The sequence below is a fragment of the Calidris pugnax genome, unplaced genomic scaffold (genome assembly GCF_001431845.1).
Source record: "Calidris pugnax isolate Ruff unplaced genomic scaffold, ASM143184v1 scaffold1, whole genome shotgun sequence".
Taxonomy (NCBI): Eukaryota; Metazoa; Chordata; class Aves; order Charadriiformes; family Scolopacidae; genus Calidris; species Calidris pugnax.
In genome coordinates, this window is record NW_015090800.1 from 11329989 (window position 1) to 11402077 (window position 72089).

The 72089-nt window shown below is 35.7% G+C and overlaps 1 protein-coding gene across 1 annotated transcript; it reads right to left on the reverse strand.

Moving 5' to 3' along the window:
- Positions 1–8003: 8003 nt before the first annotated feature.
- On the reverse strand, positions 8004–58043 carry IGF1 (insulin like growth factor 1). The gene is made up of 4 exons (XM_014937504.1): positions 57735–58043; positions 53265–53421; positions 17930–18111; positions 8004–8424 (listed from the first exon to the last, which is right to left on the reverse strand). The coding sequence occupies exons 1-4, from the start codon at positions 57795–57797 to the stop codon at positions 8365–8367; spliced, it is 462 nt and encodes a 153-aa protein (XP_014792990.1). The 5' UTR covers positions 57798–58043; the 3' UTR covers positions 8004–8364.
- Between the last annotated feature and the right edge of the window lie 14046 nt (positions 58044–72089).

Consider the following 72089-nt stretch of genomic DNA (forward strand, 5'->3'; position numbering starts at 1 on the left):
TATACATACAAATACATTAGAAAGATACCCTCTTAACAGTAATGCTTCACATTTTGGACCTGATACCAAGAGGGTTGCAAACATTTCAGTACATTCTACAAACCAAAGGGTGCATTAGCCTTTATGTATACAGAGTGACAAAGCCCTTTACTGAAATCAAAGTAGATAAAAGTGAAAATCAGTCAACTACCTCTTCCAACCTTTACCTACCATAAATGCATATAAAAGCCTTTAAAAGCATGAATACACTATTATTTATGGAGCAAAGTTTACTGTTCTAGACACCTCATAGAGAGAGGGGAAGAGAATGGTCAAGATGGCATTACGTGAACTGCGAACTAGCAAAAATTCTTGATTTTTTTTTTTAATATTTGTACATATTAAGAGCTCTGTTTTTTTGATTTATTGGTTGTTACTAGAAAAGCTTATAAGTGCTAAATGGGGAGAATAGCGCAACAAAGACATTGTTGAGGTATTTGGGGGATTCTGCAACACAATGATGTTACATACACAGTATGAAATATTATTTGTCATCAAGTAGTGACATTGTATTATGAGTAAGCACAAGAAAATAAAAAAGAAAGAATAAATCCAGTTAGAACTTTAATAGAGAGTTTAAATGTTTTTTAGTGAATGAACATTTAACACTTGTCACTGTTTATAACGACTTGAAATGTTAATAGTAGCATTATTCAGTAGTGAAATCAGAAATTCACGTATCCACATTCATGCTTGCATCATTGAAACCCCTGTTTTAGTCAGGATACCAATTGAAGTCCAACAGTGAAGAATGGGAGTACAGGTAATATTCCTATTTGGAAAAGTTGTCCTCCTGAAAACCAAGTGTTATTGATCTCTTCGTTTATCACTTTTGTGTGACTTTGTAGATAATTTGGGAGGAGAGAAAGCTCATGTATGATTTAATTATCAGCAGCAGGTGGTGCTGCTTCTTTTACTTTAACATTATTTCCTAAAATCCTGAGGCTTGATAAACATGTTAGTATTCAACCCAAAGACTCCAGGGATTAAGAAACTATAAAACAGAACCATCACATTCTGATAAAAACATGAAGTATCAGACTACAGGTGAAGTTGTTCAGAACATTATGAAGTACCAGAATGCTTTCAGTGGAGCATTTTATGACTCATGTTGATGAGACTTAGTATAATCAGGCAACTATTATCATTATACACTTTTAGCAACTGTTTTTTCATCTTGCACAGGATTTCTATAGAATTCAGTTAAAATAATTCCTTAGAAATGGTAATAAATGAAAAGGTAGGATTTATATACTGCGTCATGCAGTGTAACTTGCATGTATGTTATTATATCAAAGCTTGTCTCTAAGTAGAAATAATGAAGAGTATTATAATTCTTATGCAATATTTATATCAATTTGATTTGAAATTCCAATGTAAAAAAAAAAAAAGAAATTAAGATAGAATTTGAACATGTACACAAAATAAGCACATTGTACCTCTTTTGTTCGTAGCACTTTAGTCTATTGGTCTTGGATCCTTTGTCTTTGGTCATTGTTAAAGTGGGCTTTTTTTATACCATAAACCAGATTAATGTCAGTAAACCAGGAAGAGTGGAACATTCATTTGATTTTAAAATTTACAAAGTTAAATATTTCACTACAAAGTATGAATTTAATTGAATCAGTTGTAAATACAGTTGTCTGGTTAAACCTTTTTTTTAACACGAGCACATGAAGCTTGATCCTATTTATCAAGACAGAGTCCTTTTTGTTCTGCAGATATTTTGTTGTTGCTTTAGAGGAATGAGATGATACTAATGAATGTAAAATACAGTAAGATGGAATGTCTTTGATTTAGATTAAAAACGATTCATGCCTTTAAAATGTAGCAAAAAAATTTTAAAATCTCCCAACCGTATTTATGCTTTTTCTTAAGAACTTCAATCAAGTGTGAATATGTAAATATATGTAGATGGGTGTATATATGTTAAATATTTCTGGGTAAGAATGTTTAGCAGCAGAAGTATTGTGTTGATGCTTTTGTGAGCCAAGCTGGCAAAATGAAAAGTTACTGAAGAATACACAGAAATAAAAAAGTATTATAAATAATTTGGGATATAGGATTTTACAGTGCTCAGCCTTTTCCACTTCTGAAATATATAAGGGTACTATGGAGAGGTGTGAATTATTCTTAAAAAAACCCATCTAATTTATAAGTGGATAACTGAGGTGATATTATTAAATGACAGAAATTTTCATTCTTCTCTGTTCATATTACATTATTCTTACTTTGAAGGAATGCTTACGCTTAAAGAATCTCACTTAACAGAATTTATATGTTTTCGTAATAAGGCCCTCAAAGTTAGTATTTCATATCTGTGCTTAAACAGATAAATAGATTTGCCTGATGACAGCAAAGAAGTGTCTTATGATTTAAAAACCAGGTCATTTATTTAGGTGTAAAAAACAAAGGTAGGATCTGACTTGTGACACCCATATTATACAATGTTCTCCTAAAATTATGTTCCAATTGGATTATTGAATATAATCCACGAGAAATAATGTGTAGAACCCAAGAAATTAAAATTTTACTTCAGAGGGAAAAGAAGAAAAGCATGAAAAACACACACACATACACACATTATAACAATATATATACACACATATACATACGTATGTCTATATATATGTGTATATCTATACATACGTACACACACCCTTTATGCAACTAATACAAGATTTCCTAATGTAAGCATCAGGGAGGTCCTTCTTGTTTTGGTCTCTGCTAGACTGGTATCTCTATACTGTACTATATGTAATCAAGTTTCAGATACTCCCATAACACCCTTCATGTAAAAAAATCAAAGAAGATTTATATATATCAGATACTGTGTGTTCAGACAGTCATAGTCCAGTAGAATATTCAAATGCAAATGTGAGAAGCAAAATGTATAGCGTAGGATTAGAATGAGTAAAAACTTTGTGTTAATAATTTTTTTTTTCCTTCTTTCAAGACAACTTTAGCCTAGTTGCTTTACTTAATGCTACTTGCACACATGAATTGGATAATTAGTAATCTCATCAAGGCAAATTCTTTATTTTTTGTGGATTGTACCCAAGAGGAAAAAAATCTTAATCACTTGAAAGCCTCATCTCCTCCTCCTTAGCCCTGTCCCCCAAATCAAAACAAAGTGAATCAAAACAAAGCAACCCTCCCCAAAACAAACAGACATACAATAAAATTATGTTACAATAGTGTTTTAAGTAGGTTTGCTGGGGGGAGAGGAAGGGAGGAATGAATGTTGGTTTTGAATAGAAGTTTGGCATTTGGAAGACCTGTTTGCACCGAACAGTATCCTTAAAAGAGGGACCGGTATAGGTTGAGTCCCCAAATAAATTATTACTATTCCTTTTCAGACTAAAAATAAAACATTTTAAATATATTGATTATACCTTCATCAGAACATATGTATTCTATCTAGCCTATAGGTTCCAAGAATCTCTATTTGGGCTTAACTTACCATCATTTCAAAACAAAACAATGAAATGTGAAAATTTGCACATTAGGATGTTCATAATGACCACATAAAGTTAAAAAAAATTCACAGACTGTTAGCCATATATTTCAACTTTTTCTCACAATTTCAAACTGGTGAGAATTAAAAATAGCTTCAGTTTCATGTTAGGAGTATTTATTTTTTTATTCCTTGTTAAAATCAGATGCATTTCTTTGTGATTTTTTTTTTAAGAATATTGACTTTTTGGGGCCGTGCCATGCATGAGAAGGTAATCAAGTAAAAATAAAAACATGTGCTCAATGAAAATCTCAATCATATCATGCCACTGACTTTAAGCCAAACTCTACAGTGATTTCAGGTTTGAGTGTGGCTTAAAAATCTTTGGTATGATAAAGGACTCACATTAATCAAAACAGGCTTTCAGTTATATCCATTGTTCCCTGACTTTAAATGCTTTTCTTCATCTGTATTTCTGATTTGGAGTAAAGATTCAGAATTGCATTTCAAGTCTATGAATTTTTGTGGCATTTTGACTCTTATTCCTGCCCCGTCTCCATTGATCTAAGATTTCTTTCCCATTGCAGAGTGACAAAAAGTTGAAAAGTTATGGCTAGTTATATTTCTATTTTAATAACCATACTTATATAATTGTAATTTTCATACATTAAAAAAATATTTATGCTTTCTTTTATATTTTAGTCAAGTACTTTCTTAAACAAAACAATAGCACCACTTTGGCATTGTTGGCCAAATCAGTAACAGGTAAAGCAAATATGCATTCACTTTTCTAAACTTCCTTATCATGCACTTGGTTGTGACAATGGAGAGCTGAGAAGACATAGTGCTTGGCCTGGAGTCTTCATTAACCCACTTTAACCATTAATACTAAGTCAACAACCAGCTTATGGGGCAACTGAACATAGCTACTAGTTGTGTATGGAATTACCTTCTGTAAAGAAAGCCTACCACTAATTTACCCTTTAATCTTAAAAAAGGAATTGACGCTGTAACCTGTCTTAGGCAAAAGGTCCCTCTGTAATGTATCTACAGGGATGGAATGCAGTATATCCTGTTATTTGATTTTCTTTTCTCTCTTGACTGAATGGTACAAATGAATCTCATACAAGTCTTTCACACTAATGTAAGTGTAGGTTTGTAAGTACGTTTTGAGCAGAATATACAATATATTCATTTTTCATTTAAACTCTTAATGATTAATTATGGAGATGAGGCTCAAATTTTGCTGCCTTGATGAAAGAGATATATTAACTTCAGTGGGTTTAGATCTGCAGTCCTTTTTGAACTAACTTAAAATAATGATGCTTAATTCATTTTTCTACTTCTGCACTTCAGTGACATTCTGTGTAATAATTGGAGTTTTATGTCTATTCTTGAATACAAAAATATATCACTTCTGTCATGTGATTTACATTATATGAAAGGATGGGGAGTGGGATTTTCTTTACCACTTAAGTGATTTATGAGAATCAATGGCATCCTGTGGGAGCCCTGTACCTGAATATCTGGAGTGCTTTTGAAAATCCAGCTGAACCCTTCATTTTCTCTAATTAGAAGTTTTTCAAGTCAGACTACTTTGTACTTTTGGGAGGGAGATGTTTTGGCTCATGCTTCAACTTCTTTTAAGTAGCGGATTTATTGAGATTATTGAGCTAATGCAGCCCTTTATCTTTCACACTGACTGGTGTATCATGTGCTCCCTGCCATATGACTGGAGATTTCTTATACAAGTATGCATTTCCAATCCATGCTTTTCTCACCTCTGCGGTGATGGAGCTACTCTCCATTTTGTGATACCATTTATTCTGTAGTAAATCAAAGTGTTGCCTTTGAAGCTTGTAACTATTCATTATTTATTGTAGTTTCTTTCAAGAATTGTTCTAATTTATTTAGACAGTTGTCAAGTTCTGATGTTCGATGTTGTTGTCTGAGTGACACTTTCTAATTATGATTTCTCAACAGGACAAATATGATGGGCTGAATCTGAGTGCATGAATCCTAAGACAAACCAAAATTTGAATTTACAGGAATTAAATAGCACAATGATGTGTGGTTATTCAGTTATGTTAACAGTGCATCAGTAAAATGTTGTCTACAAAGAAACTTGTCACCACAGAGATCTGCAACTTGCTTTTTGTGCTCACACCTTTCCTCCCTCCTTCTCTTAGAACTTCAGAGGAGATAGAAGAGTCAAGGGACGTGAAATGGAAATATGTATTATCACAGAATCATAGAATTGTCCAGGCTGGAAGGGACCTCCAAAGGTCATCTAGTCCAACCTCCCCGCAGTCAGCAGGGACACCCCCAACTAGACCCGGTTGCCCAGGGCCTCGTCAAGCCTCACCTTGAATATCTCCAGGGATGGGGCCTCAACCACCTCCCTGGGCAGCCTGTTCCAGTGCTCCACCACCCTCACAGTAAAGAACTTTCTCCTAATCTCCAATCTAAATCTGCTCCCCTCCAGTTTATAGCCATTCCCCCTCATCCTATCTGTCTGTGACATGAAAATAAAGGCTTATTCCTAGAATGTATTTCAGAATTCCTAAAAGTTGTTGAAGTAAAAATACCTCCCTTTCCATCTCCTCTGCCAAAAAAAGGTCTGTAAGTGCTGTGATAGATATCAGAATTGCTACCTCTGTTGAATTGATCATAAAAAATTTAGATTAGTTTCCCCATTTGTTTCTCTGTACTTTCTTCCTTTTTCAACATAACTATCTCAGTCAGTGACAGCTGTGACATATTCTTTTTATTCATTTACTGCTGTGCTTTTACATTGCGATGGCAGCCTATTTTGCATATAAACATGTATCTCACAGAAAGCGGAGGGTTTAAAGAATTGCATAGGAATACAATGCACTTTCTGGAAAAAATACAAATGCCAAATTTTCTATGGCAATAAAAAAAGGAGATACAAAAATTTGTTAGACTTTTAAGACCAACCTTCCCTCCCTGTTTCACAGGAAACTATTGAAGAGCTGTACAATATGCAATCTGCCGATATTCTTCCCTTGTGTTTTAATGATTAGTTCAGTCATTTAGTCCCATCGTTGTAGTAGAAAGGCAGATCTGAGCCTTTAGAAAGAAATACTTCCTTTACAGATCTAATCTAACATCTCCCTAATTGTTCCTTTCATACAGTATTCTCCCTGCGCTCTTTGGAGCTGACTAAGGGATCCTTCATCTGAGTTTACTGTGTGCAGGACAGGATGGAAGAGGCCATTCTCCCCTGCCTTCTTTTCCCTTTTCTCACAGAGAAGTTGGTTGCTCATCTTGGGACACTGTGGGCTACCTATCCCCTTTTACTGCTTGGCCCATCTAGCACTGAGAAGATTTACTCAAATGGAACACCGGACACAGTGTTATTCAGGGTAGAATCAGTGCAGTACCTGTCAAGGTTACATGTCAGAGATTATCTGGAAATCTGTGTCTCCCACAAGAGTGCATGAAAAACTGTTGTGAATAGAAGTTTAAAGGACGTTTATGGTTCATCTCTTCTTGAGGACTCTTTTTACACTGTAATTTGGTGATTAGATTAGCTTTTCTAATTTACAGAGAGATGCAGCAGCCTAATTAACAGTCAGTTTAGTCACATCTGATTGTGGGAAGAATTAAAATGGCAGAGAACTTTAGTAACCCTCTGTTATGTTTGAGTGGAATGCTGATATTTCAGAAAGATTTAGGCCCTGATGGATGACCCTTTGAAGTCACTTGTTTTTCAGATTGTCTTCCCTGGGCCTAGGCATCTATGAATTTGTGTTCCACATTACTGTAAGTGGAAAAACTGATATTCAAACATTTAAAGTGAAACGATTATCTGAATTTTCTTTTGAAGATGGGAAAGTTATTTCCATGTTGGAATCTGAAGCCATTTGACTTCATTTAAACTGAATATTTAAAAAACTATTTCATTATTTAATCTTTGGCTTGATCTTTCTGTATTTGCTTTTACCTATTACTGTTTTGGCCAGACCCTTTCATGTAGCAAACTATAAAATAGCACCGTTGTACTATAAAACAGAGATTTTTACATACTGTTTGATATATGTGTATTATTGATATGCTAAATTTTACATACTGCATTATATGGAGGAAGAAAGAAGTTACCTATACTGTTGCAAAATAATTACCTGGAAGAATCATTAATGGTTTGAGAGCCTATGTATGCTTTAACTGCTTTTAAAAATCTTTTGTCTCACAAATTGCAATAAACTGCAATTTGAGAAGGAAAAATAAAACTGTCTTAAAAGAAATGCATCTATAACCCATATTCTGTCAAAATGCCACAGATGGAATTAATGGATGTTTAAAACTGTATATGTTACCTTACTGCTGCTGTTACTGGGAATGTCAAACTGTGCAAATATGAAGGGGTAGACAAACAATGTTATCAGACACTGTAAAACAAACAGCCTGTTGCTTGTATAGAAGTGCAAATAAAAAAAAACACCACTTAGACAAGGCTGATGAATGACTCCAGCAGCCAGTGTTCATAGGTTAATTTAGTGCAATTGGATCCATCAAAGGCCCATAATTTTTTAGGCTTTTGAGGGGCACAGGACTTTAAGAGATTTTGTGCAGGACATTTAAAACAGGTTAACAAACAGTAATACATCAACCACAGAATTTTTTAGCTCTGGGCTGGTTAAAATGTTCTGTTCTCTAAAGACTTAATATTGGAATGTTTAGTTGCATTGTTCACTGGGAGAATGCCCATTGGTTGAGATTTCATCAAGCTTATTAAACCATAGTTTTTTTTTAAGTCTTCCAATGTTTAACAAATAATTTATTTACAGCAAAGTATCCTGCAGATGGCACATTCATTCTTCATTCTTGTGGATGGCATGTTCTTACATTCTGTAGTTTCTGTTTCCTGTGTTCCCTCTACTTGTGTTCTTCAAATGCACTTCCTGGAGGTATAGAAAAAAACAATTAATCGAGATAGGTTTTAATATGCTGTATGACCACAAAACCTATATTAGTGAGAAAACAGTTGTCCTGAATGCTGGAATTTTTAGAGCCCTTCTGCCAATTCACAGAGAAATTAACTATACAAACTTCTGTACACTAAATTCTGTGTTCTCCTAGGCATAAACACTTTGATTTCTGTCATTATGGAGCTTGACAGAGGAAACATCTGCATACTGGAACCTGGATGAGCTTAAACATACAGTAGGTACCAAAGATTTTTGTTTCAGAACAAGGACATTTGGAAAAGCAGGATGTATAGGGGCCAGGGAACTTTAGAGTTGTAACTGAAGGATTTATGGAACCTCCTGGGCTTTGGTACCCAGTGGTCAGAGGTTTTCAAAATTGCTGAGTGGGACTCTGTTACCTACTTTTTGCATAAATGGCATATTAGATGTGTAAGGTTTTTGTTGGATAAGGCCTTTGGGACGATAAAAAGTGTGGGTTCACTGCAATAGCTGCAGCCAAATAATTTGTATTTTCAAAAAGAGACAGGGTGATGTGCCAGGCAAATCAAGAGTGCTTTGGAATGAATAATGCCCTCAGTTCACTGTCTTTCCATGCACAGGCCAGTTTCCAGCAGCAGCAATGGGTGTGGTATATATCTTTCAGTTTGATGTCTTTATTTGCCTTGCTGGTAAATGTTAGCTGGGCCCAAATCTTTGAACGTTCTGTACCAGACTAGAGGCAGAATTGTTAAGTAATTCTCCATATTTATAACCCTCATCAGAAGTAAAATTCTTAGTTAACTGAAATCATGTCTGTTGTCCTAAGAAAAGCCAAAAATAAAAAATCTCCCTGAGAAAGGTGAAGCATGTGTATGCAGCTCTACCACTGCATTATCTGGTATTTAAACCCTATAAAAAGGAAATGTAGTCTCTAAAATTTAAAAAATAATGAAATTTTTGCCTGCTTTTCTGATTGGCAGAAAGAAAATAGAAGCTGATTTTGTGCGTTACGGTAGTCTTGTGGGTTTTTAAAATGATTTCCAATATAAAATAGTATTCTATAAATAACTTTTCCATTTGCCTCCAGTATCTATTAGACATAAAATAAATCGGAAACTGGCAAAGGATCACAAAACTTGACCTTAAATAGAGCTGATTAATTTTCATTGGTATTGGATTGAGGTCTGATGGATATGAGTTGAATTATTATTTTCAGAATATAAAAACCCCCAACCAAGTAGTACTAGTAATTGTTAAATTAATTATACCACCACGAAGTAAGAACATTGAGCCAAAGTAAGATTTATTATCACTGACAAGCCAAATTTGTTAATAGCAAAGAATTAATAATGAAGAAATGTCTATGTTAGGAATCTGCCATTCTAGATATTCTTAGTTGAAATGCAATACTAAATGAGGAAGAGGAAATTAATCATCTAGTCACTATTCCTGTGACCAGTTCAGTAGGAAACTGACTTGTCACAGGGTAATCACATTGTCACATTGCTAATACCACTATGAAATAGCTTCTTTAACATGGATCAAATGCAGAAACAGAAATGTCAACAGAATTCTGCTTATCCATAAATTAAAATAATTCTTGCTCTTTTGTTGCCTGTTTCTCATTCAGCTTTTCCCATACTACCTTTTCCATCTTTAGTTCTCCCTAAGTTGTACCTTAGTTTTCACCCAGAAGTACTCATTCTGGATGAACCCTTCAATTTTCACTGATTTTCACTGATTTTCACTAAAATCATCATTGCAGAACTTCACAGGAGTTTGCCACTGTTAAGGATCCTCCCTTATGCTACAAATGCTTGTACTGGTAACAATGAACTAAGAAAACAGTATATCCTTGACTCATCTGCCCTGTTTTTTCCTCATGGCAACAAAGCAAATATCCTTGTCAATGCTGCCCCTAGGTGCTACTCTTTGAAGAGAATTTGCTGTCGCATAGGAAAAGTTATGTTACATTTCATTCGCAGAAAGTCATGCATTCTTAAAGGCTGCACACTTGTGATCTATAAAATGGACAGTGGGAGCCTTATTCTGAAAGAGCAGCCATTTTGCATTGCAGTGGCTTTCGAAGTATACTTAGATTGAAAATTAACTCTGTTTCCCAAGTGAAAATATAAATTCTCTTCACTACTGTTGCCTGACTTTAAAATGGCTTTATCATCCAAATAAAGCAAATCCTAAGATGCAGGAGGGTTTCAGTTGTACCTTTTAATACTGACAAGTAGATGGAAAAAGAGCTTTCGTAATACATAGGCTAGCTTTGAAATTTAGGGAAGATGACAGGTTACTTTTAGAACAATTTCTCCTGTAGAATCAGCATTTTGAGGAATAGTTATAAAGTGGCACTGGTGGTGGCAGCTGTAACATGCGTGCTAGAAAATGTTTTGACCCATATAACACATTTTTTCAAGTATGCGATGTTGATACCATAGGGAAAAAAAAAAAGTGTGAATGCCTGAATCAGGTTATCAGACCTGCATTTGCACTAGTATAGAAAAGCTTGCCTGTAACTAGAAATAAAATTGTTATCTGTGATGCTTGTGTCATTATCAGATCCTCTGAGCTGATATTCAGACCAAGACAACAAGCATGTTAAGACAAGAGATGCAAAGTGCCAACTCTGCCTAAATCAGCTCATGAACAGAGAAGCGCAGACTGCTAACCTGTCACCTTAAGCATGGGGATTTGGAGACAGGGCAGCCTTAACATAGGGATAACAACTACCTCAGTGATAGTAAGGGTCATTTAACTAAGATGGAAGGGTACTGGGAAGCATGCAGCAGCATTCTTCTATTAGGATGGACATTCAAACCTCCTATTGGCATTAAGAGATCTCTTGCTTTATTGGAAATAAGTGGAAAGTCTAATGTTTGTAGTAACAGGCATGATATCTTAGCTACGAACTCTGGGGTCTCTTTGAAAGCTTTTTGGTTCTGTGGGCAGTGTAATCAGTAACACAATAACAAGGTTGGAAAGTAAGCAATGGGAGAAAATAATTTTCTGAAAAGGCCAAGTTCTTCTATCTGTTACACCTAAAGGTTCCCTCATTGGCTTTGTAATGTGGCATGGATGTAATAGAAATTAGGATTAGTGCCATTGTGCATATTTTGGCCTGTAAGTGTATCTGTAAGTTGATACTGGGCCAATTACAAAACAATCTGCCAATCTTAGAGAGATTAATGAGAAATAACGCAATGCTTTTTCTGTTTTCTTAATGGCATTTTCTTACACTAAAATATTATCATCTTTTCCTTCTCTCTCTTATTCCCACTTAGTATTTATTTAAATTTTGAAGAATAGATAAAATCTGAAATGGATTCTTGAGAGATTCCACTTCTTATTGATATTTTGTTGGTATATGTATTTATGTGTGTTTTGCACACATAGGGCTTAAAGAATAAGGACTAAAAATTTGAGGAAGAGCAAAATTATATCAAGATGTATTCCTCCTTGGTCCTTTTTGCTCAGGGTGCATGGCATGGCATGGCATTACAGGGTTTTTTTTGCTTTTCTTTATTTACTGGAGTTTAAAATCAACCTTGCCAGTGTTCACATTCATGAAATAATTTTTGAGGTACATTGTAGCCTTAAATTGCTAAGAACTTTATGCCACTGCTTCTGTGATACTGCTTCATTCAAAAAGGTCACAATCTTTCCTCATGTACACAACTGTTGTGGAAACAGCTCAATTTCCTTTGCTTAAACAGAGAACAGTTGTTTTACTAAGTTCTATTTACTAGTTTTCCAAATTGCTGTTAAAACTTAATTCACTTAAGGGAAAATAGACTAAAGCATTTCTCAGAAGAGAAAGAAACAAATGAAAGAAATGCTAGATGGAACCACATACACCGAAGACAGAACTTTAATTCCCCTTGCACTTGTTTCACAGTTTAAACTCTGTAAAATAGTGTAAAAATAGGTGAAAACATTGCTTTGCTTTCCAGCACAAATACTAGAAGTTTCTCCCTGTTCTTACTTCTGCCTTACTACATGATGTATTTCCTCATTAAATGAGATTTTAATCTGAAAGCAATATCAACAATTATTCTAATTGCTTTAGGTTAAAACAAATACCTTGATATGTAATCCGCTTTGGTTTCTTTTGTTAAAAATTCAGGGACACCTTTCTTGGTTTTAGAAATGATGGCATATGATTAGTCTCCTCTTGAATAACTTCTGCTTATATACATAAATAACTGCAATTGGGGTAGAATTTTATAATGGATTTGAATTATATAGTTGATCACTTCCTATTTCTCATCAGTTCTGGCAAGATGAATACCTAAGAATCTCTCATTTTTTAATAGTTAGAATTCTACTGAAAGCTTTCAACAGAGCAGTCAAATAGCAAGCATGTAAACAAAACAGGCTTTGGATGAGCATAATTGGTGAGCGATCAGTAAATGAGTGAACAACAGATCCCACAGGTTGGTTGGATTATTTGATCAAATGCTTAGGTGTTCCTTATGCCTTGAAAAGTGATTATTCTTTCTCACGAATTTTCAAATGATATTTATTCCAAAAGAAAATTGCTGCAAGACTACTAGGAATATTTGCTGGATTGTGATCCTGTAAACAATTACCTTTTTGTTTAAATCTACAGGTGTTTTAATAAAATTTAATTTTTACAGTATTTTAACTGTTTGTTTTACTGGGGTCCTGTTTTGAACGGCATTGTAATTAATACAAAGTGGTGAATTACTAAATTTCAGTAGCTTAATTAAGATGGTCAGCAGCAACGTAAGGGGATTTTGAGTAATATTAAATTCCCTGAAATTTGAGGAGATTGAAAATAACTTAATGAAGATCAGTTTCACCACATAGAGCTGCAAGGTCAGTTTCACAAGATAGAGCTGCAAGGAATCAAAAAGCTTTATTTTGACTTCCTGAGGTTAAAATGTTTTGCTTTGGAAATATCAAAATATAAAATGACAGCAGTTCCAATGTGAAACTTCTGATTTTCCCTTTTCAAAACATATTTTTTTTCATTTAGTGTGGTAAAGAGCTATAGAGACCTAATGAATGTTAATAACAAAAATATTAATAATAGAAAGGTATATACATTAAAATAAATTAAATAAACTGAAAAAAGAAAGCCAATCTCCATCATAATTGGCCTTAGCGTTGTGATGGGATCCAAAATTGTTTTATTCCCCTACCTAAATAGTCCAGAACAGTTCTCCTGATTTTTTTTATTTTATTTATTTCTTCAATCTGTATGCTAAACTGAAAATCAAATTTAATCACCTAGCTTTCCTTAGGAAGCCTGGTAGAGAAAAACAGTTTCATCACATGTGATTCTTGCATATTTTGTGTCATTTCTATATTTCTGCTCATCTGCTTTTCTACTGAGGGATCTGAATGATCAGGGCAATATATTCTAGAACACAGATTGACTGAATGTGGATTATATGGATAGATCCTATTTTGTTTTAAAGAAATAATCTACCTTTGCTGATCAAATTCAGGGGAACAGAAACAAAAGATATAAAGTAAATGGCTTACTAAATCTTAGCCAGCTATGTTGCTTTTGTATAAAATCTGCTTCAGATATGATTGTTATAGTGATGTGTGAAGGCTATGGAAAAAACCACTTGTATAAAACTAAAGCATTTTCTCATTGACCAACAATTGTCCAGTTGTCACCAAGAAGACAGCTTTTCTTCTATGCCAGATTAGAGCTTTAAAAACAGACTTGCCACTTCACTGTGTATTTCTTGTACCCCAGCTTGGATATATTTATTGTCTCACGCTGGAGAAAGTGATTTGAGTGCTCCAGAAGCCTCTCAAACTGCCAACAGTTTTTTATCCCAGACAGAGTTGGTGACCCAGACAGTTAGGTGACCTCTGTAGGCTTGGGCTCAAAAAATAGAATGTATTTCAGGAAGTAGTGGGGACACACACTCTGGTGAGAGCCTGGTATCCTTTAGATAGATGACTGAGGAGGATGTTTGACTGATGGGCACTAACAGAAACTACATATTACTGTAGTTCACAACTTACTTGAGGCCCACAGTGCTGAAACCCAGCTGGAAAGATACTCTGAGTTATCCCATCTGTTCACTAAAGACTTTAGGGTGGTTAGCCTGTAGCTATCACAATGTGCTCTGATGCGTATCTCATTTCTCTCTGCAAGCGATTATGAGTGTTTGTTGCATTCACTGACTCCTCCAGTTTAAGGTAATTTTGTCATGGGCTCAGTGCAAAGAGGTTGTGAAAGCTGGGCGTCTAAATTAGGATAGAGTTAAGGTTGAATATGTGGTCCATTCTATACAGCAGTTGTGGCAATAACGAAGTGCTTATAACTGCCTTCTTTCTTCATTTCTTTTTTTGTAAATCTGTGAAGTACGCTGTGTAATACTCTTAAGTATATCATAACAATGTGTTTATTTTTTATTTTTCAATATATTTTTATAGTTATTTGTGGGTAAAGGTCTTACAAAAGGACAAATAACGGTCCTATAGAGAAACAAGTATTTTGCTTATTAGCTACAAACAAACAAAACTCTAAGCCTACAGTCTCTCTAATTGGAATAAAACTAGTTCTTGGTGTTGGCCTTGTATCAGCAAATAGGTAATTTGGGGATCCCAGCTCACATTAATCATTCATTGCCTGGCCCTTATCATTCAGATTTGTGTGTGTAGTGTAGCAGCACTTTTTTGTAATGTAATGACTAAAGATCAGCATTAACATAACCTACAATCAGAAGAAGAGTCCTGCTCCATTGAAGTGAGTTATTCTACCAAATTGTGCATAGCAGGAACGATCTGCTCAGGGAATTGGGAAAGTAGACCACTTAAAAAAACCCTTAAACCAAAATCCAAATCCTGGATTTGTCTATTAAAAAAGTTATGAGGAGATGCCAAATAAAAACTACATTAGAATGAAAATCTTAGAAACTGGTTAAGTGTGAAATCTGAGAGTAACTGCACAACATCTTGTATATTCCACTTAATTCTACCTTAAATCTTGTATGTAAACCAGAAAATATAAAAAGGTCATATATATTGTCTTAGATATATTCATTCACTTTATATATGTATCTCCTATATAACATGTAATACTAAGAGAGAAGAATATTCTAAAGCATACAAAATTGCTCAACTGAAAGATAACTTGACTTTAATATAATTATTTTTTTAATTAAAATCAGTGACATATAAGCACTATGAATTTACTAAATGTATTCATATCAGGGGAGCCTATCCAAAGAAGAAAGTATGAACATAATATTGTCTTTTTTAAAAGGCATGTACAGCTGCCTGTAAAAAGAAAAAAGAAAAAATAATTACATGAGAATATGTACCAGAGCTTTTTCACAAAATTTTCTGTTTAGTTATTTTCATAACGAATTGTTTCCCTTCTCTTCCCTTCCCTGTATTTTCCTTGTATCTATCATAAATCTGACTAATAGGTTCTCCTACCCTTGCTGTATTTTGTTTCCTGAATCTAATTTTCTCCATCCACAGATATTAGTGAAAACTTCAGTTTGTTTTTCCCATCAGATTTCTGCTATTTTATCATCAAGTTCCCATCAAGAAGCATTTATGATTTTTTCTGTTTCTGTTCACCTCCTTCTTTCCCCACACCTTTTCTTTAAAGGTGTTGGTTTTTTTAATATTATTTTTTCTCTAATTTTATTTTCTCTCTATTTTTCTCAAAATTCTGTCTTTTCTGTGTGATGCGCCATGGTTCATTCAGTTCTTCAATATTTATCATCTTCTCAGCTGCTTTGATCTAATTCTCTCCCCCCCTTTTTTTTTCCTCTGCTCCTCATTGTCTTTTTACTGGCCTTTTCATGTCTTGATTTTTTTTCTCCTTTTAATTTTCTGGATTAATTCTTCTGCACCAAGTTCTCTCCATTACTACATACTCCCTCTAATTTTTTCCTTCTTCCAGTATCCCCTCTTGAACACTGCCTCCTCTGCTGCTGCTGAAAGATGCAAGGCCCTTCTTCTATTCCTTCCCATTTGTACTAAAAGTGTTTTTCTGCCTATCTTTCAAATTAGGAAAAGGACAACTGCCTAAAGAATGACATCATTCTTTCGCCCTCCAAAGAAAGTGGTGTGGAGAGCTGGCAGGTATCTTGTCTCCTCATATTTGAAGTTACAGAATGTTTTACACATCACCTTAGCCACATCACTGGCCAAGCTTGTTTTCTTCTTCTCCTGCAAGTCTTAAATGTATGTGTGCCCAGAGAGGAGTAAACCAGAGGGTTTTCTTGCCTAAGGTTGAGTTCTACCTGAAGAAGACTTAACTTGTTGTCACATGTGCCTTCTGAGATGTTCATGGCTAAGTTGATACTTCCCGGGAAGAATCATACAGCTATTACTTTTTAAAGTTAAAAACTCTTCAGGAAGAGGTGAAAGGTTTGCATTCTATGGATTGACTTATGGAAAAAAAATGGAGGCTGGAACAATTACAATTGTTCTTTTCATAAAGATGATATTAAGGAAATTACTATATAGTGCTAGTTTCCTGAGTTCCTATGTAATCTTTGGATTTCATGCAGTTCCATTTCTTACAAGAAAAAATTTTCAGATAACTGTAGGAGTGGGGCCAATGTATGTGTAGGACAGACAGGGTCAGCAGCAATAAAATATATCACTAGAGGCTTACAGCAGATGACAGAAAGCATGTAAAACAGATGTTCACAACTCAAACGGGAGAGACAGTTGGACTTGAGCTTAATGGTAGCCTAATCTATGATGGGTTTTTTGAGCTGTAGGCTCTATTGAGGAGAGATGAGATTTAACTACATATATGTACAGTATATCTAGTATGACAGCAAAAAAAATCTGGATACTCTGAACTCCTCAACTATACAAATAGTACCAATGAATATTTGAAATTCTTAGAGAATATACATGTTAAACATTAAATAGTTAAAATAAAGTATGTAAGGATTTCAGTGACCATCCAGTTAATTTAGTTCTGATAAACAAATAATAAAAAAAAGACCAAAATAATGATGAAAGAAAAAAATTATTTGTTCATTTACGTGTAAAATGAATGGCAGAAAAGCTGCATTTTCCCTCTAGATCTCACTCACTCTACATCTTTCTGACAAGGAAGGATGAGTGAGGAGGTTCTGGATAGATCAGTTGTTAAATATTCAGTGTTTGGTTTCTCTTTTGAAAGAAGTCTTAGGTGCTATTTCTGATTGGATGATGTGAGTACTTGTCATTTATTATCTAGTAGCAGGATAAAGCCTCACAACTGCTATCTTAGCAATACCATTCATTATTCAGTGTTCTAAGACATGAGATAGAACACACCATTTCCTACTTATTTCCTATGACAGACAATATTTTCCAAATCCCCACTAAATCTCAGTGTCCCTAGTAGGCAGAACACATCAGTTGTTTGCTATGTTACCAGCCTTGACAGAATTTTCCTTCCCTAAAATAGGTAGGGCTGGGGTTTTGGGGGGCTTTTTTATTTGTTTGTTTTGTTGTTTTTTTTCCCAACCTGGCCTACCTTTTGTGCTTTTGGCATATCAGTGTGGCGCTGAGCACGTACAGAGCGTGCAGATTTAGGTGGCTTTATTGGAGCACAATACATCTCCAGCCTCCTCAGGTCACAACTCTGGAAGCAGCATTCATCCACTATTCCCTTGTGGTGTAAGCGTCTACTGCTGGATCCATACCCTGTAGGCTTACCTATTCAAAACACAAATGGAAAGTTTTTATGTTAGAAAGAAAATACAAAGATCTCAGCAGCAATCATATAAAGTTGCATTATTTTAACTGAATCACCAGTGACATTTGTAGAGGCTGCCTGTGTGTACCTATTCTAAGACCCTGTTCTCTATACAGCTTTGAAAGATATTCCTGGAAATGGCCAGCTTTGATCTCTGTCTATGGATGGTTGCTATTTAAGCAGTTGAGCAAAATGACATCTTCTTAGAAAAGTATTATTAAAAGATTTTCTTGAACTGTTTTGGCACCAAAAATGGAGAGGGAAGGCAGTTAAAAATTGGCATTTAGAAGCCTTGCAAAGGAAATTTGCCCTTTAGCTTTTGGATGAAAACTGATTGTTGAGCTGACTGAGGTAGCTGGTGTTTAAAGATCATAGATTATGCTTGTGTTGTAGGCAAGTATTTTCTAATGAAAAAGGCTACTCTGAGCCACTATGTGAAGTCAGTGTGTTCCAAAGGAAAGATAAATATTGTATACTACTGCACAGGCTGTAAGATCTGCAAGCTCAGAAACTAGTGGGAAGCAGGAAATAAACTAACAAAATAACCAAAGAAATGCAGAAAAAATAGGAAGATGGCTTATGGAAGGTTAAAAGCAGAAGGTTTTCCATTTTATAGCTTTACGCAAGATAGGAAATCGGACTGACATAACATGGTCTTTCCTGTGTTTTGTGTTTGCACTGGGCGTCTCTAGAAACTACTTGATTGGCAGATGTTTTGCATTTTTCACTCAAATGCAATAAAGGGTCACATTTTTATTCATAGAACTTTTACACTCTTCTCTCTTCTTTCAGTGATTTATGATTTCTTTAGTAACTGTTGATTTCTCTGCTTTATTACGCAAAGATTACAGACCCATTGTTTCCTGGGTTTGTATGCAGCCCAGTTGGATGTGCAGTTGCCCTTTTATGACTAACTAAAACTGAAGGAACAGTATATTCACCCAAAAAAGTAGTTGTTTACTTACTACGTCTATTTTAAAGTTCTGGTAGAATTTGGTTTCAGACAGTAAAATTCTGAAAAGGTTAAATGTTTTGTTTTGACAGTTTCAGCATTAAATGTTTCCATTTACAGAATGACCCACATTGGTTAAGAACCCAAAAATATGGAAAAAAGGAAAGAAAATTGCACCAAGATCCAAAAAATGAAGTAACTCAATTCAGTTAGCTCTACCAATTTTTTTCTTGCTTTTTTTTTTCCCCTTCGGTTTTATCACTGAGGCCAAAAAAATCTGTTATTCACAGAATTTGGGAGGAGTTTACATTTTCAGAAACTACTCAAACTAGATAAAGGATAAAGGTATCAAAAAAGATGAAAATTCAGTTTCTCTTTGGAAAATTATTGCCTCCAATGCTTATACAGCAAATTCTAGATTAATATCCGTGTACTTGTCTTGCAGTTGGCAATTTGAAGACAACATTGCATTTTGCAATTCTCTGTGATTAAAACATACGTCCACTGATGAAGAACCCTTGAGGCCTTAGTATATCCATAAATGGAAAGACCTCTAGTGGTAAAGTATGTCTAATGTTTTAGCCAGCAACACAGTCAGCTAAGAAATAACTATTCCTATGAGCTTTGTAAACCCAGACAATAGGTTTTTAAATGTCTTTTCTTCCAGGGACTATAAATTAAACAAAAAGAAAAACATGCTTACTTAGTATATTGCAATCCACTGAGGGCCTCTATACTGTACATTGCCTGCTAAATTATTTGTTTCATAAGACTGAACAGAACACCAAGCCAGGAGTAGATTACAGTAATATTTTGATTTTTCTGTGTGCGTGTGTGTTGTTTTCCATGTCTCACCGAAAAGTATTATAAATATTAAGACACAAAGTTTTGGGTTTGGGTTGTTTTTTTTTTTTCCAGGCTATTTTCCTTCACTGAGTTATAATAGAAATACAAGCTTTTCCCTGGAGATTTTTCTGAAGTCTGTAAATCAGGCTGTCTTGGCCTAATATTTTTAAAATTTAGCAGTCATGATAAAATGTGGAGTGTTGTTATGGTGAGGGATACTCAGAGCTCTTCCACATTTTGTCTTGCTCCCATTTAAAACATGGAAGGGCAAATCCTGTTCATGGATATGCAGGTGTAGCTCTTCCTAATAGATACAGCTGAACGGTAGGTACAAATAGTTGATTAGTTAGCTTACTTTTCTCAGTCTGCCAATTTTTCATAAACAAATATACTCTAAAAGATTCTGTTCAAATATTTTCCTTTAAATGGTATTTCATAGCAATGAACAGACATGGAGGTTTGGTTGTTTCTGTGGATACTGCTAAGAGTAAAAATAAGGATGGACAGTTCACTGGTTAGTTTCATCTGTCTTAACATGACCTTTCTGCCTAGAAAAGAAGTTGCCAATAAAAAAAATTCTATCAGTCCAATAAAAGATTTTATCATAGAATTGTTTAGGTTGGAAAAGATCAGGAAGTCCAACTATTAACCTGGTGTCCCTAAACACCATGTCTACACATCTTTTAAATACCTCCAGGGATGGTTACTCAACCACTTCCCTGGGCAGTCCGTTTCACTGCTTGACAACCCTTTCAGTGAAGAAATTTTCCCTAATATCAAATCTAAACCTCCCCTTGATGCAACTTGAGGCCAATTCCTCTTGTTCTTTCACTTGTTACTTGAGAGAAGAGGTTGTTGTAATATTTTGTGTTTCTAAGAATCTTACAAATGTTAGTTCCTCATGACATTCATGCTAGCTAGATAATATTATCTCCAGGTGACAAAATTTAGAATCAATAGTATGAAATGTGTTGGCCAGGAACTTCCATGAGTTAACAATAGAATTTGATATAAGAAATCATCCTTCCATGAGTAGCAAGACTATAAATGTCTTTATCATGTACAATCTATTAGAAAAATAAGTGTCCTTGTTCTTTGCTGAAGCCAGTTTTCTACTCTGTAGAACATTTATTGGGGCATTTTTTCTCAGTGGTACGTTTTGGTCAGAATGATCTTCTAAGAGGCACTAATGACTAATAGTGGCATTTTTTGATATATGAGGGGCTTATAAGGGAAATAGTCAAATGAAATTTAAAGTTTAGAAGATCAGAAAATTCTGTTGTTTAGTATGTTTAACATTTAGCTTTGTCATGATTAAAGCTAAAGATGAAATGGTTGGCAGAAGTGATTGGTTTGGTTTTTTGTGGAAAATGTTTCATGTCTTTTAACAATCAATAGTTTTGATTTGCCTGTGTTGAGCCTGTACTTATACAACATTACTTGTATTTTGCAATTTTAAATTTAGCATAATTATATAATCTGGTGCTTTCTTTCCTTAATTATTTTTGATTCAAGACATAAGAAAAGACAATGATATACAATGGGTTATGTAGCTATCAGTTTATCAGTATAATTTCTTGTATGAGATTTATGACTTTTTGGTAAATGCAGTCATTTCAACAGGAATATGTTTGATTTTTCTTTGATGGTACACAAAGTAGAGGAACTAGAGCCATGTACTCTAACTTTTAATAACATCACATATGTATTTGTGTATAATGTCTTCTGACAGTAAGACCAGTAAAAAATAAGTAAAAAGACATGATTGTGGACTCTACTTCTAAGAAGTATCTGATGTCTAAATTAATTTTAGAAGAATAAATTTTAAATTGCTGCTGAGCTCCCAAGTGCTGCAGTGTACAAAAGATGCTACCACAGATGTAGATAAAGAATTACAAGGAGATACTAGCACTTCTACAGATATTATCAGCATTTGGCCCATCGCCTTCTGGAAGGATTGCAGGATCAGATGGTCCCAGTTCATCAAGTTACCAAACTATGTACTTAGATCTAGGCAAATGTTCAAGCTTCTACATGGTCTGTTGGACTAAAGCACATATTCAACTGTAAGAACATGCCTGAGTGCTCTCCTACGTAGGAACTTACATAACTGAGCACTTAAGTTTCAATTTCTAGACCAAAATCATATTAGTAAACATGTTCTGCACATTTAATACCAGTTCACTCTTTCTTAAATTTTTTTTTTTACGATATTGCCTTAAAATACTGACTGATCCTGCTGTGTCAGTATACTGGGCACCCGTATAGTTCTTCCTCATCTTTCTGACACAATTGGAGTGCTGCCTTCCAGCTGTTATCAAAAAGTCTCTTATACTTACTCAACCTTCAAAGTGCTGCCTGTGGACATATAACAGTCCTAGGCATTCCTTTTTGCTGACGTACACTGATTTCCTTGGAGGTTTCTTTCCTTTTTTGTTAGTTGCTAGCTCAAAAGAGGTTTTATATCATGTGGGTCAAAGTTTACTTAATAGAAATTTTGGCTCCCATTTAATCTTCTCTACCAAATATGTGAATGTTTCTTTCCATGTGCTACAAGCAGATAGAAAGTCTAGTCACACTGTTCTGAAGTCCCTGAAAGCAGGCCAAGGTACAGGATTCCAATAGTTAAACAGCTGGCTTCTGTACTAACAGCACTTCCCTTTAAATAATGCAAAGTCAGTGGAGTAATTCAGTAGGGCTCCTTTACACTTGATTTCTTTGTTCCCCACCCCTTTCCCTCCAAAACATCCCACTGATGCTGCCATTGGTTCTGCTCTACTGATGGTTTCAATGTGAGAAGCACTGGTGGAGATGGATGGTAGAAGTTTCAGTTGTCAAACTATCTAGACATTCTGTGGAGAATGATAATCTGCTGTTGTAGAATTAACATTAGGAAATTACATGAGAAATAATGAGAAAAGCCCAGGATAAAGACAAAGTTAATCTCCTGTTTAGAGGACTCTAGGAAGAACTGGGATACTGAGTCCTGGAGCTTTTCTGTAAGGCTTTAGGTTTGCTGTCTTAGAACATATGTCAATAGAACCTGAGAATGCCATTTAGACCGTAATTTAGGAAAACATTCTAAATCTGAAAAACAGTGAATTTATTCTTAACCTGCTATTAGAGTAAATCTCCAGCTATAACTGCACCTTTTAAAGTAATGTGAAAAGCTAATGACCTATTAGTGTACTATAATCTTGTACTGAGAAACTCAAAATGTTTCTATCAAAACATCACGATAATATAATTTGTAAAATTTTGAAGCATTGGTAGCGGTTTTGGGCTACCCAGAAAGGTGTAATGACAAACCTTTTTTCTCATTTACCATTGTGTCCAGTTTGTGGTTTACAGTGCCTGGATGCATGTAAGCATACTATGAAGCAGTAGTTCAGTCAGATGTTTTCTGTGGCCTGAACAACACGGTTGAGAGTTGATGGTGCTATATTACAATGTAGGAACTGAACTAACACATCCTGTACGCTAGGTCCAGACTGGGACCTGGTGGTTGGAGTATTTCTGAGTTGTATGTACTGTGTGCCTTATGGTGGCACAGAAGACTAGGGATGCTGAGTTTGAGATTGATTTTACTCAGCTTTACTTTCTGAAAGTTAAGGATCTAGTCTAAGATATTCAAGTCAACAAGTAGGTGTGTCTGGAGAATGACTTATTCCTGTTTTGAATGCTTAAATGAAATGAATTGTTCTCTGGAAGAGCCCATGTTCTTTCATCAACTACAGATAAAGATACTTGATCTAGTCTTAGAGTATACACACAACTTCTTCTAGGTAACTGAAGTAAAAGAAAATGAATTCCATTGAAAGTGATTTGTCGTAAATCACAAAATGTATGTCACTGGTGGACTACAAAGCCATTCTCTTTTATTTCCATTTTAACAGTTAAATACAATGACACATATTATTCTAAAAAGAACACCAGCCAGTCTACTGTTTAATTATGTATTTCCATACCTCTTTAACTATGTTCTGTATATCCGCCTGGTATTCTTGTCTATTTTTGCGTTATAAATACATGCATATGCAAAATAAGAGATTGTTGGTATCACTTTTCATCTCGTGATCTTAGACAAACAGTTTAATGTTATATTGGTAATACTTCTTGAGGGTACTCTGGGATTTCTAATCTGTATTTGGAAAATTATGAGTCAATGTTCAATCAGCAGGAAATGCCTGTATTTTGATACTTCTATGAACTGTTAAAACAAACAAACAAACAACAAATCTTGTGAACTGTTGTAAAGTCCCTTAACAGAAATACCTCAAGGTTTAAACATTGCAAAGTAGGCAATCTGATTTTCATGTAAATAAGTTGCATGCATTTTGAAGCTACAATATTTAATATTTAGCTTCCATTTTCCTTCAATGTTTTGTTAGTGCCAAAAAATAATTATGCTTAGACTGGTTTTTGTTTGTATTCATCAAAATGAGCATATATTAGCATTTATAAATGCTCAATGAGTGAATGCTCTAGCTCTGAAGTCTAATTTAATATGCATGAGAATAGAGGATAAGCTTTATCAGTATGCACAAGTAAAATCTTTATGAAAGCATATGCATTTGTTAATATTGAGATATTGCACTAGAGCTACTGCTTTGTGGAATACTGGGTTGCATTAATTACTGAGTCTAAGGCAAGATGTTTGCTCATTGCTCTTAAATTCTAGGTGAGTAAGACTGGGAAAGCATAGGCACTCAGTACTAATCTGTAAGAGAAATCTATCAAGACTTCACAGAGTATTTTGTCTGAATAATTAGGATTTATAAACTGGACCTAATGAAAGAATGAAAACTCTTTGAGGTTTCAAATGGAGAGTAAAGCAACTATTTCACTTCTTTAACATCATTTAGCTCACAAATGTAGATTTATTCTGAAAGATGTCTTCTTTTTTAATTTATATGTCTGTGTTTATTTAGTCTGCCACACAGTTGAAGAAAGTAACTTTTTCCTTTAGAAATATGCTTTCAGAAGCATATTTTTCTTCATTGTGTATTTAATTGGAAAAGAAAAAATCCTCTTCCTCTAAACTTATTTCCAAAGTACAGCACTTGTAACAATTTCCTCTCACATATAGCTGCACTGTACTCTGTCCTTTTTATGGAACGCTGCTTTGGAGGCCATTAAGTACACTGAGCATGTGATAGAGCCATTATGCTTCACACAGTAGTTCCTAAGCCAGTTGCAACGTGTGAAGAGAAAGACCTAGAGTTTTGTGAGTATTGCACTAGGATACAAAACGGAAATTTCAGAGTTTAGAATTCTTTTGAGGAAAAAAATAGCAGAAAGAGTGAGAAACAATATAATGTATTATTTTACACCAATTCAGTGCTCTAGAGGGTGAAAACCTTGCCAACCTAGCACAATTTACAAGCCTACGTCAGATTCCAGGGCTGGAAAGTGCCAGATGCTGCCAATATATATATATTTTGGCAAGAGAAATGCTTTGCTGGAAAGAAATTCACTATTACAAGAATAGCCAGGTTTATCAGGGTTTGGGAAAAGATAATTAGAAACCAGCAGGCCATTGTTAGATTTGAATATTGCCCCCCTAGTGCATCAAGGACACTGGTAATCCAGTCATCCATCCACAATGAAAATATATTCTCTGTTCTTGTATATGCTCTAACAGTAAATAATTACTGCTTACCCTTGTGTGTGGTGAAAGGATGATCAATCAAGACAGGACCTTTCATACCCTTCTCATCCTGTAGCCAATACAAAACTGCCTTTTATTTGGATTACCAAATGAAGAACAATGCAAAAACCACAATTGGGTGAAATCTTAGTATCACTGAAATCACTGGGAAATCTCTTAGTGCACTCAGGATTATGTCCTGATGAATTAGGTGCCAGAAGCTACTTATATATAACCTAATCCCAGGTCTGTTAAAGTCAGTGAAAAGACTTCCACTGCCCTTAGTAGGCTTTGCATCAGGCTGGTAACGAACAATCACTTGCTTTGTCTTCCAACCTTACAGTTCAGTGAGTAAATACTATCTTAATGGCATCTAGAAAGACTTGCAGGGAGTAGATGTGATGTGATTCCTTGAAGGAGGTAAGAACAAAAGAATACTGATGTGAAGTAGGAAGCACTGCTATGTGATTAACACCACTGACCACGAAACAAGCAGTACTTTGCTTTGCACTGTGTAATCAAGATTTTTATCTCTATAGGTACTCTTTCTCAGCTATATTCTGAGAAATTAATAATAAATAGCAAACACGGTACTCTTGTTACTGCATTTTGGAATCACCATCGGGTTAGAGGCAGAAGCTGTGAATGGTTGTATCATTAAATAACTCCTGACTAATACCTTTCACACTATCCAGGAGTGTACCTATTGACACATGTTATAATTTTTATTTCTGTTTATACATTGGTAGTGCTTACAGGAGGGTTAATCAGTTGAGAGCAGGCCCCTGTCATCTACTCTAGAGGCAGACAATTTTCATTCCCTTATTAAAAACAAGTGTGACAATAGAAAAGAAAGCAGGAGGGGGAAAGAAGATAAAAGCAAGGGCCTGGCCCACTCCTCACTTAGTCTAGTTTTATTTTTGTCTAATGGAGTTAACTTCAGTTGATTTACTCAAATGTGCTCTAAGCTCTAGAGCTATAAGCTCTGTTTAGTTAGATCTGATATCATTGCCAAGGGCTTTGTCAGCAAGAAGCATCCAACCTTCTGCAATGGTGCATCAACAGAGCATAAGGAATAAGCAAGATTCAGCTTTGTACCTCTGCAGTATTGTCTGGATCTTGTTTAGACTGTCAGTTACTGAACTTTTCTGTACAAGTCAGAATGACATTAATTACTTCAAAAATTGCTTTCAACATGGTAAGATGACTTAATACTTTTGATAAAAGTCCAGCATGTAGTTTTCTCATGGCCAACACTTTAAATATGAATTATTTTCCAGAAAACTTATTTTTGATTGTCTGCTACTTTTGGCATATAGGGAAACTTTTACTTGTAAAGATTGACTTACAAGGTTCCTAATTAGCAAGGACAAATTAACCACTACATTCAGAAAAGGAATTAAGACAGAAAGATTAGGAGACAGATTCTTTTGTCTTCACTGATGTTAAACAGCACTTTATCTTAAATTAAAACAGGTCTTTGCAGAGAAAAACAGTACTTAATTTTGAGTAATATTTATGGAATCTACCTATCAATTATTTGCACAGGAAAAGTCTGTGACAGTGCCAGGAACAGAACCTACATCAAAATAAGCACTGGGCCAATGATTTAACCATATACCTGTCTTCCTTTAACCTTATTTTTGAGTCCGTAGGGCATGTAAGAATCTAATCTTGAAATGAAACATTCCTTTGAGGTCATGATGCTCCTGTTAAACTTGTCTAACGAGATAAAAGAAGTGAAACTTTCCAGTGGAGTACATAGTCATTAGGGAGTGAGGGTGAAGTCATTGGGATGAGAAAGGGACAGTGAGTTGTGTCTGGAAACGAAACGAGATCCAAACCCAGCAAAAATATCCCATTATGCTTGATTCAGCTTTCATTCACGCTGATTCTCTAGCAGTTGTAGCTCTATTCTGTAGTGATTTAATACTGCAATAGGAGGTAGGAGAATCAGTTCTAGTGGCAGGAACATAAAAGAAGTCACTGCTGAATAATAAATGAAACTGCTCTCATTCTCCTTGACCATCCAGCTCACCTTGTTGTTACTGAAGACATGCAGGGGGATTGTAAAGGAACACTGGCATAGTGCAGGGAAAAGTTGGTTCCAGTATAACAACTTAAATACCAAAAACTACAGTTTCCATAGGATCTTATAAAATGGAAGTGCTTATAGGCAGTAGAATTGGTTTATGAAATAAATAGGAAGTTATCCTTCTTTTACAGGGCTTACAATGCCCTCTCCAGTCACAATTTTTTAAAGGGAATGTGGTTTCTGAGTAAATTTCTCACTTGCTAAGTTTCAATGGCCTTTTCAGGGAAGTTCAAAGGTTTTATAAGTTCATTTCCATTTAATGAGAAGGTTTTTTAAGTAACCAGGATTATTCCTTTCTTTTACTATTTCCCTTCCAACTTGTTCAGACTTGATTAATGACTGAAACCTCCACATCAGTTAAAGATATTTTTCAATGGCTTCTCTTATTTGACAATCTTGCTGCCCTTTTGTTTCACTAGGTTTGTTCTGTGTGTCATACAGGAATACTACACACTTTAAAAGGGCTGTGGCAGTGTTGAAGTTGATCTGGCTTTTAAATGCCACATGCTCACTGACTTCTTCTGAGCCACAACTTTCTGCATCCACAATCATTTAAGCAAGGGAACCCAGTTCAAGAGAAAAGAAGTAGGATGAATAAGTATGCTTACAATGGTGTAGACTTCTTCGTTTATCTTATTGGTGTACTGATGTGTGGCCTTAATGGTGACTGTGTAAACGCTAACTCTGTTCAATGTGCTTCTGTCTACAAAATTATTTTTCCCAACACTGGGCGCCTGCTTTTGCACATCGTGACATCCACTTCATCAGGCTGAGCCTATCCCTGCTCAAAAGCTATGGTGGTTATGCAAAAAAAGAAAAAAAGGTATTTTTGAAAAGTAAAAAAAATACTTGCCTCAAGCATACTTGGCCAGTGGAGGGCTTACATGGTATCACAGAAAATGGGAAAGTAGAACCAAGTAATTCCATTGAAATGCATTTCTAAAGATCTCTTTTTTTCCTGCATTAGCTATTGGAAATCACAGCCATTTTTAATTCTCAAGCTTCAACACCTATTACTCGATTTTTGTTCCTTTAAGTGATAATAAAACTCAGTCAGCAGGATTTTGAAGAAAGCTTTTTGATCATCTGAAAGCATAGTTTCTGAGTTGTGTCTGAAAATATTTCTTGGATATAGGCATCAGTATTAAGACCTTTTCAAATGTTTTTGTTCTGAGTCTTTAGATATTTAGTTCTGTAGTTACAAGTTAATTAGCTGTATTTAAACGTAATAATCCAGTATTCAAATATGACATTAAGAGTCAAGCTGTACAAAGGGAAATTATGTTCAGGCATACTCTGTTGGTACTAAAAATTTGACTTGATCACAAATATTTTCAAATAACTATCCTTAAGTAGTTAGTTGTAGTTAATCCTTCTATTAAAATTGATACTGGCATACGTAAAACAAATCAAATACGTAAAACAATATCAAATAAAACAATATTTCTACACAAAAAATCACCAAAACACCAAAATCCTTGTATTTTCTCCTTCTTTGCTAATTTGTCTAATTTGATACAACTAAAGGAATGGGCAAATATCCAGGGGAGGCTAAATCTTTTCAGATATTATAGATGTGCTGCTAAAAAGTGTGTTTTTCTAATAACATATTCAAATTAACTTTGTCGTTTTCCACTCAAATCTCATTAGAAAGTGGAATAATCTATACAGTTTCCTCTGACACTGCCTCCTAAAAGTGCTATTTATTATTGTAGCCTCCTGCACTTTTACTATTTATACACGTTGAGTGTGGATGTAGAGGTCAGCAATACAGTATTTCTTTCTCTTAGTCCTTCTGTACCACAACTTTTTAGAGTTCTTTCCATTGAGAGTGATTTTTGGATAAAATTAGACCATTGCTCTCCCTGAACCTTTGGTCAAAATGTATACCAAATTAAAGTTTTCTGTGGTTTGGGAAAGTTGGGTTATTTTTTTTCCCTGTTGTATTTCATTTTGCATTCCTTTGAACTCCTCTTTGCTAGCCAGAAAAGGAGGTGCCAAAATAACCCAAGGAGGCTATGCAGCCTGTCCGGAAGTGATAAGTTCAGCAAGTTTAGTGAGAGTGGCTGTTTATGTAAGATTTCTAGCACAAGATCCTTAACCAGGGTGATACTCATTTTCCCCTTTTGTGAGATTCAGAAAAGTTTCAGGTTAGCATCTGGATAAAATCCTAAATGGAAATAAAATGAAGTCACTTTTACAGTTCTATTTGTCTAAGATGGGTCTGTTTTCTTTTCTTTGCTTCTAAATGATTAAATTGCATCTCTTGTGATTTTGGTTAATTATTTGCAATCTCTCCTCATCTGTCACTTGCTTATGCCTCTCATGCATTACTTGTCGTCTTCTAATATCACTTCATAACTTTTCTAATTAATTTCCTAAATTCATTCCAGCATTCTAGGTATTCTTTGTTTATCCCTCTAGCTGTTAGACAGCAGGGCATTAAATAAGTTGTTATCAATTTAAACTTCGTAATTGTTTTAACTTTCCACCCAGCATCATAAAACTGCTATGCAATCAACTGTGATCACTCTAAAGACTAAAAACACAGAAATAAACTATTGCATATGGTTTTCTTTATACAACTTCAGAATAATATTGTCTTTAGACCAGATAAATTTAACATATATCTCATTTAGAATTAGTGACAATAAAATACAATCAACATTGTATTGCTATTTTTTCATAATCTTAGTGATACAAAGCATAAACCAAAAGTTTTGATGCTGGAAATAGCTGCATATTATTGACCTGTGTGGGACTGAATCTCTAATTTTCTCTCTTAATGTGTCTGTCTCTCTACTTGCAAAACTGTGATCTTTTGCCAACAGCTACTATGCAGTGTCTTCATAGAATAGCACAGATACAACAGAGACATAGGCTGCTTCTCCAATGACTTTTTGTGTCTTCAACTGTATATATATTACGGGAATATCCCATGAATTAAATGCTGTGGTGATATATATAGACATTTTTTTCTATATGTCATGCAAGATAAAGAGATGGAGCTGTTGTGATGAAGCTGCATCATCAGTATATCGATCCGAGCACTGGAATTTCCTGGGTATTATAGAGCAAAGTGGTTACACCTCCAGAAGGTTTGAGTGATCAGCACATAATAGATAAAATTTACCCTAGCACACAGGGTCTACAAAAAGTTTTTCTGGCCCTTAAATTCTTTTTAACAACTGTTCTTAAAGTCAAGGTCTACTGAAAAAATTAAATAAATGTTTAGCTGGCAGGGATTGCAGTTTATTTCTGCATCATTTTTGAGTTTTTGGATTCCTTCATCAATTAAGACTGGTTTTATGGCCAGTCACACGTTAGCCCTGAAATCACATCACCTGTAACACCCATTAAGACCAGCTGGAAGGATATATACCTTTTTTCTTTCAGTGTTGAGATGCAGGAAGTTTTAGAATTGTTGCACCTGCTGGCCAGCATGTGTTGCTGGAATGCCTGGAGACGGACAGTGGCATTGCTGTCATTGTACTTGTGTGCAAACTATGGGCAGTAGGTTCAGTTTCTTTTTTACACTAGAGGGCTCCTTCACCCTTGGTTAGCGGCGTGGCAGCGCCTACAAGTCAGAGCAGTGGAAACACACTGCAGTGTAAGGGTATGTCCACACTATAGGACATAACAGGCTCTCTGTGCCTCCACCGAAATCGCTTCTGCGTATCATGGTATTGTCACCTCATCAGCAGTATCAGAGAGGCTTGTGATCGTTTTCCTGTCTTCTTCTTAGCACATAACGTGGGAAGAGCAGAAACCCCGTGGAACTATTTCTGAACAAAGAGAAGATAAGATTCGCTCCCTGTTTGGTTTATAGATACACAGGAGAGTGGTAAATGCTGTAATCAAGCCAGATGGCAAACTGGAAATCTTACCTTGAAAGTTTCCTAAAATTATGAACACTAGGTAAGATTTTTGGAGGCTATTGAAAATCACATCAACTTGTCTTTCTGCTGTTGGAGCGGCCGAGCTAATTTAATTTCAGTAGTGGGACCAGGAATTTTACAGGTTGAAGAAAATGTTTATGGTAGCTCTGCATGTTGCAATAGTTTTTCCTGTCAGTATTTGGATCTTGGACTACAGTGGTTCAAATAACAGACAAAAACTAGAAAATGACAAGAAAGCTTAACTGTTGGAGGGAGGCACCCCCGTGTGATAACTCCACTTGACCTTTTTTAGACCAGAATTTCAGATCATTTTGACCTGTAAGTGCAGTTCTGGGATTTGGAGAAGACGTGCAAATCGGGATGTAAAACACTTCCCAAATATCTGTCCTTTGGCCTCGTTTCTGCATTATTAATAGTTTTCTTAATTGTCTATACTGAAATGTCTTAATATTAGTCAGGCTAGGTTTTCTTCATTTCTAGTTTAAATGAAATATTATGATAGAAAACCAGGAAATTTACAGACAAAATAGCTGTATGCTGTAGTTTAGTAACCTTTTAAGTTTCTAAAATAACTGAACTGCATTCAGCGCAAAAGGTTATGTAGTAAACAGTGTTTTCTGTTCAACTAACGATAACAGAAATTGTTCCCAAACGCTGAGTTATGTTGATATTTTAAAATATTGCTACTGATCTCCTCAGCTTAAGCACTTAAGCCCTACCCTGCTCTTTGTCAGCTTCATGCTTGGGAAATGTCAGTGGAGTGACAGCTGGTGGAGTGAAGGCAAAGAGCAGAGAGGAAGCATTGAAAAATGTTTGGAACATGTTGCTGTGTTGTAGGGAGAAAAGATACTAGAAATACAGAAAACAATATGTGGTGTTTAAAATCCACGGTACATTCCACCCCATGTAAAAGAGACTGTTTAGTATTGGTTGTAATTAAACTTGTATGCAGGAGGAGCAGTATATTTGTCAGAATTCCTTGTCATTCTCCAATAATGCAGTAACAAGGAAGATTATCCTTCCCCTACTCCAGGATGACGTCATTGTACTGATAAGTAGGACTTAGGAAAGGTTTATGTTCTTAGCACTAGAATTAAAGAATATAATACTCCTTTTAATGTAGTAATTTCTAGCTCCACTAATTTTCAATGTTTATCTTGCAAGATCATTAGGAAATTCAGAAATAATTTCTCTGGTTTGAGAGACAGAGTGGGGTGATCTAAGGATAAATAAGCTGTAGTATTCCTCTACCACTGTATCACATCTGGCAAGTATCTACAAGGTCTTTCAAAGTGATATGCTGTAAAATTGCTACGAAATGCAGTATTTAAAAATTAAAACATATTGTTAATGTTTTAGTGTTGAAGCTGTTAGTAATTATTGTGTACTGTATTTGTTTCCTAATAGAACAGACGTTCTTAATTTATTATTTCACATTGTATATTTTCACATTAGACACCATACTGGCTCAAGATAAAATATCAGTGATAGGACACTTGTTCTTTCTTTTTGTTCAGAAGAAACCAGACATTATTGCACCATGTCCTGTATCTTTCTCAGATTCTTTTTGACTCACTTCCTTACAGAAATTGCTGAAATCTCTCCAGGGTTCTTCATGGACCATTCATCCATTATTGTCTCAGTACTTTGGCGCAATTATATAAAGTCACATTTAGTGGATGCAGAAGAAAGATTAGGCTATATGGCATCTGGTATAGCTCAAGCTGGAATCAATGAGGGGCAGCCCAATCCCTAAAGAACAATTCATCCTGTCTCATTGCACAAAGTGCATATAAGTGTTTGAAAATTAAATACTCCTGCAAAAGCAAACTGAATATCTTGTAACACTATCATCAACTGAGCAGCAGAACACGAAGTTTGGTAATCATACATATAAATTACTATTGTTTGGCACCACAATATTGCCATTGACACTAATTGTTGCAGCAGGTAACAACACCTAAACTTCAGATTACCTAACACTTTCTAATATTAATCTCTGATTTAACGTTGTTGTAACTTCACCAAACCTTAACTGTCTGAGTTTCAGGTTTTGAAAATCGAACCTCTTTGATAAGTTTTTGATTGTTTTTTGTTTTCTTCTTGTAAAAGAATGGGATAGAGAAAGGTGCAGCTAAAACCATGGAGTAACTTCTGACAATAAGATGGGAAGCCACATGGGTTTGCCCTTATTAAAATGTAACCCTCTCTTCTCTGAAGTGTATGTATGTCAGTTTTATTGAATAACCCTTGTGCTTCTGTGATGTGAAGGTGGAATTCATGGAAGATGGAAAAAGGAAATTACCTTGGTTCAGAGATGTGCACCTGTATCCTCCATGTGGAACATCACCTAAAAATCGGAAATTTCCAAGGCTCTGAGGTATTTATCAGTAAAGGTAGGCATAGGTATTGATCAGTCCAGTGTTACTATTAATCAGTTCAGTTCTCTGAAGAGTTGGGCTGCCACAAGTGTTTTTATTTTTGTATCCCCCTCATGATAATTTCAAGGAGTTGTCATCTGGCAACTCTCCTGGTCTTTAGAAAGGCTGCTATCATTTGTTACTGCTTGCCATAGCTGAACCTGCTGCCTGATATTGACATTTCCCCATCTGAACATTGGGGTGAGGTTTGAGACTGAAGTTAAATAAGATGTGGTTAGGTGATCTGATGGGGGTATTTCTACAGAGATGCTCCACAGTTTGCGCTAGCAGACTGCAAAATTGATACTTATATAGCTATCCACTGATAGGCAATTGCTCTTACAGAGTGCAGTCACTGCCCAACCCAGATCTGGTAAGAAAAATTGGTCGCAGTTGCATGTGTTGTGCGTTTGTGAGAGGAGAACTGTCCTTGAAACCTGGTTCAAAGATGATTCACCCTCAAAGGAATCAAAGTCCTAGTTCAGGTAAGGTAGCTGCCAAATACATAACTTTATTAGCAGCTTTTAAAGGCTCCTCTGTATTAAATTATGTTTTCTTTTGATTCATCATTTTTACCTCTTTCCAGATGAAATGTTTCTGCTTTGCTTGCAATACATCTCTTACTGCTAATTCTTGCCTTCTTTTCTTCTGCATACAATTTTGATATATAATGATTGTTTTTAAAAGAAACATACTAGAGTATTCAGTCCTTTAAATTAATGTTGGATATCTCAAAGCTCAGACTAAGGGTTTGGTTTTTTTCTATTGTTCCTGCCTTAATAATGCTGGAAACTTTTGAACAAAGTTTCTATTAAATTTAAGAGAGTAAAACTTTTCTCAGTTGATTTTCTCACATCAAAATTACATAGCCATTCTGAAAAAGAATACCTTCACAATTCATTAACACAGTATTGACCCAGAATTGAGAGATATCCTACCTGCAGGGAAGTCACTGACTTCAGGGAAGTTAACCTCATGGGAATATTGATAGAAACAGGGCTAGGAAAAGAGCATGCAAGGCAAGTGCACTCTTCTCTGAGGCGACTCTTTTGATTTATTGCCTCATCTCTGTGTTAGCATTGGCAGAGTGTTGTGGAGAGTGAAAAGAAAATGCTTACTAGGCTCTACCACTTTATGGAGAGGATGCAAGGGAAAGTGGTGTGAAAAGTGGGATGTGTGGGGAATTAGAGTGAGAGCACAGTATTTTGTTGCTGGCAGATGTCTGCTGGGCTTTACCATTTTACTGGGGTGGTACAATTCAGTTGTTATGACACATCCAGGAAGAAAAACAGAAAACACGAGCTTGGAGAAAATTAAATGATGATGACTCAGAACTTACACCCCAAACTAAAATGAAAATTGAAACACTGCACCAATTTGTTCAGAACAGGAATCTGAAGCACACATGAAGAAATGAGCTTCCGATTTGTTGAAGCTTTGTACTGATCTTCAGATGAAGAGGGTAATATTAGAAAGCTAATGTCAAGGTGAAATGCAAGGATGATTACAGATAAACTGCAAGCTTAGCTCATATTTTTGCTGCCATGCTCTTTTCATAATATTCTTTTTGTTCAGTGTGTAGTCAGCCCCACATCTGCTTCTGCTGAAATCCAAGGAAAAGTGTTTCAACGCCTAGAAGTGTTATTGTTTGACTCCTTTGGCTGGGAGAATGAGTCTCAAGTAACCTATGAACTCGGTGCCATATACTCACAGTAAGCAGAGGGCCTGCTGGGGTGATCTACTTAACTTGCCATTAAGTTTTATGTAACTGTTATAGTATTGTTTAAAAATGGCTTGAGGGATTCTCTGCAGTAATATGACATACATTAACTTCTAGTTTGAAAGTAGTAGCCAATTTTTATCTGTTATGTAAACAGATCTATTTTTATTGTATTTACTGAACTGTCTTCCTAAGTCTGCTAGACTGTTACCTATAATTTTTCATCCTTACTGAAATGCGGCATTTTGCTTAAAACTTTAACCCTTCTAGCGATTGAGTTATATATGGATGAACTTTTAAAAAATAGTATTTGGATGGATCTGAGTGTTTACATGAATTGGAGGATTTCAAAAGCATTTAAAAGGTGAATAAACATCATTGCCTCATTTTCACACATGGTGAAAGTAAGACAAATACAGATAAAATTGGTTTGTTCAAGGTTATGTAAGCCAGTTAGTCCCAGAGCTAGAAATAGCGATAGCCCTCCCAGCTGCTTTTCTTTATCCATTGCCTACCTACAAAAGCACTAGGTCTGTCCTCTGAAATAGAAAAGGTTAAAGAGAGTTTACACCACTTAGGCTTCTTGTGTTTTGAAGTCTTATTTCTGGATTTGTGGATTGCACAGAAAGGGACTGTGTTAAACAGAATTAAGTACTGCTGGACTCATGCATTTAAATACCTCACCATTTCTTTCTATGGGTGCAAAATTTATAAAGATATTTTCTGCACATATGAGAAATTGGTTAGCAACACAATAATCTTATGCAGCATGTATGCACTCAGAGCAGGGCAATCCCTGGTATCAATACAAGCTGGGTGATAAAGGGATTGGGAGCAGCCCTGAGGAGAAGGACTTGGGGTACTGGTGGATGAAAAGCTGGACATGAGCCAGCAATGTGCACTGGCAGCCCAGAAAGGCAACCATATCTTGGGCTGCATGAAAAGAAGTGTGGCCAGCAGGTCAAGGGAGGTGATTCTGCCCCTCTGCTTCACTCTTGTGAGACCCCACTTGGAGTTACTGCATCCAGCTCTGGAATCCTCAGCACAGGAAACACATGGACCTGTTGGAGCAGATCCAGAGGAGGGCCATGAAAATGATAAGAGGGCCGGAGCACCTCTCCTATGAAGACAGGCTGAGAGAGTTGGGGTTGTTTAGCCTGGAGAGGAGAAGGCTCCAGGGAGACCTTATAGCAGCCTTCCAGTACTAACAAGGAGCTTATAACAAAGATGATGACAAAATTTTTAGCAGAGCCTGTTATGCTAGGACAAAGCGTAATGGTTTTAAACTAAAAGAGGTTAGATTTAGACTGGATAGAAAGAAGAAATTTTTTACAGTGAGGGTGACAAAGCACTGGGACATGTTGCCCAGAGAGGTGGTAGATGCCCCATTCCTGAAACGTTCAGGGTTGGGTTGGATGGGGCTTTGAGCAACCTGATCTAGTGGGAGGTATCCCTGCTCATTGCAGGGGGATTGGACTAGATGATTTTTAAAAGTCCCTTCCAACCTAAACTATTCTATGATTCTTTATCAAGAAATCAAGTGGCCATGGGTTTGCTATTGAAAGTAGTCTGTGTGCAGAATTCTTGTGCACGTCAAGTAACAGTTATATTGCCAAGTGTTGAAAGACGAAATGGTGGTCTTGTTATTTGTTAACAGAGAAATTCAGGTGCTTTTATCTTTGCCAAAGAAGTTGTAATTCAGTCTACCCTAGATGACAGTGTTTTATGGGGCATATCATCCCTTATCTTCTGGGAGCATAGCTTCAAAATTCATTGATAATATGCAGCCTATGGGGTACAATAAGCCTTAATTCCATATTTTTATGCATCATAAAAACCATGTTACTGGACTCTTCAGTGGATCATCAAGAGGGAAAAGCTATATTGAACAACTGCTGATAACTGTGGTCACGTAAAGGGACAATGAATCCAACAGAATGCTACTGATTTACAGCTGCAATATACTGATATTCTAAAAGGATAGGTAACAGACACCAGAGGCTCCCTACTGCATGTCACTTGAGGCTAAGGGTACGTGTCATTCCCTTTACTAGTACCTGGCACTACTGAATTCTGTTTATCAATCACCATGACTTGGCAGCAAGAACTATTCCTGGTCAGTGCTTTGCTGCTGCGCTGCAGCTCACAAGAATGAGGCAATTTCTGTTGCTCCAGTAAGATCAGAAAGAGGCTAATGGTTCTTTGGATGGGTGTTTAGTTTTGAAGAAAAAGAAAGGCCAATTACATTCCCCTTTTCTGTTACGTGCTCTTCTCCATCGCTTGTAGTTGTCAGGCCTAACCTATACTGTTAACTTGGACTGATACATAAACCACTTAGCAATTTGGGAGTACTATGGTATTTATTGACTGTATAATTTAGGTGCATTGCATAGAAATAGCGATAGCCCTCCCAGCTGCTTTTCTTTATCCATTGCCTACCTACAAAAGCACTAGGTCTGTCCTCTGAAATAGAAAAGGTTAAAGAGAGTTTACACCACTTAGGCTTCTTGTGTTTTGAAGTCTTATTTCTGGATTTGTGGATTGCACAGAAAGGGACTGTGTTAAACAGAATTAAGTACTGCTGGACTCATGCATTTAAATACCTCACCATTTCTTTCTATGGGTGCAAAATTTATAAAGATATTTTCTGCACATATGAGAAATTGGTTAGCAACACAATAATCTTATGCAGCATGTATGCACTCAGAGCAGGGCAATCCCTGGTATCAATACAAGCTGGGTGATAAAGGGATTGGGAGCAGCCCTGAGGAGAAGGACTTGGGGTACTGGTGGATGAAAAGCTGGACATGAGCCAGCAATGTGCACTGGCAGCCCAGAAAGGCAACCATATCTTGGGCTGCATGAAAAGAAGTGTGGCCAGCAGGTCAAGGGAGGTGATTCTGCCCCTCTGCTTCACTCTTGTGAGACCCCACTTGGAGTTACTGCATCCAGCTCTGGAATCCTCAGCACAGGAAACACATGGACCTGTTGGAGCAGATCCAGAGGAGGGCCATGAAAATGATAAGAGGGCCGGAGCACCTCTCCTATGAAGACAGGCTGAGAGAGTTGGGGTTGTTTAGCCTGGAGAGGAGAAGGCTCCAGGGAGACCTTATAGCAGCCTTCCAGTACTAACAAGGAGCTTATAACAAAGATGATGACAAAATTTTTAGCAGAGCCTGTTATGCTAGGACAAAGCGTAATGGTTTTAAACTAAAAGAGGTTAGATTTAGACTGGATAGAAAGAAGAAATTTTTTACAGTGAGGGTGACAAAGCACTGGGACATGTTGCCCAGAGAGGTGGTAGATGCCCCATTCCTGAAACGTTCAGGGTTGGGTTGGATGGGGCTTTGAGCAACCTGATCTAGTGGGAGGTATCCCTGCTCATTGCAGGGGGATTGGACTAGATGATTTTTAAAAGTCCCTTCCAACCTAAACTATTCTATGATTCTTTATCAAGAAATCAAGTGGCCATGGGTTTGCTATTGAAAGTAGTCTGTGTGCAGAATTCTTGTGCACGTCAAGTAACAGTTATATTGCCAAGTGTTGAAAGACGAAATGGTGGTCTTGTTATTTGTTAACAGAGAAATTCAGGTGCTTTTATCTTTGCCAAAGAAGTTGTAATTCAGTCTACCCTAGATGACAGTGTTTTATGGGGCATATCATCCCTTATCTTCTGGGAGCATAGCTTCAAAATTCATTGATAATATGCAGCCTATGGGGTACAATAAGCCTTAATTCCATATTTTTATGCATCATAAAAACCATGTTACTGGACTCTTCAGTGGATCATCAAGAGGGAAAAGCTATATTGAACAACTGCTGATAACTGTGGTCACGTAAAGGGACAATGAATCCAACAGAATGCTACTGATTTACAGCTGCAATATACTGATATTCTAAAAGGATAGGTAACAGACACCAGAGGCTCCCTACTGCATGTCACTTGAGGCTAAGGGTACGTGTCATTCCCTTTACTAGTACCTGGCACTACTGAATTCTGTTTATCAATCACCATGACTTGGCAGCAAGAACTATTCCTGGTCAGTGCTTTGCTGCTGCGCTGCAGCTCACAAGAATGAGGCAATTTCTGTTGCTCCAGTAAGATCAGAAAGAGGCTAATGGTTCTTTGGATGGGTGTTTAGTTTTGAAGAAAAAGAAAGGCCAATTACATTCCCCTTTTCTGTTACGTGCTCTTCTCCATCGCTTGTAGTTGTCAGGCCTAACCTATACTGTTAACTTGGACTGATACATAAACCACTTAGCAATTTGGGAGTACTATGGTATTTATTGACTGTATAATTTAGGTGCATTGCATTCCATTTGTAATGTAGAAGCTCAAGCTTATTGTTGCCTGTTAAAATGATCAGGATTAGCTCTTTTGCAAGATTATATCACTATGAGTTATATTGGTGATGAAACCTCTTCTTACTGTGTCTGTTGCCTGAATCCAAGCTTCCAGAGTTAACATTGGCTTAAGAAGCTTTACATTTTTTTTTCCGCGCATAAAGAAAAAATATGAAGAGCTCATATTTCAAAATAAACCTCTTGAATTGTACATTATTTAACATCTGACACAGTTGAGATTTTAAGCCGCTGAATGCACATATCATGCATTTTTAAAAGGGACATTGCTATGGTTATGAGTTACACAACAACATGATGTCAGCCCTCTGATTGGTGTCATGGTATTTAGCAATGTCACTTGGACAGGAAAGTTCACACACAGAAGCCTGTCCAACAGTTCTAAGAATTTTATATCTTTTGAAGTATTCAATATATTTCTTTACATGTTGAAGCGCTGGCCTTCCAAACCCTTGTTTTTATTTTCCAGCAATTTCGGTGAACTTGGGGTCATTGAATTGCTTGCTTTCTCACTTGCTGCACTGAAATGAAGCAGCCATCATCTAAATTATTGCAGTTTAACTGTGTCTAAAATGAGTTCAAAACCAGCTGAACTGTGTTTCAAAACAGCATTATGATTCTGCTTTCAACATGGTATAAGGAATATAATGCAAACTGAAGAGGTAGAGGTGGTTCAAAGAAAAAATAAATATTCTGTACTGGTTCAAAATAAGAATAAACAGGACTTTCAGATTTCAACTGCCTACTTCAGCCACAAGTTTTCTGTCATTGTAGGTGTTTCAGCAAGACAACAATCTACTGTTGATACAAACTAGGTCTAAGTTTTCTGAGACATCTCTGCATTTCCTGAGATTATAGGGAAATGGCAACATGAAAACCATCAAAATATAATTGTTTAGGTTGTTCAGAACAAACAGCTTTCCAAGTGATGCATACAATACTGATGCAGCATGGTGAAAGCAGGAAAAAATCCAAATTGACAGGTAAAGTGGCTTTTTATTCAGTAGATTACTGTCCATTGCCAACAAAACTTGGTATATGAAAAACATGATGTTTATACTGTGACTGTTGAGAAATGCACTGGTGGTCTCTGCTAACACTCACATCATAAAATTACTTGAATGAATTCTCATCCAGTTGCTAGTTTCAACTGACTACCCATGAATGGATACGCCTAATTTATGTTGTCCTTACTGAAGAAAGGAAATTACTTATTCCAGCGGAAGGTTTAGCACAGAACTCTGAGAGGTGTTTACACAATCACAGCGGTTGATGAACTTTTTGTGAATGTGTGCTGTACTTTTTGTGAACATATACAGGGCTTTCCTGTATCATCTTTCCTGAGCTCCTTCACTAGCTGAAAAGAGTTCTTTTATGTTCTTTCTTAGTTGTTTTTAACCTTTTAATCTAAAATCAGATCTCTTGACCAAGAGATTTCAATAATTTAAATTTTAAGTGATTTTGCACTAAATTCTATTTCTCACCTGCCACTTGACAATAAAAACTATTCTAGGTCAATGCTTTGCTGCTGTCCTGCACACAGCTGCCCTAGAATTTCTGCAGCTCACAAGGATGACGCAATTTCTGTTGCTCCAATGAAAGCAAAAAGAGGCTAATGATTCACTGGAAAGCTGTTTACAGTTGAACAAAAAGAGACGAAGATCACCTTGCTTTTGTTTCCGGCTTTCTTGGCAAAAGTGCTTTGTTAGCTCAAGTAGGACAGGGTATATGCTAAAGCTGCTATTGAGCAAGTGGCACACTTGCAGCTGCATGTTTTAAAACCTGGATTTGCCTTTTTGCTCCAGTTTCCCGACATAAGTGGAAAGTACTACTTCACTGCATCTCTAGGTTAAATTAACTGACATTTGTATTCTGTTTTGAACATACAAAGTACTGGCAGAAATGTTTAAATTACTTTGCACAATTAATCCTTGCCATCTCCAGTTGGATACGCAATTACTAGGGAAAAAGAAACAACTTAAAAATGCTTAGAGAAACAGATGATTTCCTGGGAAATTGTAGGGTATAATGGATTTGTCTGAGTGCTGCAATCAAATACTTCTATGATGAGCACTCTAGAGGACTTTATGAGGAAAATATTAATTCTTATTGTCTGCAGTGTTTGGATCTTGGAAGTCAATAGGGCATGAGATCACCCATCACATAGTGAAGACAAAATAAATATTTGAATGATTTTTTTGGTATGCATCCTGCATAACTACAGATAGAATTTTTTGTTAAAGTATCTAGTCATTTAGTTATGGACTGTATCATCATGTAAAACTGATTGGACTATGACCAAAATTAAGGCTAATATTCCCTGATTTTACGGGATCTTTAAGAACACAGCTTAAGTCACTAGTTCTTTCAATAAGCTCTTTGAGTGGCAGCACATGCTTAAAAAGTGTGTTTAATTTATACATTCCTTCATTATTTGTGGTTACACAAACTAGTACTTTTTAATAAAACCTGCATATTCTCTTACTCCTTATATTACAATGTATTTAGAATTATTGCTCTAAGTTTAGGTGCTCTCTCATTTCAATTGAGACTAGGTCTAATTCACAAGAATATGAAACTCCAACATAAGACATCGTAAAAGTTTGAGAGATTTTAAACTATATTTTTCCTGATTAGAAGACAAAGAAAACAATAAAATATTCATTGCCTCCAACTTTCTGCAATGATTATAATTTTTCTCATGTTCAGTCATTACCCCTTATTGTTTGGGGTCCATGTTTAGGTTTTGGCATCTTGCAAATGAGTTTAGAAGAAAGGTAGCATTTACAGTACTTATTAACCACTGTCTGTTCCAGAATGCCTCTTAGAATATTTATTCATTCAGCCATCATTATTTTTAGCTCACTTGAGAAATTATTAGCTTTCATCTGATGCCTCACATATTTATGCTAGAAATAAGAAGATTTCATACTAAGCGTATTAGTATGTTTAACGTCAGAGATGAAGCCAAGTCATTATGCCAATTCTTATTTTAAAGAGCTTTTAATAGTGATAGCTTTTTCACAAGTAGTCAATAAGGTACACAAGCAAAATTTAGTCAAGTACCTGAGGACCCTGACTCATATTTCCAAAGATACTGGGGCAACTAAAAGCACAAGCATATTCCTTGAAGGATTTAAAAAACCCCAACTGCCTGGGACCACCTGTCATTGATTTCAGTGGAAATTAGATACATGACTGCTTTTGAAAAATCTTTGGAGTGTCCATCTGGCTCTTCAGTGCCTAAAAAATATTGAAAATCTGCCTCGTGTGCCTTTAGGAGCCTCTAAGGTTTCACTGACTTTTCATGAAACTCGTAATAATTTTTGAAAATAGACTAAGACTTCTAAATGTTTAGAATCCTAGATGTAGCCATCTATATGCCACAAAATCAAGACTAATTTAGGCACTTCAGCAAACACTTATGTATGAAAAATTGATATTTTTTAACAGTTAGTACCCTGAATGATGGATGTACTTTAAAATTACATGATGTGTCTGTACTGTTTTCAAATCAGGCACAAGTAGTACCTATTGATTGCTTAAAAGAGCCTCTATTTGCTATATTTATAATACAGGAGGAAAAATATCAGAAGTTCAGCTGGTAGTTCTTAGGAAAAACAGATGACTAGTTAGAAACCAGTGGGAATCCAGTCAAGGGAAAATATTTGTGGTGCAATGATACTTATGGCCAAAAGACCTAGGAAAATCAATGATCAATGTTTTCTTTAGTGAGCATAGAGAATTTCTCAAATTAACTCACGCTGTCCTCAGTGCACTGAGCTGAAGCCAATTGAAGTTAACAGATAACCTTGAGTAAGTATCCATGGACTCCTGATTGTGGATTATGAAGTGAAAAAACTCCTGGCCAGGCCCAGCCTGGATTATTATCATCACTATTTCCCCCTTTGGTATCATTTTTGTCCCTTCTTTCTTATAGTATATATCAGCTTTTCCTTGACAGTCTCCCTCTTTTCTCTAAGTAAGTGTAGGTACACACTTACTTGCAATATTTTATCCTTAAAAATCCTTGCCTTGGATGGAGGGAGGTACTGAAGCTGTTGATTCAACTTATTTAATGGATAACAACCTTAGGCAGGGTTCTGTCACGGTTCAGTCATATTATTGCTTTAATAGATGAGCTATTAGGTCAGCAGTAGTTATTTTTTAAGTATTCGGATTGCCTGCCTGTTGTATCAATGAGTATCTCAAAATTGTACTTAAGCATTATTCTGTGTCCTTTCTCCACGATGACACTTTATGGCAGAGCATTCCAATGGAGATAATGCTTCTTTAATGACATCTTATATTCAGAGGTTACTCTAGGTTTTATATATTATTATTGTCTCAATTTCTTAAAAACCTGTTGGACCATGTCTATTGATGGAATAGAAATGAATCCATGTGAACAGCAGTGTAACAAATTGCTTCTTTATTTATGCATGGATAAGTGGACCTTGTCTCGTTATACAGGAATAAAACATGAAGGAGTGTTACTTATTATGGCATGTAAGAGTATATGCTATCTTCTATATTAAGAAGAAAAGAAAAGCTTTTCCCTTCTACTTTTACTGTCTGAGAGCAGAGTACTTTCTCCAGCAGGATTCACACCTAGTCAGACTAAGGCCTGGGAGTTCTTAAAGACCAAAGGAGTAACTGGTGTTACCTACATAAGGCACATTCCGCGTCTTTGCTTAACTGTATTATACCATGGCAGCTAAAATAAGCTTGGATTTACTTTGATCTGAAATGTGGTCTGTATGAGTATATCCTTATCTCCACATTGAATTTCACTGTGTGGTTTTCATCCCACCAAAGTTTAGGCTTTTAATGGAGGGTCCTTACTAAACTGACTTAGCTAACTTAAGGCTACAATTGTCATAGCTTCCTTGCTTAATTTAGTGGAGAAGGAAAAGTATGTCCTGTGTGATACCCAGAACTCAATGAGAGCTCTGAAAGTTTTTAACTCCTCTCATTCTGTAGAACGAGCTCGAGTAGGATCCTAACTCAGATACCTTATTTACATGGCCAAAAGTAGATGGAATGAACCTAAATCAAAGCTTCCTTTTGTTTATTGGATCTAATCTCTGCTCAGTTTTTATCATTCAGAAGGTTCTGTCTGTATGTGGATAAATGAAAATGATGTCACAGATTGTCTGTCCATAAAGAACTGAATTTAAAAGTATTTTGTCTGAAAAGAGGTGAAAGAAACAATACAGTCAACAACATAAAATACAAATGACAGCTTTTCTAATACATCTATCCTTCTCTATATGAATCGCAGAGGTAAAATAACATCACCTATTCTTCCTACACCTCTATCCTCACTTGAAAAAAAGCAGAAAATAAACCCCACCAAAAACATCAGTAAGGAATACTCTGATATATCTGAATTCCAAAATATAAGTAGGGTCATAATGCAAATTATTTCACTAGTACATCAGTTTTCATTCAGTGCCCATTGATTTAGAGTAAAATGCCAGAAACAATAAGAAAAACACAGAAGGGTTTTAAAAGCAAATATATATAGTGTTTTTGCATTTAATCTTAGTTATATATTTAAGGAATAAAGATGTCTTTTATTCAGGACATGTATTTGCCAACAATACATCTGATTAAACTAGGAAAATTAGACATACTATCAGTAGCTTGCTCCCAAATTACACAAGAAGAAATTAGATACATTTTCAGTAGCTTGCTCTCAAATCTCTTCAGTCTATGAGTCACCATATTCTTCCTGCCAAACTAAATATGTCTGTGAAAGGCTGGAAACTTTAATGGAAAGAAACATAAAACTCGAAATACGTAGGAAAAACTAAGTTTTTTTTCATGGAAGACCTGTTGACTAGTAATTCAGGAATTCAGGGGAAGTAGAAACAAATTATTACATCTTACTTGTCTACAGAAGTTTTAAGGTATGAAATATACTCAATTTAAACCTCCTACGTTAACCTAAAGTACATGTCCTTTTTCGCTTTCATGTAACCCAAGGGAATCAATGAAGCCTTACAAAAATGAGCTGTAAAAATATTCTTATAATAGTAGAAGTTCTTATCCAGTCACTTTGATGGGGCTGAGTTAAAAGAAACTTTCAGTATAGTTAATGCAAGACTGAAAAAAATCCCTCTGTTCTAAATTTGATTTATACATATATACATAGTACCACACAGAGCTAATTAGGAATGTACTTGTCTTTTCAGATCCACAACCCGTAAATTTGATTTATTATACATAGTACCACACAGAGCTAATTAGGAATGTACTTGTCTTTTCAGATCCACAACCCTAACAACATCTCTACAATTTTCCCCACAACACTTCTACATTTTCTACTTTTGCATAAGCCATACATTAAAAAATATTCTTTAGAATACAGATTTACTGTGGAATACAGAGTTTGTGTGTGTGATTTAAGCTTTTATCCATTGTGTTAGTAAGATATGTCTGTTAATTAACATTCTCTAGAATTCAAAACAACTTTCAGTATTATTTACATTTACTTTCCTTAGAAATTGCTGTTTATAGGAGCTGGAAGTGTTACTTAAGTGCTTACTTTTTTGGAGACAGAAATAGTTAATAAGCATTGCTAGAATATTTGTTTTCAGAAAGAAAACAGTTTTGTTCACTGAGCTGGATTGAGTCAGAATGGTCTGAGCCAACCCCTTCTTTATTCTGCACATTGTGTAAATTTCTGCCCAACACACAAAGACATAAGCCCTATTAAAAATAGTTTGGTATCAAAAAATTTTATATAATTTTAGGTTTGGGCATGAGCCATTATTTCCTAATGGAAATGCTTTGACAGGACATTTTTTTCTTACTTCCACACTGTTATGGACATGCAAGGAAGCAGAAGGGGCTGCTGCCTGAAGGCATTCAGACATATCACTCTAGAACAATGATATTACATAGACAGGAAAACTGGGATCACAGCTGAATTTCAAAAGTAAGATGGGAAATACATAAATACACTGTAGACTCAGAAAAAAAAAAGAGATGAAGTCTAAATTTTTTTTTTATAAAAGGAAGCTATTCCAGTTTTCACTAGCAAGGTAACATGAGGTAAGCAAACAGATTCCACTCTGTCTTGTAAGAACAAGAACATTGAAACATATTAAATTTGACTGTACATGGGATTCAATCAGAAAATATAGCAAATATTTTGGTCTTGTGTCTGATTTTGTAGGAACTTAAGTTTACTAAGGAATTCAAAGCAGTTTTAAAAGGAATTCCAAACTATTTTACCAGGAATTTACATTGGAGAGGCAATCAGAAAGCTAGCCTAAAAGTTGCTCAGATAAAATTGACAAGTTTTCACTAGCAAGGTAACATAAGGTAAGCAAACAGATTCCACTCTGTCTTGTAAGAACAAGAACATTGAAACATATTAAATTTGACTGTACATGGGATTCAATCAGAAAATATAGCAAATATTTTGGTCTTGTGTCTGATTTTGTAGGAACTTAAGTTTACTAAGGAATTCAAAGCAGTTTTAAAAGGAATTCCAAACTATTTTACCAGGAATTTACATTGGAGAGGCAATCAGAAAGCTAGCCTAAAAGTTGCTCAGATAAAATTGACAAGATAAGCTCATCAATTAAATTTGCCTACTATTAAAGAAGTCTGAAAAGGAGATACCATTTCACTTTTCTTGCTCTGATACAGTAAGAAAAGCAATTTATCCTGTTATTTTGAAAGTTATGTGTTAACTAAGGTACAACCTTTTGGTTGAAGTAGGCATTTAACTGGAATCAAATTTTTAAATTTTTACTTACAGTGACAATGTAAAATTTTCTATAAGTTGGAGTGAACCACTAGTCTGTATTCGTAATACCCCTCCAAAAGCTATGGATGTGTTAAAATTCTTGTTTTCAGAAACTCGTTCACTGAGGCAAACATGAAATATGCCTGTCATTACTTAACAATTAGACCCAGTACTTGGGCTATATCTTGTGTAGTGATTTTGCATTAAATGTACCACAAAGAAGGTATGAATTAATGGCTTTTTCTTCTTTTTGACGTGGAAGTTCCTGTGGTTATTGCCAGAGATAAATTTAGCATAAATTCTTTAATAAGCATACATTTGTGGTATTTCTTTTGTCTTGATTTCTAGACTGAGAAATGACTTAACTGTTGGTTACCCTTTCAATTGTTGTCATATTTTTTAACAATTAAGCTTGTATCATAGGGAAATATTGACATTTGGGTATGGTTTAATAAACAAGTTCAGATCCATCCTTTTTTAGCAAAGCGCTGAAATGAAAATGACTTTAAGTCTGTATTTGATTTTCAATGATGTGAGGGGGTTTGAAACATACATAAGAGCTAAAGTGCTGAATAAGCTCTAGAGAAATGGCTGTATGAACTTCCTTCTTTGAATGAGCACTCTGTATGGATTGTCCTAGATGCTTGAGTAGTTAATGCAAAAGGTTTTAATTAAGAGGCTATGTGGTTCTGCTAAACTGAATAATTTGCATTGCGAATCTTGCTGCTGTTGATCAAATATTGCAAATGCATTATTAATACCAGAACAAATGAAGAGGTCCATATGCAAGGGTTTTGGCTAATTGCATAAAGTGTGTGCCAGAATTGAAGTCAGTGAAGGGTTTTTCTTGGTATTTAAGATTCAGTGGAAAAGTAAGAGGGGCAGCTATGCCAGGAATTAATGCTGATCTTGCCAAGTGCTTCTTTGAGTGACTTTATCCAACATGAGACTAAACAATGTATTAAATACACATATAGCAGTTAGGGAATCAAATGTCAAATAACAGCTTTCTGCTATTTGAGATGAAATCTGACACTTGATCTAGTGCATAGATAAAAGCAAACATCATAAAAACATTAGCATTTCTAATGTCTAACAGCTAATAAGGACACATATAAATTGAACTTCAGGAGAAACTGTATTTATTTGGGTTTGGTAGTAAAGGCTTTTTGCAGAGTTGTTTCCTGCTGAAATTTTGATCAATGATTTGCTTCCATCCACCTCATTAAAATTATCATTACTACTACAGTCCCTCTTAATGAAAAGGTTGAAAAATTATTAAATCCTCGGTGACCTGAGAACTAGCTGTAGAGGAGACCTGTTTGCTGAGTCTAAATTTAGTGTGTTTTAGAGGCTAAATCCTCCTAGACTCTCTGTGTGATTCATGGAGAAAGAAGGCAGAACCTCTCTCTCTGTTATTAAAGAGGTAACTTAAGAAGATTAACCTCCCTAAACTAAGGTTAGCCTTTATGAACAGTCCCTAACCTTTCTTAGTGTGGTAAAAAAGGGCAAAATTCTTTCAAAAACTGGCTTATTTTCAGAGAATTTCCTCAATGATTACTACCAAGGGCAATGGAGCACACACCAAATTCGTGTATCAGTTATTTGACTATGCAGTGATACCATTCCACAAGCCATAGCCTTCTTTCTTGCAGAGGTATATCAGTAACTGTGTCTATAGTCCTGGTTCCCTGAGCACTGGACCCTGCTGACCTGGCTAAAGCATATCTTAGCTCCTTTTCCAGGCTTCACTCCTTTTCCTGTGGATAAAGATTGAGGAATATGCTTAACTCTTCCGTGGATACAGGATTTGGACACGAATAAGGCATGTAGCCAGACCAAGGAACTTAAAAACTCTCAGATCTTGCTGTGTGAACATAGTCAAGATGACCAACATTTCTTTGCAAAGATTTGTAAGACTGTCACTGACACCACAGGCTGTGTGTGTCCACCACAGCTTTTCAGCATGCCTCTCCTGGGCTTGTAACATTAACATTCCTTTCAATCAGAGAGGAGCTAATGACTCATAGCTCCTACAGGTATGGAGTAGTTAAAGAACTGAGTGTCATACCATCTCTTGTAATTATGCTGATAGGTTTGACAGGCCTAGAAACTTTAATTAACATCTTAAAAGCAAACTTCCTGAAGTAAACAAAAAGCTGTGAATGAAAGGGAAATGGAAGAAGCAAAATGTAATTGCCTAGTGCCTTTATTTCCTCCTCTGGAAGGCAGCAGTTCCTCCATATATACCTTAGTTCTACAAAGCAATGAGATCCGATGACAGCTCTGATTACCCAAAATTATGTTCACTGTCTTATCCCGATTTTCTGATTATTATAAACCAACAGTCTTATGTTGCTCACTGTTGGGGATATTCCCAAGGACAACACTTTTTATAGCTGGGAAGTTGGGCAGAGTAGACCATAGAAAGGCCTTTTTTTTCTTCTAGTCCTAGCCATAGATGTAGCCTTGTGGTTGTGGACTACAGAGTTTCAACAAAAAGCAACTCAATTATTTCTAGCTTCATTTCCACCCACAACTCCAAAGGAATAGTCAGAAGCTTTGACCTTAAATCTGAACCAGGAGTTCCACCTCAACCTAAAGGTATTCTTTATATTTGGAGTCTCTAGTGAGATGCAGAATGATGGAAGAAAAAACTTCCTTCACAGCTATTTCCTGTGTAAGTTAAAGGAAAATATTTTCATTGAATATACTTTATATAAAGGAACCAGAGTATGAGAATGGAAGGCTTAAAATACAGTTTAAATTGACATTCTCTTCACAATAAAAGAAAAAAGTTCACTGTATTCTTACTTCTGCAAATGATATAGCATTCTTAAAAAGTCCCATGAAAAGGAGCAACATTTTTAACTTCCAATAACATGCTGCATTCTGCAGTACATTTGATTCAAGGATCTTAATTCATTTTACCAATGTTACTGGATTTACGTTTCTATAGTCCTGTATTTTAGATTAAACACTAACAAATAAGAGGGAGAAGGCTAAACCAGATTAAATCACTGCTTCATGAGTCAGAAGGACACCTATTACTTAGCATCCAAGGGCCACGTATCAACTTCATAAAATTCCTGTCGAATGTTGTGATTGCAGTCTGTTGATTGCAACAGTTCAAGACTTCCCTAAAACAGGGTGGTCATTCATTAGTAAAACCTTTCATAGTCTCTCATACGGAGCAAGGTAGACCATTATGGTGTCAACAGCTACATTAATTTCAAGTGAAAACTCAGAACATAAGAAAACAACAAAGAAAACTAAGACAGAAGGTCTTTACTGACAGCAGATAAAACTCAAGGTTGCAAAGGTAGAGATTTTTAAAATTTCAGAAACACATCTTGGTATTTTAAAGTAAGGATGATCTAGTTTAGGGAACATAGAGGTTTGAAACAGATTGTCCAACCTTAGACTAACAGAGATTGAAAAGAAAGAGCGTTATTGCTGATTAGCACATGACATGCCCCCTTACCTTGAGGGACCCAAAGAGTACACATAACAGTAAGTCTCATTGCTTGGCAGTAACAACCACTCTTGTGGTAAGCGAGTGTGATAGTTCTCTGAACAAGCTGCAAACATTTTTCCAGGAGAGGAATGACTGAGAAAATGCCTAAGAAACACGCATAGTAAAAAAAATCCTATGCTGCTCTAAGGACGCAGTATATTGTCTCATTTCTGATGCAAAAACAAAAGGAGGATGTGAAAGTCTTCCTTTACATTCCTTCCAACCATGTAGTGAAAGTATTGGTAGGACACTCAAATAGCCCCTTAAGTGTAACTCAGCTGCTGATAAATGTAGTGGATTTTGGTGTCCTAATGAACATGTGAATTCCTTTATGAGAGATTCCAGTATTTTTAATATTATGTTTAGCACCAGGATACTAAGTTAAAGAGCACCCTAGAGTAGATGCTTGTTAACAATAGCTAAAGTGTTAAATACAGAAAGGAAGGGTTCTTTAGTGATATACCCTGTATATATGAAAGAGGACTCCCAGTTTCAAAGGTAAATTTTAATAGAAAGTGCCAAGAAGATAGTGCAAATGTCTGCAGCTTGTGTGTTGAGGAAATTGGAATTTCATGTAAATTAAAGGCACAAAAACTAGGTTTTCCTAATTCTATTATTATTGCAAACAAGGAGAAAAACATTGAAAGCAATGACTCCACAAATAAAAATTAATAGGAATGGGGTGGTAAGATCAGAAAAACAAAAGTGATAGCTTAGAAGGCAAGAATTATTAGAATAAAATGAGAATGATAAAAGTAAAAAAACAACTAGACATCACAAAGAATATAAAACTAAATAAAAAAAACCCTTCAGTTTATTTCTTATCTTTACAGCCTAACCACCCCATATTTCCTTTTCTTAGTTATGTACTTGTTTCAAAAGGAAACTGAGGCCCTGAAGGACAGCTAACTTCAGACAAGTACATATTATTAATAAAAGTAAACACTAGCTTCAGAGGCCCTAAGAGCACAAATTCTTGCATGTTTTTAATAAATATATTAATGAATCAATTCAAAGCAAATATATTCCTAGCTAAAAGTTTAATTGACTTTATATTATTTGAGTAGCAAATAGCTGAAAATTAGAAATAGATTTCTATTATTTACGAGTTGTGTATTTCTTGATCTTGATAACACTTTTGAGAAGGTACCAAGATAAAAGGGTTACTTATCTAACTACTCCAGCTTTGCACAATCTAAAAAACAGCAAAGGAAAAATAATGTGATGTTCAGTTCCAAAGTGTAGGTCTTGCTCCAAGAAGTTATTTGAGTATGAATATATCCACATTAGTACAGACTAAATTTTATCTGTTGTGTGTATGGGTGTTGATCTATATTATCTCACCATGCATGAATTTTCCTTCACCTGTATTTAAATGATGAATCATGTGGATACTTGGATGTGGTAGCTTTCTGCTTGCTGCCTTCCAGCTTTTCCTTTTTCCAAACCAGATGTTGAAGCTTAGTGTGTTTTTAATATGATACAATGTGTACTTAAACTGTTTACGAGTAGTCTGACATAAGAGGTACATGCAGTTCTGCCTCATGAATATCTTGGGGCTACTATGTGCTTTCATTCATTAACTTTCAGTGGCAGGTCAGCAGAGAGCAGTAACATAGCAGGTGGAACAGCAGCAGCTGGAAAATGTTTAAAACTAACAACATATCTTAAAAGAAAGATTTGTCAGAAACTCAGGGAGGCTGAACACAGGCACTGCTCTATTCTTCACTGAGACTTCATGGTCACTGGAGACTTGGGCACCTCCAAGACAGAGGATACTAGTCATACTTGGCAGCCTGTTTTGATAATTTCTAAGGTGCTCAGAGCAAACTCCAATGGATTACATGGAAAAGTTTAGCAGTTGAATGAGAGAAAGGGTTCACTTACTGAAGTAAAAGCCTCTGTCTCCACACACAAACTGAAGAGCATCAACCAGCTCAGCACCACAGAGTGTTTCTGGACCAGCAGCAGCAGAACTGGTTAAGGTAAGCAAACACAGGCCAAGGTAGAAGAAATGAATGTAGGACACAGTGTGCATCTTCACCTGCCAAGGAAGTAAAAGCAGTGTCAGAATTTCCCAAGAGTCCTGCAATGACTCCTGCACCCTTGCAAGTTGAGAATGCATACGTATTGTAATTTGTTAGACAATAAGCACAGTATCAGGAAATGCCTCACCATAATTTTCCAACTGTCTACATATTGTCTACGTACATATTCACATATTTTGTGAATTCATTACTTCCTCTGGTGAATATTCTTGGTTCACATTCACACATATTTAGAGAACCATGTAGTAACTACGATTTATCGTTGTTCCTGTAAAAGAAGGACATGGAAGCATGCAATGGACGGGCAAAGGGAAGCCCAGAATAACTAGAGTGAGAAAGACTAGACAACTTTGTTGTTTTGTCTGAGACCAGATAGGCTAAGAGGGAATATGGCAGTTGCCTGCCAATGTACTGTGGGAGATGGAGGTGGCATGTGACAGAGAAGAGCTATTTAAACTAAAGAACAGCACTGGCACAGGAATAAATCACTTTGGAAGGAAATTTGGCCCAGTAGAAAAAAGGTTCATAATTTTCCATGGCTCTCCAGCAACCTTAAAAAGGGAAATACCAGGACAAAAAAAAAAGAAGTTTCAAGGTAGAGCTTACCAAAGTCACAGAAGAGTTAATGTGGGACCTTCCATGGTAGGGAACCACATTCAGTGACTCTTACAGTCCTCTGTTATTATCAAGGTAACATTTGGAAGCATTCAAGAAATTAAGGGGAACACTAGTGGGAGTCTTAAGGATTTGGACCTGATGGAAGTACCTATACTTTCTCTGACCTCCATTATATCCTCTTAGTCAGGTTTGGCTATGAGATACGCACAAAGGTGATAGTTCTTTTCGCATTTACATTTGGTTACAGGTCTTTTTCCTGGACTTATGACTAAAAAAAAGCCATTCCTCAATGGGTGCAAATTTGCACCATTCCGTTTATCCACTTCCTTTTATATCAGTTTCTATCAACCAAAGATCTTACCCATCGTGTCAAAGAAGATAACATTTTTGTAAAAAATACTGGGAAAAGCTATTTATATTTAGTAGCAGGACACTGAAGAACGTGCTTAATGTGTATTCTGAACTGATTTAGGTCACTTGCCAAAATTGCTAATTTTGAAAGGTGTAAATCTGCATTTAATTTCATTCTCTTTCAAGGTTAACCTTAGCATTGCAGTCAGGTAAGAAGTGACAGATCTTTCTTGCATGGACAGTTAAACTGCTTTATATTAGCAGACTAGTGCAAGGTAGTTGCAGTAAAATGATTAATCTTCCCTAAAGTTTTTTTCAGGGTTTCAGGGATCATTAAATCTTTTTTTTTTTTTTCAGTAAACTTTTGAAAAATGTATGAATTATCTATTTTCTGCTCATATGGGATCTCATCCAGTAGGGTATTGAGCCTTCTTTTGTCAATAATTTTTTAAAATTCCTATTTTCTTGGCAAGGGATCTTATCACTTTGCTGGATGAGTCCCCTATTTCAACTTAAGTCAAACCTGAGTAAGAGACAAACGTATAAATAAGTCAGAATTCATCCCCCTCTTTTTTTCCTGGTATTTCCAATGTGAAAATAATGAACAAATCTAAATCCCATGATACATCAAAAAAGAAAGAAAGAATAATTATTTTCCCATTCACAAGAGTATTTAGCCAACTTTGCCATGAAAAACCAGCAAGCTTTAATGCATGGCCATGACTTCAATGGCAGATAGAGAAAGATCAGACTATAAATGAGTGATGATAACACAAGGCATTATTTCCTGTAATGATTTTGTATCTTAACACCAATTTCTTTTTTCCCTGGCCAAAATTTTGCATTTTTAAGGTAAATGTGATGCACCTGCATTTTAAGATGGTTCCCAGTTCTGAGAAGGCACGCAGAGAGCTGTTTAGTACACCGCCTCAGAAGGCTGACATTACAAATTCAGAAACATTATGTATTTAACAGTTTGTTCTTGTATAACATTTGGGCCAGAAATGAACATAAATCTTAGCCATTTTACAATTTTTTATTTTTCAAGACTTTTCAGCTGGGTTGCATTTTCAGATAAATATCAGCACTGAACTACAACAAAACAGATTATCTACTGTTTTTCCTTTAGTGGAAGCCAAAAAGGCTGCACAGTATAAACCACAGAGAATTTCTAACTTTATCTCCAAATTTAAAAAGAGCTTTCAAACAACTAAAAACTTTGGGGAAATGAAAACAGACTCACATGTTTCTAGGGCCCAATGAATTATTTGTTAAATGAAGTCCTGTTTCATCAAAACTAATTCCAAATCATAGTTTAAAACTTGAGCTTTACTTTGTCATTTTAATTAAACAGAACATTAGTTGATTCAATATGTTTGTGATAAAATCAAAGTTCCCGTTTACATCTGAGGGGAATATTCTTAAGAAAATACAAAGTTGTAATCCAATATTGCTTCAGGTTCTTTACAAAGAGGCAGGGTGCTTACAATGTCCCCAGTTTGACTAGAAAGTTGAGAGTTTAAAAGAAAATGCATTGGCATGTGGGTGGGGTTTATTGAAGCATCTAATTACATTTGGAAATTGAATACAGGTTCAGGATGAGCCTGGTTAAGCACTTCTTTTAGTTGCATAGAATGACTGACAATATTTTCACAGCTGGAATTTCCTCTTTTTCCAGTAAAATAACCAGCTTTTGCTGCATTCCTCTTTTAATGGTCCAGAAGAGTGGCACCACAGAGGAATGCCATATATGACCACTCTACACCTCTTTTACTTAATTCTTCTGTATAAGACTTCTTCATCTAACAAACTATAAGTTGGCACAAGTTGTGCATAAGAATTCTTCACATGCTTGCTCATTTTAATAACATATAACAGCATCTATAATAATTATAAATATCTTGAAGGGGGCAACAATCTTATGGATAGTATATACTATAGAAAAAATGAAAACAAATTACATTTTGCTACATAGAGGTTGGACCTGATTACAGAGCCTTAGTAGAAGAATGTCATTAGTATGTAATAACAGTATTCATTAGTAATTATTATATAAATAAAACGTATATATACCCAAGAATGAGTCAAGGTTTAAATACTGCTAACTTTGATTAAAGAATCTGGGCTACATCCTAATGTAAATCAATAGGTTCCATTGATTCCAAGGAAGCTTGGCAGGATGCACCAGCTGAGGAACTAGCACATTACTTTTATGCCTCTTAGTGTCTTGCTCAATACTTTAAAAAAAAAAAAAATCAGCTTCATCTTTCAAGTATATTGGAAAGGGTGCCCATTTATACATTAAGAGTATTGTTTAATCTATGGCAATTACAGACCTGCTATTTTGAATCCCATTTAGAAATGAGATAAGTGTGATTTAAGTGTAAGACACTAAAAAAATAATTAGGCCCCTAACAATTAAGAGAGAAGAATTCTATCAACTGGATAAGTGTCCTTGCAACATATTAAAGAAAAGAAGTTCTTGAAGGATATAAATTTGCTGATAATGGAAAGTTGAACTAGGGCCAATTGACAGAAACAGAGGTCAATGCACCTACTGAAGCCAAATTTACTTAGAGACAGTTTATATTAATGTGTAGAAATTATAGAGTCATAACATGAAACTTCACATGCAAACTTTCCTGAAACAACCCTCCCTGCAAGGGAAAACTTGGAGATGAACATGTAGGGGAATTTCCATTTTCCTTATGTACAATTGCTTAAGCTATACAAATATGCAAGGTCAGCAAGAGTTGCAGCTGGTTTTTAACGTAGAAAACAAACTGAACTTCACATTTACTTTTAATTTATGAAAGCAAAAAACAAGTAAATGCTACAATGCTGCCAGAAAATTACTGCAGTGACAACATCCCTTAAAAGTTTCCCTGTGAAAGCATGAACATTTTATCTATGATTGTGTATAATAAAACTGCAGAAACTTAACATGTGAATAATACCTTTTTCCTATAAAACCCTGCACCTGCAGAAAATAGCTAAAAGTTCCTGGTTTTAGAAGCATTAATTAACAATAGAGACAATGATGTAATTGGACCCTTTAATAATGACATAACTGAAATATTGCAAAGTTCTCTGAATAGAAGTGAAATTTAAGACATGTATCTGCAATAGTTTATCCTTACAGTTATCTATGTAATTGCAACTATTACATACAGCCATTTTCCAGATCACATAAAATTGCATGTTCAGCAATTTATAAATAATTCTCAGTTCTAAAACAATGTTATTGAAAAGTGCACAATACTCTTCAAACCAGAAGCAGACAATACACAGCAAAATAAAACTAAAAAAAAAAATATTTGAAATAGTAATAAAGATTTACCTTCAAGAAATCACAAAAGCAGCACTTAACTAATTGTGTTGAAAGACTGTTGATTTTTTCCATTGCTTCTTAAAAGTGCAAAGTCTGGAAATGAATTTGTTAGCAGTAATGATGAGAAAAAAGAAATCCAGAGAGATGTGAGATGTTGAGAGCAATGTCACATTTCAATATTGAGGACTTTATTCCATTGCGCAGGCTCTATCTGCTCTGATTTTAGCAGTGACAGTGAGATTTAGCAAACAGAAGAGGGATTTAGAGAAAATCCTCACATTTATCTACATTACACAGACACTGTAGACAGGAAACAGCTGGGGGAGCATTTGCCTTCTCTCTCTCTCCCTCTTCTGGCAAAGTTACCGAGTAAGGACTTTTTTGGGCACGGTGACAAATAACATCATACCTTTGCATTTTAAAACTAGAGCACAGAAGCATATTTTTTTCCCTTTAAAAGAATGTGAATTAGTGACTGAGGGGTTAGCAGACAAAAAAGCTTGTGCTGCTATGAAAAATAAGAAAATGTATTCTGGTTAACTTGCAGATAGCTATGTGTGCGTTTGTGTTTGTGTGTGTGTGTGTGTGTGTCTGCATTTCAAATACATGAAAACTTATATACTTAAGGGCACTGTTAGTATATATGCATACCTTTGCATATATGTACATGTTTTATTTATGCATAGAGGCACAGGTATTTTATTTATACAGTCTAGCAAGCTCGGCAGTCGGTTATCTACTTTTTTCTTAACGCATCTTTACGTTATTAAACTTGGCACGCCTATATGCTGAGTAACAATTAAAGCCTCCAACTCTCTGTGCTATTAACCCTAAAATAGCAGTTTGTAATTTGCTAAAAATAACAGAATTGTTGAGCACTACGTGTAAATAGGGCAAAATAGGTTTGTGATCCTTTAGCAACCACACAGGAGAAGTTGTATCATTTCCTAGAATTTACAGTACTATGAATATAGTAACACAAGTAGACCAGTCTGGGGGGCTTCCATGACATTTATCTTAAATGTCCTGCTGTAATTATAAAGTGATTTTCCTCCTTCTTCTGTAGTAATCTTCATAATTACTCTTGATAACAATTTAAATAACACTGGGAAAGAGAGAATTCAACTTCTTTAGTTCTGCAATACCTAACTTTTGCCTTTTTATTTTTCCTCAATTATGAGTATATTATAAATAACACCAGCTGGCCAGCAACATGCTCTCACGGGTTATGATGTCATTCAAATCCCTCAACTGTGCTAGTGGCTTGCAATGTGCTCCAAGCCAGCTGTTTTTCTATTTATAATGTATGCTTGCATTTCAATACTTAGCTATTGAGAATGAAGTTGTGATGCTGTTTTATAGATACAATTTGTACTTGTTACCCTCTGACTTTGGAAGATGGCATTTAAAAGTAGAGGATTAAACAAGACTGCAGCTCCAGAGGCCAAATACATGTCACAAACAATGCACGATTTCCATAAAAGCTGTTTCAGAACATTGCATTTTGTTTCTGTCCCCTTCCACTCAAGTGAGAGTTGCATGCTGAGGTGCTAGCTGTACTTTATTATTGAAAATAACAATTGAGATCATGTTGTCCCTGGTCCATTCTCAGTTTTCAGATCCACCTTGAACTATGTGGTGCTTGCCAGGCAGAAAGGACACGTTTAGTTATTTGTATCCTCTGTGAATGGCTAATACTCAGCTCCGTGCAATTTTAAACGGTGTATGGTTAGCTGAGCTGATTAGTCTTTGGAAGGGATTTCTTCTAATGTAGCATAATGGCAGAGTCACAGGGGGCTTTGAGGTAAGTTTTTGGGGTAAGTTTGTTTAGTTGAGGTAATACCCACATTTCAAGTATTCTAATACACGTTTGTACTGCAGGTACTGTATGTTAATAATCTGGTCTGTTTTATTCTTCTTTCTGCATTTCAGATGTCACTGAACCGTGGCACCACTGTACACATAGCTTGACGTAGCCTGCTGTAACTCGTAGCACACGTGTCACTTATTTCACCAGCCTAATAGAAGAATGTGGCAAGACAAATTATCAAAGCTCTGATAATCTTTGCTTTTTGACTTTTACAGTACTACAGATGGGTGCACATACTTCTGCCTTTTTCTTCTTAAATAACAGAAGGAATCCAATCGTTCATCACTTTCCCACTGCCTGAGCTGCAAACCGTCATTTCACTCCTCACTGCTTCTTTCTCCTAGGTTCCACCAGACCTCTCTTGGTCATGAAAGCAGCATGCAGTAGAAGATGCGACTTTTGGCTTTCAGAGGAGACAGAAAATTTTGTGGTACCTCTACACAACTGCTAATCCTGTTTCCTTTCGTGGAGCCATGTTGAAGTCCTATCCTCATTCCACCCAACCCACCTAAGTTTTTGATGCACTTCTTTATTTTAGCTCTTGTTTTAAAGTAGTGTTTTGAAAAGGCTGGAAAACAGGATAGATTCCAGAAAGGTTTTTGGTAGTGATTTTTAGATTTACAGTTACTGCAGTGGTTTTTCTCACTAATAAGTAATTCCCTTTTTTTTTTTTCCTAGAAAATTAAACATTCCTCAGAACATATTGATCTGGAAATCACTACTTTCCTAAAATATAGCTTCTATTCTGGTGATAATATTCTAGTCAGTATAGCATTCTGCTAACTAATGGAGATTTGTTCATTTCTCCTTTGTTCAATATAGTACCTTTAACTTAAAAAACTATTTAGGATAAAGTACTGTATGATTACTATTTTATGATTGAATGTTTATGCAGTTATATAAATGTACCTGTAAACTACAGAGTGTATATTAGTTATCAAAATACAAAGGAGGTCTAGGTCAAAAACAATTTTTTAATTGGAATGTGCATAGCTATTCTACATTTAAAGGTAGTAGCATATATATCTTTGTTTGGCTTCTTAAGTTTAATCTGTAGTGATATAATAGCCACAAAGATATATGAAAACTGTGAGAGAGATAATCAGATATTTAAGAATTCATGTGTTCTGATCCTCATCTTTTGCACTTTAATACTCCTATGATACCATTAACATGCTGTAGAACTCGTGTCAGTTTTTCAGGGAAGATCTCCATTTTATAGAAGACAGCAAACCTACAACTAATCAATTATCCTAAATAATATATTGCCCCTCCTTAAATCCTTCCTTAAAAGGTAGGAACATTGCCACAATGCCTGAAAAAACCTGAACTATAGTAAAGCAACTGGTATGTCATCCTCTTATAATTTCTTCTATATTGGATCACTGTTACCTATATGCAGTTATTTGTTACCTGTAATTGTTTATTTTCTTACATGGGGATTGAATTTTCTGGAACCAAGGATAATAGATATCACCTGAGAGGGTGAGAGGGCTGAGAGCAGGGTGGAAGACAGGATTTAAGAAGACAATAAGCACAGTGGCTGTTGAACAGCTGTTCTTCATTATAGGAAAATAGCAGAGACCAGATTGCCTTTTATTGTGTTGTTTTAAGGACATTCATCCTTCACAGAACCTACATGGATGCAATAAGATTCATGCAGAGTGAACAGATGATAGAGCTATACTGAACGCCTTGGGTAATGTGTCCCCTGTCTTTCCCACTCCCCACTAAAGAGCAGAAGAGCCTTTTGAAAGAAAGATGTCTCATCAATTTTCCCTTAACTTACTGACTGGTTACTGAATTCAGATCACTGGGCCAATGGGAACTGTATTCCTTGTGTCTTTTTTTTTTTTTTTTTTTTTCACATTTCGCACTATTAAAAAAAAAAAAGACCCAAACAAAACAAAAAAAACCTTTTTATTTCCTTCTGCTCTATGACCCGGCACACAAACTGGACTGCGCTGAAATTACAGAGCCCAGAAATCACAGGGCTGTTCTTCATTATAGGAAAATAGCAGAGACCAGATTGCCTTTTATTGTGTTGTTTTAAGGACATTCATCCTTCACAGAACCTACATGGATGCAATAAGATTCATGCAGAGTGAACAGATGATAGAGCTATACTGAACGCCTTGGGTAATGTGTCCCCTGTCTTTCCCACTCCCCACTAAAGAGCAGAAGAGCCTTTTGAAAGAAAGATGTCTCATCAATTTTCCCTTAACTTACTGACTGGTTACTGAATTCAGATCACTGGGCCAATGGGAACTGTATTCCTTTTGTTTTTTTTTTTTTTTTTTTTTTTTGAGGTCCCAATCATATTAGACATTAAAGACATTTTTTTTTTTGGCCTAAATCTAACCATCTAGTGTCATTTTTTAGTGCTGCAGGATATCCTGCATGCCCCCAGCTTCCAGTACAGAGTGATACTTAGTTCCCATAAGTCTCTGTGTCCTATCTGCTGACCTCATGTAGATTTCTTGCATACTTTAGGGCATCTCAAATGGCCGTCAGCACCTGCAGGTAACTGAACCCCACCACAAGGTCTTCCTTTGGCACGCTGATCTGGGATTCTTGTAAGTGCAGCCTTTGGCCTGAGTATTACCTTTGCCTTCTTCAAAAATAGAGATACTCTGTCTTCTGTCATTTACTATTTTTGTGATCCATTTGTGAAGAGATTTTAAAGTGGAGGACACAACAATTTTCATTTAATTTCAGCATGATATGAGTGTATATTTTCCTTATTTTCCTTTGTTTAGCCTCCAGTTTAAGCTCTTTTGGTTTGGAGATGCCTCTTTTTATTTGCTTCATAAATCATCTTCCTTACTTTTGGATAAGAGAAAATGTTATTTACAATGGTAGTATTATTTCCCAAAACATACATATGACTGTTTAGGTCTTAGAGTCTCTGGTGAATTATTTGTAAAATATTATGTGTTTATTATTGGAGAAGTTTGGCTTTCTTTTCTAGGAAACAACTTTGGAGAAAGGGGTGAAAGGGAGTATTTTATTAATATGTTGTGTTGAAGTTAATGATAAGTCAAGTATATGGTGGAAAATTCCTTTCATCTTGTTAAAAGTTAGAAAATCAAGAAAGAAATCAGTTCACTAATTCCTTTGAGTTAACGAATGTTTAAAAACAAATTTTCTCATAGTGGCCTAAGTAGTATCATCACTACATGACAAACAAGTAGCAAATTTAATGGGGAGGATGAGGGCATGCAATTTGAGCTGTCATTACGTTGGCAATAGTGAAGAGGCACCAAGGAGAGAGCAGTGTCATGAAAAGCAGTTTCTCACTTGGGCAAAATAGGGAAAGTGCAAGTTTCATGATTAAATGAGGATCAAGTAAATTGAAACCTTTCATATGCACCGATCAAGAAAAACATGAGTGTTTCAAGAGCAGGATGAATGCATGAGAACCTGAGTCCAGAACTACGGCTTGTAGGTAGTAGTGGTAGAAATGACTGATGCTAATAACAGATCAGAATTAAACCATGGACTTGTAAACTCAAAGAACTGAGTACTTCACATTGTGTGGAGTAACAATAATAGCTTTGCTAAAATCACAAGAAGGCAAGGACTTTATTGCTTGCAACTAGGATGCAGAGAAAGTGTGTGGTTACAATACTGTGATGAATAAAATGAAAAGCGGTATAATTTTAATTTATGGTCTAAGTTAAAGTAGATACCATTTTGAATATCCTCGTATTAATAAATTTGTTTCCCTAGGTTTTAGAAACAACTTCTGGTGAAAATAATACAAAGCCAAATATTAATCTTATTTTCCTCCTCAAATGAAATATACATCAACTATTAGGTATATTGTTGTCACAATTTAATTAATTAAAAATATTATGGAAATTACTTATTAGTTATTATTAAGTGGCATGAAACAACATGTAGTTGTGACTGGTAAAAAGAACCCAGAGTATGAAAAGTAATATTAAACAAACAAAACTACAAAGCTCAAACAAAATGTGTTTCAACATTTTTGAAAGCATTTTTTAGCTTTTTTAATTTCTGTTTTGTGGGAAATTTTGAAATAGTTTGTTCTGATTCAGAATAATCAGAATACCAGAATTTTCCATTAAACTGGAAATTCCCAGTTTCAGCTGTCTGTAGTCTTGCTGTCCCTTTCCCAATGTTAAGCACTGAATAGATCATCTTTGCTCCAAAAAGTTGCTTTCTGTATTATTCCTAAAAGAAGCAAAAAGTCAGAATAAACAAAGAAAGAAAACTGAGAAATATGACTGCAGTAGTTCCATGCTTGCATGCACAGAAAGAATGCAAAACAAGTGGGAATTGTGACAGGCGGGAGTTTACATATATGTATATCCTTCCTGGTAGATGAAGGATGATTTCCACAAGTCACTTAAATGTTTGTATCACAGAAAGAAAAATGCATGGCCTTATATATTCCATTAATTTCCTAAACTTCTACCTCCATGTTTAGGCGGAATGTAGAGACATATTCATTTTTTCCAAAGTCATCTCAAGGGTTAATCTATATTCATAGATTTTTATAAAATACAGTTCAGCAGATATATTTAATGGTATTTTGCTTTTTCTGTAAGTTAGAAACGTGAATTCTAATGCTTATGTGTACCTTTTTTTTTTTTTCATTTGCTGTCTCAGAAAGGACTGTAAAAGACAACAAACTGCATACTATAAATTTTGTTACAAGTAGGTTGCATATTTCCATACAAAGCAGATGGTGTGAGGACACAGAAAAAATGCCTATTTGTTTTATCTTAGCCTGAGGAGGTTTTACATGAGTTACAATAATTTCTGATGTCTACACTTGTAAACAAACAATATTTGGAGATTAAATAAGATATCTCTAACCAAAAAGAACATCTGCGTGGTACATTTCTTTAATTTACAATTAATTTGGCTACTACCGCATTGCTCAGGACACTTTCTTCTAGGTTCATTTCTCTTCACTTCCATGATTTACTATACAGAAGGGACTTATCTCATAAAATTTATACAGTGTATTGTGGACTGAAGCCAGTATATTTTGTACCTTCAAAGACTAAGCCTTCTTAGTTACAGTTTCACATCTATTTTCTTCAAACAGAAGTTACAGATACCTTAGTCACCTCTAGTTTGACCTATTAGTTACAGTGATACTCTGGATTATTTTGATCAAAACATTAAGAGCTAATGGGAAAAAAAAAACAACAATCAAACCCATAAACAACCTCAGCTAATTGTAATTTTCAGATTTTATTCAAATATATTTCGTTACGAAACTACTGAATAATTCATTTAACTATGGAACTACTAAAAGAACCCCACAGAATAACAGAATTTCTGGAAATAAAAGATATTTATTTTCATCTGCTTTTTCCTTGATAATGTTATTTTTTCATTGGTTATGCTTTTAGGCTTTCTGAAAGGCGGTGGTGGCTTAGGCCATTGAAACTGACTTTGCAAGTTTCTGGTTTTGGATTTCAGGACATCCCGTGTGTGAATGCATTAAAATAAAGAAAAATACATCTTTGAGCTCTAGCAGATCTTAGAATCATAGAACTGTCTAGGTTGGGACCTTTAAGATCGTCTAGTCCAACCATCAACCTAACTGATAAAAAACCATCAATAAACCTTGTCACTAAGCACTATGTCAGCCCGTCTTTTAAGTACCTCCAGGGATGGTGCTTCAGCTGCTTCCCCGGGCAGCCCATTTCAATACTTAATAACCCTTTCAGTGTAAAAATTTTTCCTAATATTCAATCTGAACCTCCCCTGCTGCAACATGATGCCATTTCTTCTTGTCCTATAGCCTGTCACTTGGGAAAAGAGACCAACCCCTGCCTTTCTACACCCTCCTTTCAGGGAGTTATAGAGAGCGATAAGGTCTCCCCTCAGCCTCCTCTTCTTCAGACTGAACAACCCCAGCTCCCTCAGCCTCTTCTCATAAGACTTATCCTCCAGACCCCTCACCAGCTTCATTGCCCTGCTCTGGACCTGTTCCAGGACCTCAATGTCTATTTTGTGGTAAGGGACCCAAAGCTGCACACAGTACTCAAGGTGGGGCCTGACCAGTGCCGAGTACAGGGGGAAGATATCTTAAATCTTAAATATGATTGCTTTGAACTTGGCTTTTATTATAACTTCTGCCTGTGAATTACTGTATTACCTTGAGCCACTTGAGTAATTTCTCCAATCAGTTCCATATTTTCCTGACTGTGAAACAGGAATAACAGTTCTGAAATATTTTGTAATGTGTTTTGAGACTCTTAGAGGGAAAGCAGAGCAAGCCACGTTATGTGTTTTTCAGAAAATATCATGGTGGCCAAAAAACACCTCTGAATGTTTATAGGAAGTGACAAGTTACTGTGTTAGCCCTGTGCATATTATGTCTCTGTCATCTTCCAGAAGTGCTAAGCACAGCTGGAAGAATTCCCAGCAGATGCTTCCTTTTACTTATTTTCTTTTTTTTTTTTTTTTTTTTTTATCCTTCCTGGTAGATGAAGGATGATTTCCACAAGTCACTTAAATGTTTGTATCACAGAAAGAAAAATGCATGGCCTTATATATTCCATTAATTTCCTAAACTTCTACCTCCATGTTTAGGCGGAATGTAGAGACATATTCATTTTTTCCAAAGTCATCTCAAGGGTTAATCTATATTCATAGATTTTTATAAAATACAGTTCAGCAGATATATTTAATGGTATTTTGCTTTTTCTGTAAGTTAGAAACGTGAATTCTAATGCTTATGTGTACCTTTTTTTTTTTTTCATTTGCTGTCTCAGAAAGGACTGTAAAAGACAACAAACTGCATACTATAAATTTTGTTACAAGTAGGTTGCATATTTCCATACAAAGCAGATGGTGTGAGGACACAGAAAAAATGCCTATTTGTTTTATCTTAGCCTGAGGAGGTTTTACATGAGTTACAATAATTTCTGATGTCTACACTTGTAAACAAACAATATTTGGAGATTAAATAAGATATCTCTAACCAAAAAGAACATCTGCGTGGTACATTTCTTTAATTTACAATTAATTTGGCTACTACCGCATTGCTCAGGACACTTTCTTCTAGGTTCATTTCTCTTCACTTCCATGATTTACTATACAGAAGGGACTTATCTCATAAAATTTATACAGTGTATTGTGGACTGAAGCCAGTATATTTTGTACCTTCAAAGACTAAGCCTTCTTAGTTACAGTTTCACATCTATTTTCTTCAAACAGAAGTTACAGATACCTTAGTCACCTCTAGTTTGACCTATTAGTTACAGTGATACTCTGGATTATTTTGATCAAAACATTAAGAGCTAATGGGAAAAAAAAAACAACAATCAAACCCATAAACAACCTCAGCTAATTGTAATTTTCAGATTTTATTCAAATATATTTCGTTACGAAACTACTGAATAATTCATTTAACTATGGAACTACTAAAAGAACCCCACAGAATAACAGAATTTCTGGAAATAAAAGATATTTATTTTCATCTGCTTTTTCCTTGATAATGTTATTTTTTCATTGGTTATGCTTTTAGGCTTTCTGAAAGGCGGTGGTGGCTTAGGCCATTGAAACTGACTTTGCAAGTTTCTGGTTTTGGATTTCAGGACATCCCGTGTGTGAATGCATTAAAATAAAGAAAAATACATCTTTGAGCTCTAGCAGATCTTAGAATCATAGAACTGTCTAGGTTGGGACCTTTAAGATCGTCTAGTCCAACCATCAACCTAACTGATAAAAAACCATCAATAAACCTTGTCACTAAGCACTATGTCAGCCCGTCTTTTAAGTACCTCCAGGGATGGTGCTTCAGCTGCTTCCCCGGGCAGCCCATTTCAATACTTAATAACCCTTTCAGTGTAAAAATTTTTCCTAATATTCAATCTGAACCTCCCCTGCTGCAACATGATGCCATTTCTTCTTGTCCTATAGCCTGTCACTTGGGAAAAGAGACCAACCCCTGCCTTTCTACACCCTCCTTTCAGGGAGTTATAGAGAGCGATAAGGTCTCCCCTCAGCCTCCTCTTCTTCAGACTGAACAACCCCAGCTCCCTCAGCCTCTTCTCATAAGACTTATCCTCCAGACCCCTCACCAGCTTCATTGCCCTGCTCTGGACCTGTTCCAGGACCTCAATGTCTATTTTGTGGTAAGGGACCCAAAGCTGCACACAGTACTCAAGGTGGGGCCTGACCAGTGCCGAGTACAGGGGGAAGATATCTTAAATCTTAAATATGATTGCTTTGAACTTGGCTTTTATTATAACTTCTGCCTGTGAATTACTGTATTACCTTGAGCCACTTGAGTAATTTCTCCAATCAGTTCCATATTTTCCTGACTGTGAAACAGGAATAACAGTTCTGAAATATTTTGTAATGTGTTTTGAGACTCTTAGAGGGAAAGCAGAGCAAGCCACGTTATGTGTTTTTCAGAAAATATCATGGTGGCCAAAAAACACCTCTGAATGTTTATAGGAAGTGACAAGTTACTGTGTTAGCCCTGTGCATATTATGTCTCTGTCATCTTCCAGAAGTGCTAAGCACAGCTGGAAGAATTCCCAGCAGATGCTTCCTTTTACTTATTTTCTTTTTTTTTTTTTTTTTTTTATTTACATCATACACAAGTGTTCTTGTCAAAGACCTTTGCAAAACTCTTTCTGGAATTATTGTTCTTTATAAGATACTAATATTAAAGTATGATAAAAGTTTATGTTTCCCTATTCTGGTCTTCAAGAAAGCAATGGTGTTATTTAAACTTATGTAAGTGAGGAGTAATACACCTGAAAACAGTGAAATATAACAGGAAAGGGAATGGCATCCCATGAGGTGGCAGTCACCAATGGCTACCTATGTATTACTGGGGATATATAGGGAACAATTTAATAAATAATCTTTGGTCTAAATACGTATATGTCGTTGAATTATAGAATAAAATCCTGATTTTACAAGGAGAGTCATTGGCATGAAACTTTTTTCCAGTCAGTGTTACTTTGAATATTAGATAGTATTAAAAAATAAAATAAAAAATCATGAACATGAAAGGTTTTATCACATGAAAAAACACACAAAAAAATAAGAAAACATGCTTTGCCTTTGTTAGAGGAGCAAGTTCTGTGAGAAATATCATGTGTTAGACATTTCGATGATTAAGAGAAATAAGAGCCTTAAGACAAATTATTTTATTGTATAGAATTTCAGCTTTTCTCACAAAAGATTAAGAGAAAGCAAACACATCTACTTTGTATTCTGTATTATTTATTTAAACCAGGCTTTTCTGTTTCTGTGTCTACTTTTACAACTATAATGTCTTTGGTTTGCTAAATCTTTCTTGCATGTTTTTTTGTTACGTAGAATATTTTCTAGATCAAAGATTATTATTATATCTTTAGAAAACTGTTACTGTTTAAAATCTTTCTTTTTATGGGAAACAGCATCATCATTATGGTAAAGAATTGAATATTGGTACAGTTTGGAGATGCTTCAAAACTTCATCAGTGTTTCGAAACACTCCTTTAAGATTTGAAAAGTATAGCAAGCTGTGTAGCAGATTTTATGAGTGGAACAAAAAATCTTTGCTTATTGTTTGAATTAGAAGATTTCACTGTCTTTATAAATTTCTATTTCCATTCTTAAATCTTTTGACAGAAAAGAAAGCATACATGCAAGCATGATATCTAGCTATATATTGTAATGTTTGTGGGGGTTTTTTTATACTTATCTGTCTTTTGGCGAATGATTCAGATTTTAAAAGTTGAGGGTTTTTTATGTTTCTATAATCATTGATACTGGATCTATATGCTACTGGGTCATTGAGAAACACAGGTCTGAGCCAGATCAGCTGTGAACACAAAATTAAATTTCAGCTGAACAAGGCAGCGCAGAATTCAGTGTTGATGTGATTTTTATGCTAGTTGCAGGAGACATGGTATTTTATTCTTCATAACATTAGAGGGGTGCAGGCAATTGTTATGTGAGCTGGCATAAAGACTGCAGGTACAAAATTAATCTGTCAAAACTTGAGCAAATTTTAACAGGCACAGCGAATTTTGTTTGAAGCATTTTGTCATGTATGCCTGGAATATTTTTATATAGTATAAACCCTAAAGCTAAGTGTACTAATCATTGAGCCATGGACTCTAGCAAGATTGGAATATACTGTCTTAGAATCAGTTGTATATTTCTAATTTTAAAAAATTATCTTGGAATCTTTTGGTAGAAGATTACAGTGCTCTGATACGTGTGATAGGTTTCTGGGGTTTTTATTCTAATCTTACTGATAGTTTTTATCATTTTTTTCTATTCTTATTCTAAAAACATATATTGTTTATATGGCAACAAAAGTGTGGTAGGTGCTTTTCTGTTTTCTTTTTTGTTGTGATAGGTATATACAACTCTAGTCATATTGAAATACATTTAAACTTACAGTGCAATTCTTTACTGGAACAGCATGTGTCTGTTTTGCCAGTGCTTCTTCCATTGGAAGAATCTGTAACATTGCTACTAAATAAAAATAGCATCTCTTCCTCTCCAAGTTAAAAAAAAGAGGATTTTTTGTTTGAAAAATCAAGCACATGATAGGAAAACCCCAAGATTTACAGTTACACCTGAGCCCTTTCATCAGCGCTCACTGTACATTCAGTTTCCTCCCTGAATGAAGGATTTCTTTGGGGGAAATACTGTGTGATCATGTAATTACAGGTTAATAAAAGGATGGACTCAAGGCTACATGAGTAGCCATATGTTTGGCATTTCCAAGAGCACTTTCCAGTCTTGCAAAACATCCATCCGAATCACAAACATGTTATTTCTTGGACTTTGAACACAAGACTCACTCCTTTTGCTCATATTTTAGTCCTCCTGCTATAAAAGTGGTCTCACCATTTAGTAAAATTATTGTTGCTTCTCCATGGCTGCACGTGGCATAGACTGCCATGATAGGAAAGACAGAAAAAAACCAGCCTATGTTGTTGTGTTCCATGCCATACTTAACAGTGGTGTTGTTTTTGAAGGCTGTGTCTACACTTCACAAAGTGGGCACCAGCTTTCTTGGGAAACCACAGCAAAGAAGGATATGTGCTCAGGTCTTGACTCAAGGCTCAGAATGTACACCTTGAATGGAGAACTTAGAACTTAGTTTCAGTGTCCATATGTAGTCAAAGGAACCTCATTGATTAAATGTTGCCGGGGAAGCAGCTTTCTTTAATTTTAATGTGGTTCAGTCTTCCTGGAGACAACCATTACATGACCTTGTATGTAAAAAGAATGTGCACAATCCAGATGTATTTTGTACTAATTATTTATACTTGCTAACTACGACAGTGTTTTCATGGCTGTCAGGTGAGTTGAGAAGCCTAGAGCAACCTTCATTCCAAACACATTAAATCCTTTTGTAGCTCAGCAGGCACCATGGCCTTTGGCTATCACACTACTATATATGACTGACTAACCAAGGTGTTTTCATGATTTAGTTGGGAAGCTAGCTCTGTCAAGATCTACCTGCTAAAAGGAATGGCTTAGCTGATGCTGTTATTCCCCATAAAGGTGTGAAGGTATACGCTGCTGCCAAAAGAAAAGGTTTAAGAGGATGTTAGTGATGGGTCCTAGGTCATTGGTTTTTTCCTTGTGGTTACAGACTCTTATATTTTTCTTTCCTTCCTATCTTGCACTGATACATCATGCTGTGCACAGTGAAGAGAAACCCAAAACTGTCATGTTCTACTGGGACTCTATAAAGGGAGACATTTTGAACAGTTATAGGCATTCTGAAACACATATTGATTATGAGTATTTATTAATTTATTTCAATACTAATTAAGTCTGTATTTGATTTTGATCATGTGTGATCCTTTTTTAAAGGCAGTGTTTGAACAACAGGTGAGACAGAATGGTTTTATAAAAATAAGCTTTTGTCTCTTCCATCCAAAATGACTGGTGGCTTACTACCTACAGAACTGTAAATATATTTATTCTTATTCTTAAATGCTGTTCAGTGTGGCATGGGTAGTGAAATCTATTCTCAAAATAACTGCTGGGACTGGTTAAGTAATCCTAATATTAATGAAAATGTTCTCAAAATCATGTTTTACAATACAGTATTTTAAATATGCATTATATGAACACTTCTGGTTTGAGTTGATTCATGTGTTATGAAAACCAGCTGAAGTTCATGATGTAACCATGTTAACACTTTTTAATAGCTTTTTGAGAACACAACACAATTGTGTTAATGATAATCAGTTAAAGACTCTATTTGTTCCAGATGTTACTTTCCTAGGCAAAAAAAAAAAGATTAAAACCCCCCAATTTCTTCTATGTCTCTGTTTAATGTCAATTAATCAGAAATGTCCCAATGTAAACCTAATCTCTTTCTTTAGATAATATACTAGCAAACCATAGCTTGAGTTGGATATGTGAATACAATTGTGAAAGAAAAGGAGATGCCTAGAAAAGCATTTTCTTTTTTTGGCACGGGTCTTTAGTTCCCAGTGGCCTAAAGTCCCACACCACAAAATCAC

Coding starts and splice junctions, on each gene's coding strand:
- IGF1 (XM_014937504.1), bottom strand. CDS start 57,797: ATGGAAAAAATCAACAGTCTTTCAACACAATTAGTTAAGTGCTGCTTT. Junction 53,422..57,734: donor GCTTTTGTGATTTCTTGAAG/GTAAATCTTTAT, acceptor CTTCCTTGGCAG/GTGAAGATGCACACTGTGTC. Junction 18,112..53,264: donor AGACAGAGGCTTTTACTTCA/GTAAGTGAACCC, acceptor TGTTTTGAATAG/GTAAGCCTACAGGGTATGGA.